The sequence below is a fragment of the Hydractinia symbiolongicarpus genome, chromosome 3 (assembly GCF_029227915.1).
Source record: "Hydractinia symbiolongicarpus strain clone_291-10 chromosome 3, HSymV2.1, whole genome shotgun sequence".
Lineage (NCBI taxonomy): Eukaryota > Metazoa > Cnidaria > Hydrozoa > Anthoathecata > Hydractiniidae > Hydractinia > Hydractinia symbiolongicarpus.
Window position 1 is genome coordinate 15,912,111 of NC_079877.1, and position 61,834 is coordinate 15,973,944.

Consider the following 61,834-nt stretch of genomic DNA (forward strand, 5'->3'; position numbering starts at 1 on the left):
CAAATAACGTACATCACGTAGGATCATCATTGACTCATTGTGTCAATTTCAGCTCTCAGTTGTCATCAATTTCTGAATCAGATCCTGTGTCGTAATCACTCATTCGTTGATCGTCTTCAAATGTGACATGTGGAGGTGTTGTCAACAGCAACCTTAATGTGTTTCGTGCAGCGTTTTGTGATTGGTACTTGATTCCATGCAACCACAAGTAACCCGGGTTAGGGTTATAATAGTCGATGTCTGCCTCTTCCATTCGACCAGAACAACTCATGCACGGACGCTTCTTACCATAGATATAGAACGTGTATGTTTTTCGACTGTTTTGTTTTCTCCTTTCTTCTGCAACGTCACACAAAAACTCTTCAGCGTGTCTTTCTTTATCGCTATGGTTTCCCAGAAGCAATACATTAATATTTAAAATGTCGGATTCTAATTGCTCTAATTTTCTTCTATAATTACCCCACACAATGTTAAGAGGATTAAAAAAAAAGATAGAAGTTCTCAATTTTTTTATGTGGCGAAATGTCCTGTAGTTTTTTTTTACTTTTACATTCTTGAGGTAATTGTCAGTCACACCTCTAGTCCGGTTGTCAAGTTCTAACTTATCCATTATCTTCCTCGTCATAGGATTGAAAGCAATGAAATATTCCACAGGACCGTCACCCATCATCATCATTACTTGTACTTCTTGCAATTCATTACAACCAAGATGGTGCTTCCAAAAATCATATAACATTGTAGCAATGTGACGTAAGTGTTGGGGAGTTTTGTTTTTTGAAAAATTTCTTTTACATCTTCTTTTGTACCCGTTTGGATATAATTTTGTTCCCCGACCCTTTTGATCTCCGCTTAAAGGATAGCTTAAAGCTTTTGCCCACGATGTCCTCTCACCTTGTTTTGATAATGAAATAACATTCAAGTTGTGTTTGAGTTCTTCCATTGCTATACGAAATCCTTCTCTGTCGACACTGTTGCATTTCTTAGTATCAATATCCTTTAACAAAGTTAAAACAAAATCCATCTGCTTCTTCTCTAAAGCACATATCAATGCCGAGCGTTGCGTTATTTGACTATAATGAACCGGGTACATTTTATATCTGGTATAAATTTCTATAAGGTCTCTTGATTCTAAACCTATTTTTCTCCGTGGGCTGGTCAAAATGGTAAGTACATCTTCACCTTCTCTACTTCTACTTTTGTCTATTTCCTGAAGAGTATTATCTTTTCCCAATAGGCCACAAAGTTCGTCAAATAAAAGGGTTATTGTTCCTATGGGTGAATATCTTGCTGCGACTATATAAATATTTTCTTCTTCAAACATATTTTCATCAATGAACATTTCAAGCACTCTTGCATCGATATCGTCAGGTTTAACATCTCCACGAAGTACCTCTTTTAGATTTCGTGTGATTTCTTTACTTAATTCTACCGTTTGGTTAAAAATATACCTTTGAGTAGACTCTACTTTTCCATTTCTCTTACCATGTTTTATTATGTGGAAAAAATAAGCAGCAGCTTTCAATTTTTCCCGAGAGAGTGCTATACCTATGTACTTTGTATTAATTTCTCCAACATTCTCACATAAATGCTCTAATACACGAATATCAGGATTTTCAATTGCATCACTTATTGAATGTTCTAGGCAATCCTTGAGAGTCATCTGCTGTACTCTCTTCCTTGCTTCTCTCAAGAATTCTTTAAATTCTTTAAACTCTGTGTAACGAGCAACAACGTTACATATTCTTTCACCAGGACAGAAAGGGTCATGTTTTTTTTTGCATTCAACATGACACACTGTGTTACTGGTAAAGTCGTGATTTCTATCTAACAAATCTCTTAGTGAATAAGATCCAACTTGAGGTGCATAATTTGGTGGAAATCCAGCAACATTGCTCAAAAAAAATTTCTTTTCCATTTAAATTTTTTATTATTTTAAACGTTGCTAACACACTCTTCTTGTTGAAAGAGTTTGTGTTAACTCATCACATTTACATATATCATTAAATGACTGCTCTCCATCTTTGTGATTAAAATGGAATATTGGAGTCACATTACTTACAAGAATTTGCTTAGTTCAGACATTCCATTAATACTAACTGGAAAGTCAAGTATGTCCAGTAAGAGAGGCGTTTAAATGTGATGTGTCATTGTGACGTGATTTGTAAACTTATTTGTGTATGTTACATAACGTGTCATTATGAAATGTGAACATTTTTTATTTCTAACTGATAATAAAACACGGGTTAGCTGTAGTATTAGACAATATTTTATACTCGAACTTGTACTGAAGTTTTTTTATTTTCACTATTAAATGCAGTACTCAAATGTAGTACTTTTAGTACTAAGAACCAACAGCCGTTTAAATGATAGGTAACATCTATATAAAGCAATATATTTTAAGTAAAATCCCGAATTGGTTACCTTGTGTACATTGTGAAATTGCGTAAGAAGGAACGCGAGTGTAAACACGAAATATCAAGCTTCGTTTCCCCATAAGAGGGCTGTAAAAACTAATTCAAGCACAAAAATGTAAACATACGACAACGATGTCGCGTGACCACACGCAATAGCTTGGCACGTGCAAACTTTGTCTCCGGCTCGCGTGTAAACAAGAAAAATTATTAGATATTAAACATAGTTTACCTAATCCACATTTTTAAATTTTGGAAAGCTACATTATTGCAGCTTATTGGTGAGATGTTGGTGACCACGTTATGTCTAACTAATTAGTGACGATACATATGACTGTCAGAAAATTTGAATAGAATATTGTTGGAGTATGCAATTTTTAATGAGAAATATGTTCGCGCACATGACAAAAGTTTTGATCTTAACCCTTTAGAGCCCAACCATACGAAATGTTCGTCAAATATTAGGAATTTTTTTATTTCTAGAAAGCTTTTGTGGTTCTAATTGAGGAACCATCATTAATGTCTTTGCCTTACCTATTTTTAAATTGTTACACATTTGCGCCACATGTAACAAATTTAAAAAAATACAACCTACGAAGGGAACTAAAACCACATGTTTTACTTATCAGATCTTATAAGCATTGCTGCCAAGTTAAAAGACTGCATCAAGAATGTATAAAAAAAATACAGTTTCATTTAAGTTAGAAACCCAGCTCGGATGTCACCCTATTTACATTTCGTAAAATTAACATATATTCTCATGCATGGAAGACACTAAAAAAATTCCTGCTTTTTGGAAATTTGTTATATATTTGAACAATGTTGGTTTCCTCAAATTGAATATGCTTTTTTGGCTGTAGATCGGCAGACAGAATTAACGAGCTTAACTTTAACGAACGATGAGACCAGTGGAACTGCTTAAGAACATCCAAAAGTGGTAAAGATGTAAATTAATTGTCTGCACCAACACCATTTCGGGAAAAGCAATGTTGTATTTCTTTTCCCCTGTAGATGTCAAAATCATGTAGTAAACCACTGGATCCACTTCTTTCACAAAGTTTGAACCCTTTTACATTGTCGCAGAATAGTACACCCGTGGAAATGCAACCATGATTTCGTCAAGGAAATGATATTCCTCTGGTGACACGTTCAAAAAGTTGCTGCGTAGTTTCTGAAAGAGTCAAATCTTCTTTGCGCGATCTTTTTCTTTTGTTTCTACTCATACCGACATATTATCAAGGGAATGCATGTTTCGTAAAAGCCTGTAAAAACGATTTCTTGACATAACGGAATTTACACCGTCATGCATTATATATGTTTACCAATACGATCTCATGCACAGCAAGTTACAAGTGCCATTGTGAATTATACACCGATAAACTTCTCCAAATCCCCAAGGTGGAGTTGTTGCTTACACCTATGAAGTGAACACTGTATAAGTTAGTTTGCTCAGAAACATCCGCAAGGAGTTCAACAGTAATTAGCATTTTGAAATACTGGTAAGGATTTGTGTCATCAGAAGGGGTTGCCTGCAGCGGTTTTTTTATGTTGTATCTGCTGGATCATTCAGTTCCACTTTACGGCAGAGTGGGTCCTTGGCTACCTACCTTGTCTTTGCAATTAAGAATAGTAGTGAATCATCTTCCTCATCAAAACTGTTACTGGAATCTTCATCACTTCCATCAGTAAGGTTTGATCTTTTAAGGCTGGCTGCGGAGGAACAGCTTCGGCATAATAATTTTCTACAAAACACATACAAGGCTCAACATAAGTCAGAGTAACTTGACCCTTTCCTCCTCACTTTCCTCCATCAAGAATGTCCAAAGGTTTTTTCCTACATATTTTCCCATATATCAAAATAAATAATACTTTGAACACAAACACATGAGAAAAACTGGTTGTAGTATATTTGCTGTTTGTTTTAGACCATCCATCAACCTTCAACAATCAGAATATACACACAAAATTGCTTACAGAAACTCCATAAATGCAGAAAAATCTATAAGGAGAGGTCAGCCGACTGGCAAAACAGCCAGAATTTAAAATGGCAGTTTCAGTTAATTTTGCCTTTATAACCAAGAAAAACATAGAAACGCTATATCCCATCGCTCAGAGTGCGAAACAGATGCGATACAATGAGTCTTGTTAATACATGCTTTCCGATGCTTTTGCTTTAACCCTGGCTAACTTTTGTAGCAGATCAACTACACGGAGCGAGAAAGGTTTAATGACAGTATCACATTTACCTTTACGATGTAAAATTTTTTCTCACAAATTCAATTCACAATTCTATTCAGAGTCAAGATAGAGAACAACCGTCACGAAAGATGCCAAATAGATGATTTCGGATATCAATGACATGCTTGCATAACGTTTTGCCTGCAGTGAACTTGTAAAAAATGATCTATAGATGTATTCAGTGAGCGCTTCATAACCATCCGATGTGTACTAAGCCTATAAGAGAATCGGTTTTGAATTGGTTGAAAAGAGTACCTCGTCATTTGAAGAAAGTGATCAGAAAGGAGTAAACTAAAATGGAATATTTTTTAAGCCATACGGCATTACAAAGTCATTACTAAGAAGTGACCACAAATGTTTTGTAATAGTTATAAACTCTTTTACATATTATACATCAAACTACGTACAGCTTAAATCAACGCGCAGAAAATACACTGCAGCTAACGCGACATTATGCACACTTGGCTTAGTGTCATTGACGCGTAACGCTTTCGATGTCCTTAAATCTGTTTGTGCTTGCATTATCACTAACGTCAGTCATTTTAAAGTTTTGCACATGGCAAAAGTAGGCGCCAACGGCGCTACTTTGTCTTCATTGTCTGATTCGGCAGGGTAAATGTGGCTAGTTTGGCTTTGCATGCATTGCAGCATGGACAATTAATACGGTTAACGAATTAGCTTCTTAGCGGTATATTAACAAATGCCTTAATCAGTGTGTTAACAGGATTAACCGTCAAGAACTATCAGTCGATGGTGGAAAAAAAGTTTTTAAAAATTATTTTAGCTCTGTAATTAATAACCTTTTCGGTGTGCTCGATGTTTCAACGCAAATATTTATGATTTCATGCAAAGGAATGTAGGGCTGTATTACTTTGCAATTAGCAGATGCTGTAGAAAATAATTCAGATATCATTTAAAAAATTAGCACTGGACTTACGCAGTAACAGCTCTCGACACCAGTGAAACTGACATATGCCAAAACTCTGAGCGACCTCGAAGCGTTGCAACTACAATAAGCCGAACTGATCCAAGGAATGTATTGCGCAAATCACAGTTTTTGGAGATTTTAATATTCGAATTGACCAAAAAATAAATATCTTATCGTAGAAACAAATTCCTAATAAACCAACTTAATTTTTATTCTAAATAAAATTGTGGCCGAAATTACAACCAAGATCATTGTCATTGTCTGCCTAAATCAACCTTTAAGGTACTTGAAGCGCCCCGGAGCTTCGTAATTTAGAACCCTAACTGTTCCTTGCGTTGTAGAGCTATTTTTAATTTACCATCTAAATAACACTATTTCCTAAAATTACACATTATACAAAAAGATCTTTGAATTTTGGTCAAATTGCCGAAGGAAAGGTAAAACGAGTTCGCCATTTACTTTATCTGAGGCTATTCCAGTGAAGCAAACCTTGCTACACTTGCATATCTGCCTACTCAAAGTGACAGGTCTAGTTAAGGAACACTTGGTAAATAAGACTAGCCATCGAAGTATAATATTTGATGGTGATATACTGGCCAGGTTACAATATGTTCATGGTAAAAATGAAAAAGGTGATTTCTTTAAAGGGATTTAATTATTTTTAAATTATGGTAGTGCTCGAAGAGATTCAAATTGCAGAAGAGAAAATATATAAGCAGTACAAATTATGGATATATTTGAATAACGGAAACTCTAATTACAGAGGGTCAACTATACATACACATTGCACTAAGGTAAGGTGGGAAGAAATTAGGCTGAAGTACTCTAGCAAAAATAAAAAAGTATCCTGTCCCATTGTAACATATTGCATCGTTTATTATCCAGTTCCGTCTGTCCCTTTAGTTGGCTGGAACAAACCACGTGATAAAATGAAATAATTGCGTTAACTAAGAAGTTGCGCTGTAAGAAGTAAAAAGAACATGTACGGGCAAAGCCTTGTACAATTATACAATGTTATTGTTGTTGTGGATTTACATAAAAGCTTTTTATTTGCAGCTTTTAAGGGCAATATTCACACACGGAAAAAATTCCGTATACTGGAATGGATCAAACAAAAACAAAAGCTTTGCACATGCTCATTGTTAGCTCATTACGCAATCGAAACGGAAAATTGTTCGGTCAGAGAAGCCAGAAGAAAGTTGAAATATTTTAAACTTTTTTTCTGCTCCGTGGAGCAACTAGCATTTTTGAGCAAAAACAAGCTGCAAAAAATAATCAAATGGCATCAACAAACCATCGGCAGCAGCTAACACATGGTTTTCATCCATATTATGTTGTTGTTATTGTCGTAGCAACGTAGAAATTAATTTTCGCTTTTCAACGTACTGGAACAGATTTTTATCATACCCGGTCCAGTGCGCGGAAGGCTTTCCGTGTGTGGAAATTGGCCTTTATAATGAAATCAACAACACCCTGTTTTGTGATAATAAGCACAATAAATAACGTTTTTTAAGCGGATTCTTCCACGGTATTATTAGTATTATGTATTCTTCTATAAAAAACATAAATCTTAATTTTACCCACAAACAACTTTTAACTTGTTCTGTTTTGCCGATGTGTCTATTTCATAATGCCTCAATAATATTATTTTTTGAAATTGTTGAATAAAAAGGTGAATTGTTATGTTTCATTGCATATATTTAATATTGGAAAAATTTGTGAAAGGTAAATAAATTAAATTCATTCCAGTCAAATATATTTTTACCGAATAGAAATGATTGCTGATTTTTCTCATTTTTTCTTCACAGATATGGTATCTTAACACAGATATTTTAAATCTTGTAAAATTTTGCCACTGAACAAATTCCGTTAAACCAGTATAAAATTTTCTTGAGAAAACTTATACAGTGGGAAGTCTGGTAACGTTCGAATCGCCACTTTCTCCTTGAAACTTAAAAGTAATTTTTTACACATTGCGAATCGCAGATGCTTAGCTTACGAAAAATTTTAAATTTCGACATTATAATAGTGTTTTCGCGAGTTTCTTTTTTCAATTCGTGAAGTCGCAAAAGTTTATCTAAAAAGATTATGATGTTTCAAAACATGAAGAGATGTGGCCGGGACGAACAAACCATTTCAAAAGTTTTTTATGGAAGAAATAGTAGTTTTAGCGATCCTACAGGTCATCTGCAGGCTCCATATACTGGAAACGTTAACTATAATTAGCAGCATTATAAAGAAGTGATGCACAAAGCCCTGTATTGCTGGTGAAAAGCTACTTGCAGATATGAAAGCAGTTTTAGATTCGTTTTTGCAAAAGAACTTTTAAACATTGACTACAACGAAAAAAATTGTCTGGAGCTTTTTTAATGGACAACAATCATCAATAAGAATTATCAAATTTAATTCAAATGTAAGAAACCCACGAGTTGAATCTTTTCAGTGAGTTAATCTAAACTAGGAGTCAAAGCAACAAAGAAATAAAACTAAACTTTAATAAGGGGATGATTTAAATTCCGCGGAATTTTTCTACTGATTGGAATTATGCTGTAAGTTTTTGACTTAGAGGTGAGAGATTAAGCTACTATGCCTTTAATGGGAATTACCATTTAAAGCATGCTTAATGTGGAAAGAAAGAAAATCTAGCAATACCTGCGAACTGTGAAACTTGAACAAGAAAGACATTCGTCTTGAACCATCTGCGAAGAGTTTAAACAAATTATTAGACACGTTAGTACCTATTTTATGTGGTAAGACTAAAGACATCAAACTCGTCCTTATCGCCTCTTAGGGTTTTTTACCAGGATGATTTTTTGGGCACAACTAAAGTGCCTTCTGCAATAAAATTTTTGACCCTGCTATCTAACGCATTGATTTTCAGAAGAATTTACAATATTGGGTTAATGCCGTATCGCATCTTCTTACCAATACCTTATCGTTAAAAAGGGTTGGTAGTAAGTGACTAAGTTTTAGCTCCGGGACTAATATATTGTACCGATGTTTTTTACCAATAAACTATATTTACTGACTATATTTTTGATCGAGTAAATCTTTTAATGACCTTTATTAGAATTTATTAGCATAACCTTTTTTAGTACATTAAGATCCCAAATGTCCCAAAAATTTGAAGATTCAATGGTTGGTTATTTACTGTTCATAATTTAAGTTGAAATTCTTGCCGACTTGTTTTATTGATTGTTGCCGGCTTATTTTAATTCTACTTTTTCTAATTGGGACTTAGCAGAAGAATCAACTGCACAACTTCACGAGGAAATCCCCTGCGGTAGTGTTTACAAACTTTCCTGCCCAAACTAATTAAAGACCATGGCCCCTAACCGCGTTAAAATTAATAATGGCAGAATGATATGTCTAATTGGTGTATTGATACACTAAGTGCACTTACGTAATGCCTGCTACCTTTTAAAGGTACTATCTATCTTAATTTATCGTTGCTTGTTATTCAGACTTAAAGTCTTAGCTGTTGCTCAACTTCCCAACTTCTTTTCAGCATGTCTAAATTGCGTAGCGGTCGTAGCTATAGTTCTTGAGACAAATCTCAGTCTGAGCCAGCAACTCGGTTGCTTATAAAAGCACGTAATAATAACAAAGAAAAAAGGTATGTTTTGTTCACAAACATAAATGTATTTTTACAAGTAGGAAAAGGGCTCTGAAAATAGGTAATGGACATAAAAAAATTGTGATATAAAAGACACATAATTTCCAAACTTATGACAGATTATACAAACCAGGTCTAAATAAGTAGTATTATTTTTAGGATTAAAAATACTTTTAACACTAAAGGGATCCCACATGATTAAAACATGTATTTTGCAGACTAAGACAGGATTTTACAGATCAGCACTACAGTTTTTAATGGAAGTTTAATACCGTGAAAGTGCAACTAGAAAAGAATTTAAAAATTTAAGATTATATTTAAGCTTTGAAATTAAAAAGATGAAATAAAGAAACAATTCTAAGTAAAAGCTGAAAGAACTGATCTAAACAACATGCATATTGCAGTTGTTTTTCCCACTTGCAGAAGCAATAGGAGTTGAAGAAATTTCCTTGACAATTTTTATCTTTTTCGCTTGATCAAATCTGCTAGTCTTGCTTGTAAAGTCTTTTTTGCTTTAGAAATCAATTATTTGGCATATTTTTTTGTCAAATTATTTACTAATCTATAAACAAAACCGTCAAAGAATTATTTAATGCTAACATTCCAAGATAAGACCCTTATAAATATCCTATTTTTCCCTCCCCCCATATTTAACCTTTTATTATTCTATAGACCTTTTTGAATGTTTACATGTTCCGCGGTAAGCCCTTCTGGCTCTAACAACTGCGTGGCAGGCAGAAAGATGCGGAAGCTTGCTAAAGAAAGATCTTTTTCAGGCCATTTCTCTCTACGGAATCATTTTTGAGGCTTTAAACTATTATCGATTGTCGATGGATAACTTCTGATTCACTTCACCACGCAGATGTTAAAGCCAAAAGGGCTTACCGCGGAAAATGTAAACATTCATAAATGCGTATACACGTTTGAAAACAACTAATGCACTTCAAAACATGGATAATAGCTCACTTGAAAAAAAGAAAAGCTAATGGGATATTTGGGAAATATGCTGCAGAAATTGCCACCACCCGCGAGCTTGAATTCTGGAGAAAAGGGGAACATAAGGTCGTTACTAAGGACGTTGCCAGGGAGGAAATTTTTACCCTCTTCTATAAATATCGTTTTTTGTGTACTTTTCAGCTATTTTTGGGAAAAAAATGTTACTGTTGTATTCTGCGATAAACTTTTATAATCCGAAATTGAAAAACGATCGATATCTACATAAATTAATAGTGTAGTACCACCTCAAGGCGAATGTCACATATATCTGGCCTTAGAGTCATTTGAACCCTAAAATAAAGTCAGTCTGTCAACAAATAAATATATACTTCAAAATTCCAAAAACGTTGTGTCCAACTATTCAGTCATCAATGCGTGCATGTGCCATATTAAGCACCGATTTTAACACAGCTAGCAATTTAAACAACAATAATGGCTGGTAATAAATTTGGGAAATTTGCAATAAAAAAAGAAGGTCGGTCAGGTTGGGTTCTAATACCAAACATTTGTGACGTCTACCTAAAAACACGAAAATTGGTTTTCATTGCTCCTAACACACATCAACCCAAAAAATTTACGATCTGTTGAATCAGATTATTCAAATTTATTGACAGAGGGTTGGCCACGGAGAACCGAACAGAGAAAGTTTGCAATGTCCGCCTATCGTTGAAGCTAAAGAAAGTAATGCCACTACTTCCCACTACCACTGCTGTAGCCAACAGCTAGATAGCTAAAACCTTCCCTAGTTAGGAAAACAGAGAAATCATATCAGTATTATGTTTTCTAGAAATATCGATTGATTGAAAGATAGATATACATCTACCTAGCTACTTATCACTAACTACAATACTTAGGCAGCTATAGCTAGCTATATAGATAGTTATGACCAAACTGAGGTGTATTATTCTAAACAAATAATAAGATTATTCCAGCTGGGTACATAACCTAGCTAGCTAAACGGTTAGACAAAGCTTCAAATGATAACAGGTGCTGATAAACTTAGCATAATTGCTTATATCACACTTTGAGCCTACTTTAAACCTTTCAAAGGCATAGAGATCCCAGCCGTGGAGTGTCCAAACCCGACACTTTATTGTCCCGCAAGGCAGGCAAAAAAAGTAGTTTTTGAATCAAATGCTATAATTTCGTTCCAAATGAACTGTAACATTGTAAGTTCAGCCGCGGCATAAAGTTACAAAACATTGCGACTTTGGGTAAAAACAAAATTGTATAAAATAAAATCTTTAAAGAATACATTTGAGTAGACCTATAACTGTGGTTATAGGTCTTTTTAACTACAAACTTGCAAAATATTAAGAAAATTAAAAAAGTAAATAGATATACAAACAGGGAGGCTGTGCTGTCAGGGATATAAAACATGGGTCTGACTCCGTAAATTAAGAAGTTAAGAAATATCCATGCTGAACTTTGTTTACTATATTATTCAAGGTCAGGTTGTTTTTTGAAAAATAGCTTATAACACCTAAAATATATTTAACCTAGCTTTACATACTGAAGATTTAGATCACAAAGCTAGACAACTACAAAACACTCGGTCATAAAACATATTGTATAAAATTAAAGTTAATTTAAGGCTAGCCATTTAAGAAAGCGAGGATAGATTAAAAATCACTAATAAATGCAAAAACGTTGACATGCAAAAGCTTCTCAATGTGGTTGCGATAAATCTGTTATTTTCGAGCGCCTGTGCTTATCCGCTATTATATATAGTCGGCTTTCTTCAAGTCTTGATAATTTAACGTTTAAAGCTACGTTTTAGAAGATTTGTATGTATATACTTTTTAATATTTTTAACGTTTTAACTTTAGGGAGAAGAAACGTTGTAATTGTGGAACCCGAAAAAAAGTAAATTAAAATTAAATTAAAACGGGAATGTGTGGAAAATCTGTTTAAAAAGCAAGCTAACATTGTCTGTACAAAGATTGATACTTTTCTTACTAACTTCAAATACTTCGAACTATGCCACACCTCTATGTTTCCTATTGCAGCTATATCCAAACATTACCAAAAATTCTAAGTAAATTTAGATATATACAAAGGGACTAAAAATCTAGACGATACGTTCAATTAATGTTTTTGTAAATCAATACCTTCTAATAGACGGCCATCTGTGTTGCAGCAATATTTAGAACGAAATTACTGCAATAGAATTCCAGTTTCTACTGCTTCTTTTCAATTTGAAAGGACAAGTCAAATGTATGATTATTTCGAAGGAAGCAGTTGCATATATCTGGCTCATTAAATTGTGTTATGTCGACTTTAAAACCATCTACGTCAAAATAGAAGTCCAAAAATTTATTTTGATAACGTAAGGCAAGGACACTCGAGCTGATATTGTACGGGTGATTAAGGTGGATATCCGTCCTGAAAAAAGGAATCATTCCGTTATGATGTTTAGCAATCAGAATTTCCATGAACTTTTTCTTTTGTGCAATGTGAACTTCTGTTCTGTTTTTGTATTCAAGAATAAATGATCCATATATACATCTGGTCCAATTCATGAAATGCAACGAATGGATCGTTTCTTTACTCCCACAGCCATCAGCTAATCGAAAGAACGTTTCTTTACTCATGTAATCAGCAAGATTATTCCAGTCTACATGATCAGCTTTAAATGACTTGATTTCTTTCATGGCTTCCTTATTGTTAAATAAAACCGTTTTGACATAAAACGTGCATTCGACTTTCCTTTCAGCTACTAATCCGATAAAAGTATCAAGTTTGTACTTGTAATATTTCGTAATGCTCTCAAAAATGTTTCCGTTATATGGAAAGAATTTGTTAAGGCTAAAAGAAGCAAACAATGTATCTGCAGACAGTTGGTATTCTTCAAATGGAGCTGTTCTGCAGAACATAGTAACGTTACCATGGTTTTGCATATTTACTTGACCAAATATTTGTCCTGTGAACTGATACCAACAGAAGGCAACGCGATCTTCTTTTCTTAACAAATTACCAACAGGCATAAACGAATTCTGTGAGACGTACCCTTCTCTCCACATTGTTCTGGCTTCACCGAGTTGCAACTTCACCGTCATCCAGTATTCAATCAATGCTCTTACCTCCCTATTTTGAACGGTTGGAATTATATTGCAGCATGTAGCTTTAAACAACTCCAGGGTTTTATCACTCCAACCAGTGGAAAACCACACTTCTAAAATTGCATCGTAGCTTGCTTTCATTTTTATCATTTCATAGATAATCAAAGAACGTGCCACACATATTTCGGATTGTTCAATTCCAACAAATCTTACCTTATCACCGTCTCCACTGAAATTGCCCATCAAAAGCTCAAGAAGATCAACAAACCCGATATAAACATACTTTTTGCCAAACTCGAAGCAAGTTTCCCCTACAGCTGAATTTCGCAAAATTTGGTAACGTTGTTTCGGATAACTCTGCAAACTTAAAGAGTTCAGGACATCGCCAGGGCGAGGACCCATCGCTAACATGTGTAATAAAGCCCGTGAATGTTCACCATATCTTTTTACATACATGTATTTATCCCAAGAAACTTCATCTAATCCAACTTCCTGAAAAGCCCATAACTTTTGTTGATTAAAGCAATTTTCTAACAGGCCAAAACCTTCCTTGTCGTACGGATAAGCTTCTTTATATTCCTGATGAAAACAAGGAATGTCGAGATCTAACACTTTTCTAAGGTGCGACGGGATACGAGGATAGAAACTTTTCAAGTTAGTTAATAACTGGCTAACTTGTGCTTCACTAGCTGCCCTGCTATTCAAGAGGTCCTGTTTAATTTTTTCCACACTAACATTGGCTGTTTTCTCATTTTTGTTTTCCCTGCTTTTAGCTTGTCCTTTTTTACTCTGACAAACATTTTTATGTTGTCTCCAATGTTCGACTTGGCATTCTCTACTGCAGTATAATTTATGTTTACAACGACTACAACAAAATTTTGCTTCTTTTTCCGAACATGAAAGACAAGTAACAAATTCTGCTGATGGAAATCTAAAGAGAAATTTGACAAGATTTTAATATAATGTATGTATTAAATGTATTAAAAAGTAATTCAGCTACGAGAAGATAATGCGAATAGCATTTTTTTTTCTTTAAATCTATCGTCGACTAAAACAGCGAGAAATCAGATGTACTATATAAGCACGTGTCTATTGTCTGCTGTTGCCTATTTTTTTCCCGATCCTTAACCCTATTCGGTCCGGGGGGGGGCGGATTCCGCCCCCCCTGACGGTTTTTTTTTAATAACTCCTGATTGCTTTCTTATATGGCTATGATACTTACTAAGTTTTAACATTTATCTATTACACACCTGTATGCTAAATTTTTAGGTCCTATACTTTTTAGAGGCTTTGATATTGGCCATTACTCGAAACTACCCCTAAAATCTCTATGAAATCCTTATAATGGGGAAAATATAATAACTCCTGTTAGGATTATCCTTAGAACTTGAAACTTGCAACACAACTTTGTTTCATCAAGAAGAATCATTTTGAATAATTTTGACACGTGACTAATCCGATTTCCCGATTTTGTCGGATTTTACCCGAAAATCGGAAAAAAACGGATTTTCGGGCAATTTTTGGCAATTTTTTATCCGATCCATGTAAAAACCGGAAGATATGTTAAACACATTTTATTTAGCTTTCAGGAACTTTAAACAGAATGTAAAAATTCGCTCTAGAACAAAAGTAATTATATTTTAAGCAGATAGTGGCATTTTTAACAATTTTCAAGCTTCTGGTGACGTCACAGAAAATGTGCTGACGCAAGCAAAAATTTATTGCCGCTATTTTGTTCCTTTTATGACGTACTATAAGTGTGCCAAGTTTGATTCAATTTGAACAATCCTATGAAAAGTTATTGAGGTCATAGTATGTTCGAAAAACCCCGGACCGAATAGGGTTAAATGAAATTAACAAAACGATATTATTTCTTCCAGGCTGAATAAAATAAACAAAATACTTTTTAAGAATCTTAATGATTTTTAAACCGGACTTTATCATTTCTACGTTTATCATCATGCTGGCGCTTCAAACTTAAAAAGTTATTTAACATATTTTCCGTCAAAACTTCAAAAAATGCCCAAAAATTCGAGAAATAGGAATGATCACGTGATAAAAATTATCAGAATGATTTTTGATGAAATTAAGTCGTGTTGTAACTTTCAAGTTGTAAGAATAATCCTGTCGAAAGTTATTATATTTTCCCGATTATAAAGGATTTCATTCAGATTTTTAGGGGTAGTCTCCAGTAATAGCCAATATCTAAGGATTTGAGGGGTGTGGACTCTAAAAAAATTGACATTCTAGTGGTTAATAAATAAGATATGGGAACTCAGTAAGTATCATTATTCAGCAAACCAACAAAAATAAGTTATTAAAACAGAAACCAGCACCCCCTGACCGAATAGGGTTAACACAGAAAAAGTTGTAGTCCGACATATTCCGATGTTTGGCCGATACAGATTTTATATCTATGTCTAATACATTCGTTATATTTTCGATCGTTGACACCTTTTGTTGTTCCTTTGCTACTAGTGGAAATGTCAGAAAGAAATTCATCACCAGCATGGACAGATGAAACTATAAAGAACCTGTGTCCCGTGCTCAACATCTTTATTTAATTTTCAAGTCCATTCGTTTGGCAACCGTTTCACTGTGATGGTGTTTTAGATATCTGGAAGATATTCTGTCTGTTTAAACTAATCCACCAGATTAGTGGGCCGAAAAATAATTTTACTACAACGTTCTACTGCTGGTACCCATCTTGTTTAACAGTGATGTCACAGGGCGCCAAATTCGTAAAAACTAAACAAGGACAATTTCTTTAACCGTTCTTAAGTGTTACTAAAGAAAAACCGAGATCCCCCCATCCTCTTTTTATGAATAAGTAAAAAAGGAAATATATCAACCATATCTTACCTCGAAGCTTTAAATTGTTTCTCTTTCACTTCTGTATCTTCCCTCTTTGTTCCAGTCTCAATTTGAGTGCACGATTTCTTATGTTCTTCTTTCCAGTGTTTTACTTGACAATCTCGACTGCAATAGAAAGCTTGTTGACATTTCATGCATCGTTTTGTCCCTTCTCTGATACCACAGTTTATGCATACCACATAATTCGTCGCCATCTTTGTTATAATCTACAAAAGGTGAAAGTTATTACTAGTGAAAATCAAAACAACAAGGTAAAAATATCGAAAGAAAATAAATAAACCAAGAACAAAAATTATATCACTTCAGGAATAAATAAAATGTTTTCTTGTCGGTCATAGCAACTAATTTTAATAAACATTTAATTCCCTGAATACATATAAAATATTTTCTTTACGCTTATAGCATTTATCACCATAACCACGAACTGACAATAACGATCAAGGACTCAGCGTGCTGATGTCAGCATCTGAGATTCCCCAAATACCCATCGTGCTTAGTCAGGTAAAGTGATAGCTAAAGTTATAGACAGTAGCGATATTGTGTATAAAACAAGACAGAACAGTAATGATAAAATCAAGCATAGTTTATCTAAACAGCAATCCAACAAAAATATAAGTATATCTATAAAGAACAAACTGTAGAAAAGGTACAGCCATCTTGTAATGTTTCGTAGTCTTTTCTTGCACTCAGCTGTACGCATGTTTTGCGTGTTGCTTTAAAAAGTTTTCTGTTAACATAGAAGTCATGCTCTATTAAAGAAACCTTACTTATAAGTGCCTAAAAAGCCTTGACCTTGATAGTCCAGTAAATTATGATATAAACATTTTCCGAAAAAAACCCAGCTGAATCATATTTCCATTAGCTTTATAAATCTATATTACATTTAACGTACAAATTTCTTTAATAACCTTTCAGCGTAAAGATGCAGTAGGAAACATAAATAATTAATGTTTAAGTTCTATTTAACTATTCATCAATTCTAAGAATTACATCAGCATGTGATTTAACAATTAATGTTGAATAAGCGAGTTTAAATAGCATAGGTGAGTTTACACTATATAAAATCTGAACAATTATTGAATTTCCGCGCCCGAAGGCGTAGGAAATTCTTTAAAACCGTCGTTTTTTCTTTCGGAGCATTTTTTGAGAAAAAATCGACCCTGGGATTTCAGGTTGGTCCGTCACAGATGTAAACTTCGTACCCAAGCTCCTTAACAACTGGGAAGTCTAGTATTGACGCTTCAGGCCAAAATTGGTATTTGTTTTCGACAAAATTTGGCACAGTTAACAAAAATAGTATGCTGAACATAATGGTGACATAATAATTTTGATTTTTGTCACCTAAATGTCATTTCAGGACAAAATTGGTCCAAAAATTAAAACTACTTTATTTTTAACAAAATTTGGCACAGTAAACAAATAAAGTATGCTGAACATGATGGTGACATCAAAATTTTGATTTCTTGTTACCTAAATGTCATTTTAGGCCAAAATTGGTCCAAAAATTAAAACTACTTTATTTTTGACTAATTTTGCCACAATTAACAAAAAAAGTATGCTGAACATGATGGTGACATCAAAATTTTGGTTTTTTGCCACCTGAAATGTCATTTTAGGCCAAAATTGGTCCAAAAATTAAAACTACTTCATTTTCAACAAAATTTGGCAAAGTTAACAAAAAAAGTATGCTGAACATAATGGTGACATCAAAATTTTGATTTTTGTCACCTAAATGCCATTTTAGGCCAAAATTGGTCCAAAAATTAAAAAAACCACTTCATTTTCGGCTAAATCTGGCACAGTTAACAAATAAAGTATGCTGAAAATGATGATGGTACAAAAGTTTGGTTTTTGTCACGTAAATGTCATTTCAGGCCAAAATTTATCCAAAAATTAAAACTGCTTTATTTTCGACAAAAATTGACACAGTTAATAAAAAAATTATGCTGAAAATGATGGTCACATCAAAATTTTGATTTTTTGTCAACTAATGCCGTTTAAGACCATAAACGCTTCAATCGCAAGACTTTCAACCATGAATGATAGGCTGTATTTTTTGTTAGCAATTTCTTTTAAAATGTGAGTTTATTATGACACGTTTCGTTTTGTTTGCGTTTGTTGTAAGATATAATGTCACTGATGGGCTTTATCTTCAGAGGTTCATGCACCAAACCCCTTCGAATGTTTGGCACAATAACACAACGAATTAGCAGGTTTTCATCAAATATTTTGGTAGCGCGCGGAAATTCTTAGAGCCCCCAGGGCTTCTTGTTTATTTTGTCACTGTTGCTACTACCAAAACATTCTACTTAAATTAACAAAAAAGAAGATATTAATGCGTACTAAACGAACTGTATAAATATCTTCTATGTTTAAAAATTACAAAATGGTTGACATTTTTGTTCTGTCAGGCGTTTTAAAAACGATTACAAGATGCAGCAAGGAGTTGTTCAAAATTACAAGGGATGGAAACACCGTGCGTGGTCTATATAGCTTGAATATATGAAACAAGTCGTTTCGAATGAAGATTATTTCGGAATCAATTAGCCATCATATTATACATGTGAGATATATCAGTACTAGGGCAGCGTTAGCACTGATGCGACCGCTATGTGAATAAAATTGATATGTAGAAAGGAAACGAATCAACTAACTTCAGATGCGCGGTGGAACAATTAAATGTTGACAGCGGCATCACATTGACTTGATCTAAAACACAAAATAAAAATGACTGGCAGTGAGGGTCTTCCTTAACCTTGAACCTCGGCTCTTTGTGTTTTTTTATATATATCGCCGCAGCAAGAATCAAAAAGAAAAAAGAAGGTCGTGGTTTGGTCTTTCTCTGTAAAACAGGAGCTTTCTAAGCTTCTAAATCAGTGTTGCTCTATACACTCAGTCACTGTGCCACAAAGGATTGTAATAAGAATGCATTGTTACATCATGTTTACAAATCGTTTCTTCGAGATGCATGATGTTTTTTGGTGGGTGGAACTACAGCCGGACCTACATCTTTTAACGCTTAACGGCTCATAGCTAACAATTCAGGATTCAAGAAATATGTAGAATTTTTAAAGAATATGTAATTATTTTAGCATCAATTAATATTGTTCTAAGACAAGAATTTACCAAATGTTGGTGAAAAATGGAAGAGCTTTAACAAAATAACTAGAACTGGAAGAACTTATTCCTCAGTCTATATCACCAGAATTTCGCTTCTTTTACAAAGTATTAAAAAATGGAATTCTCTAACAAAGTTATAAAACAATGGGAGACTTTTTATCTCTTGTAACAAAATATTAACAAAAAATGGAGTTCCTTCTGTCTGCAAGTCAATGAGGTCTTTTTTTCACGTCGAACGATTTTTATTACTTTCTTTTCCCTTCGGTAATAAAAAAACTCACCTGCTGAAAATTAAGCACGTTAGAATGCATTTTCACCCCGTCGGAAATTTCTGCACTAAAAAAAATAAACCTCCCTGAATGCCGTTCCCGTGAACGCATCATACTGGTTCCTGATATCTACAATAACGCAGATTTGGCAAGAAGCTGGAATTTAGTTGATTGACATTGTAATCAGGACCAAAATGAACATTAGTATAAGTTGCTAGTCCTGTTACTGGAAAAATATCTACTTTGTTTTTGCACGCTTTGTACTGAAGTTCTGACAGCAATGCTCTCAATGTCTGGGCAGCGAACTGTCGATCCAACAGTTTCTGTCAGCAACAGAATCATCAAAATCAAGATCCAATGTATCAGTTCTCAGTAGAGAATGGATGTGTATGTATATATCACATATACATGTCATCTGAATAAGCACATGTGTGTACCACATGTGTTGCTAACATATATCAGCACGTAGTGTAGTGGATTTGTCTGCAGCTCCCAGTTCTGGGGACCGTGAATCGAATACTGCTCATTGTAAGGCAGTATGTTCGGATTTCACAAAATAGCTCTACTTTTATAATTTCTCATTTATCCAGGTTTCTAAACCCAGTTGCAACTGTCTGAACAATGAAAGGGAAGGTAACGATATAACACTTGCTCCCTATCCACACCTGACTTTACAGTACATACTACTAGGAATGCTCTAGCAATAACCATTTTCTCTACTTGTGTCAAATAAAATATTTTCTGTGATATGGCAACAAACCAACAAATGAATGGTCCATTCCGGTATGGACCGAAGAAAAACAGTGCTACCTGACGTACGGTAGAACGATTAAAAAGAACCCAACCTCATTCCCAGGACTATTCGTTTCTCAACGGCACTGCGCTTTCTGATAGTTCTACCGGTTAAAGGTGCTGGGGTCGATCTTGATAAGCACCGTAAACTGTGCCACACATTCTGATGAAGCGCTTTAATACAGGTATACAGTGTGTTGTACATTGAGTGCAGCGCACACAACATTTAGGTTGTTGCAGGTGAATATACAAAAAATTAGTTTCCTATAACTTTGGCAAAAAACAAACAGTTTACAGCCCGATGCTTCCCCGTCATAGCGAAAACAATCTGTCAATATTATTTAATTTTGCGGAAGTTCCGTGAAAATTTAAAAATTATGATACCGGGCTAAGCACTTGTACACAAGTTATATAACACCATGTCGCACATCCGTATAGGAGTAATACCCTTTTCAAAAAAAACTTGGTTTAAAAAAACAACAGAAAACAGTCCGTTATTAACACTGGGCTTAGCGCTTAGTATATGTAAACCGTGTCGCACATGCGCATAATAGCCTTTTCGAAAAAATGTTATCGTCACTTCAGTTTAAATAAAAACGCAGGAAACAGTCCATCGTTAACAACAAGATGAGCGCATAGCAGGGGTACTCCGTGTCTCATTAATAACCTTTTGACTTTTGCTAAAGTTGATTTACGGTGAAGGGGTAGCTAACTACTTAATTGCATTTAGTATAAATTTTTTTATTTAAGTACAGATATGCAGTATGTCGTTAATCGACAACCTCGTTCCCAGGGCGTTTTGCCTTGTTGATGAAGTTGATAGCAATAACGGCTCAGGGGCCACAAGACCCTGGGGACGAGGTTGGTTAATCGAGTGAGGCGCACATACAACCCATTGTTACCCTGTCAAAACAAACACAATCAGTGATTTAATGGCGACACCAGGGTAAGCGCTTAGTACAGGTAAACTGTGTTGCACATCCTCATAGTCATAATACCCTTTTCCAAAAAACTTTATCGCAACTTTGGCTAATAAAAACACAGGAATTATCCCGTTGTTAGCACTGGGCTAAACGCTTAGTACATGTATACTGTGTTACACATCTGTATAGCTGTAATACCCCAAAAACTATATTCTAACTTCGGTTTAAATAAAAACACAGGAAACAGCCTGTTGATAAAACAATCACTCAATAATTTTAATTGTTGAAAAGTTTCTGTTAAATCTAAAAATGAAAACCTCGTTCCATTTATTAAAAATCTTTTAAACTATAACTAACTTTAGTATAAATGTGTTTAAATAAAAACACCGGAAACAGCCTGTCGATACTCCGTCCAGCTAAATAATCACTCAGTCATTTTATTCTGCAGAATAAGCTTTATGTCAGTAATAAAAAGGTGTCGCTAGCTACCTAACTTTATTAGGCATGTATTAAGAAGTATTAAGAATTTTGTTGTACTTTTCAGCCAGAGAAATAGTTAAGGAGCTAGCTTGATAGCCACAGCCCCAACATGAAAACGAATTATGTTGGGAAGGGCAAAAAGCTCTTATATTAAACAGAATAGTAAAACTAAGGCTAGGTAGTTAGCTGGTTTTAGAATGGTCCCTCAAAATTTTCGTTCCTAGCCAAAAATCCTAAAATTAGCGCGTTTAAGATCTGTATATGGCTAAAAAACGTAACAATATATTCATCTTAACATGGAAAACAAACAGAAAACAAATATTGCAAAAATGTAAAGCTTTCAGTTGACAAAAAGGTCAAACTGGCCTGAAAACCAGATAATGACCACACTACCATTTTCAAAATCAAAAGGCCTTTGTTATCACGTTCCTTCGTCAGTACCAGGTCGCGAAAACCTTGGATTGTTTTGGTACACTACGCGCGAGCGGTCAAAACAAAATCAAACAACCAAGACAATCAGCTTCAGGTACAGGAGTTATTTTTCTTTTACACGTTTAGCCTGGAAATTTTTTCTTAATTGTTTGCGGCTCAATAAATCTAAATATAGACAAGTTTCGCAATGTCGCGACATTTGAAGATATTTCCCCGTATTTGTTTTTTCTTGAAACAAACCCAGAGAGAAGTGAAAAAATTTCAGCCAGATTATTTGTTTTTATTTTATTCATACTCAATGTACAGAAGATTCTCTATAATTTTTGAAAAATGTAAAGATGCGAGTTAGAGATATTAACATGTTCATCGAATAAGAAAGTCGAGGAGGCTCTTAGAAACTTCCACGCTCTATCCTTATTTATAGCATAGGGTAATTATCCGCACCGTCACTTTAAAAATTGAGAGCTAACAAAGAGCGCTGAAAGGATGAAATAGCGATTGTTAACGGACTATCTTTAGAAAGTATAAAATCGCCGCCCAGTTCTTAGAAATTGATCTCTGCTGGTCCCCCGAAAGTTTAAATTCGAGAAGGAACTATATTTTGCTACTAACAATGAATTTTTGTAATAAAAAGGGCGACACAGATCACGAAGGAGTTTGCGTGTAGCAGTTTAAACCCACACATTTGTTCCCACTAAGCAATAACTATCGGAACAATACAGCTTAATTATCTAGTGTCAGCATGACTAGAATAGTGTATGAGTGTATGAAAGATGGCAAAATCTTTTAAATAATATTTCCAATAAAAATATTACCAATATGGTTATGCAGTTGTTGAAAAAAAATAACATTCTCTTTCACAACGCCATATTAGCTGCTAATTTCTGCTAGGATAAGAACTACGTGGTTCCCACAGGAAACCTTCTATCCCCCATGGTTTTGTGGTAAATCTGGCATTGGGTGATTATAGGTAAGAATAATTGACTGGGGAAGTGATTACGATTTATTTTTATAAATTTTAAATAAAAAAACTTGAAATTGTAAGGCGCAGTTAACGACTTTAGAACTATTTTACGGAACAATTTTAAATTTAATTTTACAAATACTGACAAAAAACATCATCGTCTTCAAAAGTTACAACTGGTCTTGCAATTTTCATGAAAATGTACTTTTTCCATTAATCAACACTCGTCTACTTTTTCTATGTATTCCAAAAAGCCAATCTTTGCGGAAGAATGGAATCCAAAATTTCTGTAAATATTTTCTCCCCTTTTGACCATTGGATTCTGCTTTTTTATGACACATCAAAAGAGTGTTTTTAGTGTTGCTTTTCGATTTGAAAGCTCAAATTAAAAGTGAAATTATTTCGACTAAAACAGTTGCACAAGTTTGTTCCGATCACTTCCAAAATATCCATTTTGTAGTCTTCCACATCGAAATAAAACTTTAAAAAGTTTTCACGATATTTCAACGAAAGTACTCCGTTACTCAAATTTTTTGGGGCAGGGAAAGAGACACGCTTTCTGAGAAAGGGTATCAGGCCAGCCTTGTGATTATCTTTCAATATACTTAGAAATATTTTCTTTTGTTCAGTGTGAACTTCGAATGGATTTTTATAGTCATAGATATCTGTCCCATAAATAAATCTTCTCCAATTCATAAAATGCATTAAATGGATTGTTTTTTCAGCCCCACAGGCCTCCGCTAATCGGAAGAACGTTTCTTTATTCATGTAATCAGCAAGATTACTCCAGTCAATACGATGCGGTTGTAATAAGCAGATTTCTTCGATAATTTTCTTGTTATCCAATGAAACTGAGTTAACATGAAACGTACATTCGACTTTTCCTTCTGCTACTAATTTAACCAAAGCATGAAGTTTCAACCTGTAAAAATTCATAAGACTCTCAAAAAAATTTCCATTGTAGATAAACGACTTGCTGATTTTAAAAGACGCCAAGAATGAGTCGGCGGATAGTTCGTAATGTCTGAACTTTCCTGTTCTACAAAAAGCTGTTACATTACCATGAATTTGCGATTTAACTTGGTCAAACATTTGACCTGTTAGCCTATACCGACAGAAAGCAATGCGATCCTCCTTTTTTAGTAGAATGCCAGCGGGAGTCATTTTGTAATATGAAACATATCCTGCTCCCCACAATTCTTTTGCCTCAACTAGTGATATTTCAGTCATCATCCAATACTGAATCAACTCTTTTACTTCTTTATTTTGAACTGTAGGAAGTAAATTGCAGCATGCAGCTTTAAACAACTCCAGGGTTTTATCACTCCAACCAGTAGAAAACCAAACTTCTAAAATTGCGTCGTAGCTTGCTTTCATTTTAATCATTTCATAGATAATCAAAGAACGTGCCACACATATTTCGGATTGTTCAATTCCAACAAATCTTACTTTATCACCGTCCCCACTGAAATTGCCCATCATAAGCTCAAGAAGATCAACAAATCCGATATAAACATAGTTCTTACCAAAGTTGAAACTCTTTTCCACTATCGGAGAATTCCGCCATATCTGATAACGCTCTTTGGGGTATGTACCAAAACTAAGGTTTTCCAGAACATCACCAATTTGGGGATTACTTGTCAACATTTCTAATAAACGCGGCGAGAACTCACGATATTTCTCCACGTACATTTCTGTGTCCCATATCTTTTCATGCATTGCTATCTCATCAAAGCCCCATGACTTTTGCTCATTAAAACAATCCTCCAGAAAATCAAAATGTTCTTTCTCTAGTGGAAAAACTTCTTGATATTCACAATGAAAATTAGGGACGTGAATATCAATTATCTTTTTCATTTGATTCGATAATAAAAGAAATGATTCTTCTATCACAGACCATTGAAATCGTCCTACATTGCTTTTTCCACTAACTGAAAGCCCTTTTAAACGCTTTTCCAAGCTGAGATCTTCTCCTTCTTCAGTGTTTCGATGTTTAAAACTGTTTTGGGCTTTACCGCTGCAGACCTTTTTATGTTGATTCCAGTGGTTCGCTTGGCATTTTTTACCACAGTATAATCGACGTTTACAACGACTACAACGGAATCTTGCTTCTATTGCAGAGCATGAAAGACATGTAATGAAGTCTTTTGACACAAACCTAAATTGAAATTATATTTTAGTAAATAAGAATGATGAGATATCAAAATCTTTTAAACTGTAGTACACTGCAGCTTTGCCAATAAACAACATGTTTGCTAAAGTTTCCCATGTGGATAACTGTCCCGTAATATAAAAATTAAACATGACTCTAAATTTATATTCCCTTTCTCAAAGAGAAGCGAGAGGGAATTAAATCTGTCTACAGGCGAAAATGTGTGTGATAATTTATGAGCCCAACATTTTATTATGTCTCTTCGACCGCTGTTGCTACAGTTCTAAGACTTTTTAAAAAATAGAAATATAGCACCACCTGTTTTTGGAACAATTAAAACCTACATTTAACTTGGTCAATGTACCATGTCACAGTGAAGTGTGTATTATTTATATTTACGAATAATTTCGATGCAACGCCCCCCTTTTTTGACATAAATATTCTTTCTGAATATCTTGGAATATCTCAAATATCGATCGAATTGTTCCCAAAACATTTTGTTGTTGGTCATTGTTGCATTTTCGACAAATTTATAACAAAAACATTGATCATTTTTTGCCAGTTATTACTTTGTTAAGTTCTGCATGACCTAATAAACCCGCCCGATCTGAAATGAATTGGGTGACTCAGTTTTGCAAAATTGGTCCTAAGTGTACCCTGGTTACGCACACAGAAGATGACTTCAGTTATTTCAAATCGCCTCCAAGTTATTCAGCCTAAAATTTGTCATAATCTTAATAATATTTCGAGCAAAAAAATTCTTCTAGCAAATAACTCGAAGAATAATCTCTACAAATAAAAGCGCTTTATTATTGACAAGTATAAACCAAAAAAAATAAAAAAATTTCAGTACACGACAACTGATATCCTTTCTTCAAACATGGATAAAAGAAATAATAAACTTAGAGCAGTAAATTTTTGTGCTTTATTTTGTTTATTTTTGTTGCAATTTTCATATTATTTCATTTCTTAAAGTTTCAACAGTAGGCATGTCGCAGTTTTTTCTTTTTTCTTTTCACAATGTTGCTTTATCAGTAATTTATACGTCTTCTGATTGGACAAAATATTTTCTTTTCGCGATTTTAAATACGTGAATCTTTCTACTCACTCTCGAAGAGGACGAAAATATGTTGGGATAATGCTGAGGATTCTTTCTGTTCGAACTTTTCTGAACAAAAGGGGGCGTGTAATTGGCGCTCAACGTCAACGAAAAGAAATACTCTTTGCAAAAGCCATAATCGCACAGACACGTGAAACCAGTTTATTATTATAATAGACTAGTCAATAAGTTTGTGAAAAATTCCATTTAGGGAAAAAAAAATGGAAAAAATCTTTCATGACAATTTTAATGACCTTAGCAATGACTCTTTAATACTTAGTTTCTTTTAACAAAAATTGGCTAACCCTACTCTGTCCGGAGGGGAATAGACACACCCACATGGCAAATTCTTAGGTCCCATACCATTCAGAGCCTTAGCTATTGGCCATTACTCGAAACTATCCGTTAAACTTCAATGTTAAAAACATAATAATTTTCGCATTATCCTTAGATCTTGAAATTCACAACACAAATTTTATCAAGAAGAACCATTTTCTAGGGTATGCACACAGAATAATCTGATTTATCGATTTTTTGGATTTCATCAGGAAATCAAGAAAATTTTATCGGATTTTATGGTGCTTTTTATGCGTTTTATGTGAAATTTGACTGTAAGAAACTTTAAACAGAAAGTTCCAATTCGTTCCAGAACTAACGTAATTGAATTCTAAGCACAAAGTGGTATTTTAGACACGTTTCTATATTTCAATGACGTCACAGAAAATATTCTGACATGAGCAAAAAAATTTTGCTGCCATTTTCATTGTGCTACAAGTGTGCCAAATTTGACATAATTTTATAAAGGCAGACTGACAGAACTTAAACTTCAAATAACATTAAGTGAAAACGTTTCCATTAACATGGTAAAAGCGATATCATACATAATTACTTCACGTTATTTCACAGTCAAAACAAGCTTTATTGTAATTGTTATGAAGACGGCAGAAAGATAGTTTGAGTAAGAGAATTACTACCGCTATAAATACAGCTTCTTACTTTAAAGTTTCAATATCCCTCTCTTCTTGCTCCTTTCTCTTTGTTCCAATCTCAACTTGAGCGCATGATTTTTTATGTTCTTCTTTCCAATGTTTTACTTGACATTCTTGACTGCAATAGAAAGCTTTTTTACATCTCGAACATCGTTTCCTCCCTTCTTTAATACCACAATTCATGCATAATACATTATTCGTCGCCATTTTTGTTTAATCTACAAAACTAATGTTTTCACACATTTTTTATTTATGCTGGTAGTCAAAGTGAAAAACTAAATCAGATTGGCCAAAAAAACAACATTGCTTATAAGAACGATCTTTTAGTTGATTTAAAACTCGTACGTCTTGCCAGTCAGAATGTTTAGGCACACTTGGATTGCAAATACGTCGTGTTCCATAACAAATTTTAAAAAGGGATAGGAAAGTAAACTTTTACGACATTCTCTCAAAAGTTTTAGACACAGCATGTACTTTTACTTTATGAAAAAAACTTTCTCCTTTATTTCCACTTTAAAGTTTACAAAGCTGAAAAAAGCTCGAAAAAGCAAGAATACGCTGGTGATAAAAGCGTTGATTCGGTTGAAATATTTATATTTGTAAATTGCTTAAGAAAAGAAAACATAGCAGTAAACGCACGCAAACAAAGCAAAAAGTCAAACTAAAAAACGCACCTCACCACTGTTGCTTCTTATCGTCACCTATGATGATTGACATTCTGTTAATGCATATTTCATCTCCTCAATATATACATGTTGCCTCCGAGTTTTCCGAAGTTATCGGCATAACAACACGTTTATGTTCTTTGTTAGACTTTAATTTAAAAACTCAGTATGAAATTTCGCCGGGCTATATTCATCTATTTAGCTGTTCCAAGAAGTTTATTAGCATGCGGTTGGATGTTGAATAAGCGAGTTTAAATACCATACCTTGCAATAAAAGATAACTTATAGCGCGTTTTTGAGTCATCCTGTTAATTAAGTCGACTTTAATTTCTTACTGGTGTTAATTTAAACTACACGGTCACTTTAAACAGTAATTAAATCTATTTTCATAAAAATTACGACACGTTTTATTTTTAACATGTTTCGACTTTACCAAAGTCATCTTCAGAATATTATACAAAAGTTGATACATACATTAATTAAATCTACAATTCTTGCTTCGAAAGAGTTTTGTTTTTAATTTCTCTTTCGTTTCCTGGACTTTTGCGACAAGTGACCTTCCCAATCTTACGTTGTTGACAAATTCACAGAATAAAGTAGCTGAAAGTTGTTGTTTTTGTTCTGTGTTATAATTTTCGTACTAACCGCCATCACGTTTGTTTTACTGGCGTAAGCTACCAAAGTTAAAAAACCGTGTTAATTTCATTGCTGTAACATTTTGTTTTACGGTGTTAATTTCATCGAGAAATTAATATATTTCGAAAGACGTCCTTATAATAAGGTAGAACAGACATATAGGGATGTTTACGCTTACATTTATTAAATCTTATCGTTATTCTGTCAGACACTTTGACTACGGTTACAATGCAAAAGAGACTGTTCAAATATACAAAGCATGGAAACACCGTGGGAGCTAGAGGGCGTTTTATCTAGGCTTTGCGTGGAAATGCTCTCGAAAGATTCAATATATGAAAAAGTAAAATGGACGAAAGGAGTAATTTGAATAAAAATTGTTCCCCGAAAACTTTCCTTGTCTTAACCCTATTCGGTCCGGGGGGGGGGGGCGGATTCCGCCCCCCCTGACGGTTTTTTTTTTAATAACTCCTGATTGCTTTGTTATATGGCTATGATACTTACTGAGCTTCAACATTTATCTATTAGACACCTGCATGCTAAATTTTTAGGTCCCATACCTTTCACAGGCTTTGATATTGGCCATTACTCGAAACTACCCCTAAAAATCTCTATGAAATCCTTATAATGAGGAAAATAAAATAACTCCTGTTAGGATTATCCCTAGAACTTAAAACTTGCAACACAACTTTGTTTCATCAAGAAAAATTATTGTGAATAATTTGGACACGTGACGATTCCGATTTCCCGATTTTGACAGATTTTACCCGAAAATCGGAAGAAAACGGATTTTCGGGCAATTTTTGGCAATTTTTTATCCGATCCATGCAAAAACCGAAAGATATGTTAAATAACATTTATTTAGCTTTCAGAAACATCAAACAGAATGTAAAAATTCGCTCTAGAACAAAAGTAATTATATTATAAGCAGATAGTGGCATTTTTAACAATTTTCAGACTTCTGATGACGTCACAGAAAATGTGCTGACGCAAGGAAAAAAAATATTGCCGCCATTTTGCTCCTTTTGTGAGGTACTATTATAAGTGTGCCAAGTTTGATTCAATTTGAACAATCCTATGAAAAGTTATTGAGGGGGGGCGGAATCCGTCCCCCCCCCCCCCGGTCATAGTATGTTCGAAAACCCCCGGACCGAATAGGGTTAAGTCAAAGAACTTGGTATAAATGATGTATGTCACGTGACAATTAAAAATCATACTTGAAATGATGAATGCGAGTATCTTTTGCTAAGATGGGTATTTTATTGAATTTTCGGCTTCTTTTGCTTCCAAAAAGATTTTTCATTCTGTTTTAATAATTATTTACAAAAATAAATTTTTCACTATTCAAAATAGCATTTCAGCTATTTTTGCCTAATTCAAATCTTTTAGAGGCGCCAAAGTAGCGCCAAAGTAACAAAAACATTATCATTTGAAATTATATTACCATTAAATTTTCTGCCTATTTTTATTTATTTTATAATAGTTTTTTGTTCGCCTTTGCATATCAATAGCTCTTAGTAAGATAAATATTGACGGTTTAGATTTCAAACAATAAAAATATGAGGTGCCAAAATATCAAGGAGAAAAAATTGGAGTTTTATTGTAAAGAAAAAAAGGCCGCAAAAAGGCGTATCTCAAATATAAAACAACGCCCACGGGCGTAAAGGTGTGGGAAGACGAGGTACTCAAGCTCTGTGAAGTTTTATAGGTATATAAATATAAAAGGTCACAATTTCAGTGCATGCTATAATTCATATATGAAATTGTTGAAATACAAAAAAGGGGCGTAGCGCACCATCTGATGCGAAATTTTTGAGTTATGTTTCCTCATATTCCGGATCCAAAACGATAAAAACTACCAGCAGGAGTTTCACCATCATTTCATTTTTGGTTCTGAGTTTATTAAAAAAGTATGCCGGGTAGGGATTCCTCCCCTCTCCCTACTAAATATTTATGCTGCGTTAAAAAAGCCTTTTATGTCCACGTAGATCATGTGAGCATTCATTCTTAGATTCCTTTGTGATAAAAATCTTTAATAATAAATAACTTTTATATTTTTATCTTAATCTTACTAATAGGTAACTCTTTCTCAGCGTGAAAATTAAATTAAGACCCGTGAGAAAAATACTAGAGGTATTCTTTCACAGAAAAACTATTCGCACTGCTGTGCACCGAGGTTAACTAAATAAATACTCTCTCTCTCTCTCTCTCTCTTTCACTTTATCAACAAGTTCCTGAGCTTTTGAATAAACCCTCGTGATGTGGAATGTTGACAAAAAGTCAACATATTGTTTTTTTAATTGCAAATCTTTTCTAAGAAAAACACTTAATACACAAAAGAAATCACAAACAGGAAAAAAGAACTTTTTTAAAAGGTAATTTTATTTAAGAAGTGTATTTTCAACTTTTAATGCTAAGTTGTTTACTATTTTCTAGAAGCTACCTTCCACCAGGCCAGGACATTATTTTTCGAAAATAACAAAAATTATGTTCGACGAAAATTTACTCTTACGAAGTATATATTAGAATACTCATTTAAGAACTGTAGTCTATATTTCTTTTGGGTCTTTTTTTACTTCTACATCAACTAGTGATTGGAAAATGTAAACAAGAATTTTTTAAAAATACACAAAAAACGATGAGATTTTTCTAGGTGACGAAGAAAATTATGACCTACTTTAATTTTTGTGATGGGGATGTCCTGAAAATGTATGTGAATTACTGACCATTAAAACAAATTTTTATTTTCAACAATTTTTACACGAAGTTAGAATACTGGAAAGTGTTGTTATATTAGTAGCTATATTTCTAAAACTTACAATATTTTTTTTCTCTAAATAGGCTGGACAATACATTGTAACCTCCCTAAAGTGGAAATTACGCAACAAACTTTGGAGAGGTTTGATCTAATTTTTTTGAAGGTGTTAAACTGGCTGCGGATGTTTTGCAAAAAACATTGTCTCTTCGTAGTGATTCTAAAAGTAAAAAGAGAATACATTTAAATTTACACAACCGTTTTGTGTCATGTGCCACCGTTTTGTTATAGGAAGAATAGAAATATTCTTTATTGCAATTCTATGCAAATTACGTCAGAAACACGGCTAATCGGTGTCAATTATACAGAAAGTTACAAACAATATTAAAATAAATAGCATTTTTCAAGAAAGTTCAAAATTTTGATTAATATTAATATTGAGGTTTATTTAGATTGACTGAAACAGATTAAGTTTAACCAAAATTGAGATTGACTGAGATCGAGATTATTGAGGTTATTTTGTTTTTATTTGTTCACAAAATTACAGTTTTTCCAAAGAAAACGAGTTTGTTATATTTACAGCTAATTGCGAAACATACAACATGAAAACGAGCCACATATTTACCGGGTATGCTTTTGGACCCTCTTCCTCATGCCGCCTTGTCAAACCTCTAAAGAGAACCAGTAACACAAAAATTAACACTAGAAAGAGTTAAGTGAAAAACAAACGATATAAAAAGTGTAACCATAGATGGTTTGATCTCGGATGAAAATCTTATCACAATCCTCAATGGCACGCAATGGAAGCAATAACCCGCGTCAAATTTAGTCTAAAATATCTAAAGTACCTAAAGGGATTAGAAAAACTAGTAAAAACACATCAAGGAAATGACGAAATTATTTAATCATATCGCTACTGTTAGGAGCATAATTTCGTGGGATTCTTGGGGGACTTTACATTCTTTTACAAGGGGTAAATTCCATGGTTGGTTACTCTTTTTAATCATTTTGTTTCGTCTAAGTGTCGGCTATTGATCTCTCAATCTAACTTATGTTTCCGTTATTGTTTAATTTTTCTCACAGTACTCTGCTCTACTGTTACTGTGATGTTTTACGATTTTCAAGGCAGTCCTTCATTACTATAATGTAAAGTACATTTATTGGCTCACTTAGTGAATAAGATTTTCAGCGGGGTAGGATGCTCGTTACGCCCCCACCCACCGTGTCCTTTATATATACAGGGCCTGAGAATGTTATTATATTGTAGATGGAAACACCTTAAAACGATTTGGAAACAGTGCAAAACGAATTATAACTACATACTCGAGTGATGAAGGTTTCTTGAAACCTAGAAAATCAAAATTATATAATTAGTAGCATCAGTTTATACAAATTACACACTTCCAGGTTAAACGATATTTTTTATAATAACGTTTTTATAATAGCTAAGTTGCTACTGCACAAAATTTAGGTAAACATTAAACAAATTATAACAGAATTTGCCAGAATTTACACACATTTGAAAAACATTTTAAAAAAAATTTACATTATAGAGCTTGCAAAAATACATTGGTGAAATTTGTATTGTTTTCACTGCAAGGAAAAAAAATAAAAGTTCATAATCACTTACTTCTCTTGTACAATTTCTTTTTCAATAATACAAGGCCAATAATGAGTAAAATGATTGCAAAGATTGCCAGAGCGGCAGAAATGAAAATCAAATAGAATGAAGCGTTATCTGCACATAAAAATAGTAAAATATCAATTACTATTGTGCAGTTTCTTCCTTATATACAACGAAACTGGCAGAGAAATCGGAGAAACAATGTATTACCTTTCGACTGGGGTATACCAACAGTTATTGCTGCTGTTACCCAATCACTTTCTTGGTTTGATTTACACAATGTTCTTACTTTGCATGATTGTATTGATTTGCTGCAAATAAGGTAATTCGATGTTTTCGTTGTGGTGTTTAACGGAGCTTTATCGATTTGGTTTACTACCAACTGATATTCTTTGACGCAAGGTTTTGCAAGAGGGTGAACAGACCATGAAAGATTGTAGCAGTCGATACTTTTTTTTTCAAATTTTAAATCGATTGGTGTATCTAAAAATATTTCTCGTAAAATACAATTGAGATTTGCCTTCTCTAATTCTCTAAATGTTTAAATGATCAATGGAAGGTTAGCATGGAAAGGTCTTTTTTTTGTTAAAATAGTTAAAATGGCGGATTTCTTACTTTTTAATCTTTTTTCAAGCATATGGGCAAGAGTTTGGAAACATTCAAATCAATTTTATCAAAAAACACTAAAATTTTAAGAGTTTAATTAACTTTATTATCGAAAATGTTTAGAGGAAAAAAATAAGGAGTACCACCGAAGAGGTCGTGGTGTTTGAACTTAATAAATGTAACTACAACAAAAATTTTGGTCATAAAAAGGCACATACAGTTTGCAATTAATATCGATGACGAACTCAATTTCATATTTTGATAGCCGCGAATTTTTAAATTCAGCTTTTCTCCACATTTCAAATCTGTTAATTCCACTTTGCATTTGTACTTCTTAAGTCTTCCTTCTGTTAATTCACACGCACCAGGAAGTCTTTTACTTTCGTGTATATAAAAATTTACTTCAGGTTTTGGATGACCACAAATCTCAACTTCAGCATTTTTATTGATTAAGTTAATCTCGTTTGGTAACTTTGTTCCACAGAATTCAGGAACTCCTAAAAAATCAAATTTATTTGGCTTTTTTATTGGTCAGGATTGCTCTTCACTAACATTTAAGTCCATACAGGTGAGAGTGTATGTGACCCAGTCAAAAGTTGCGTGAGCACGATAGGGGCAAAGAATATAAAAATGTCAACTAAAAATGTAGGTTGAAAATATCCAACCTTGGTATCCTCTTATATCAAAAATTGGTGAGAAGAGAGAACTTTGGTAAAAATAGTTGGTCAGTGAAAAATAGCGGGTAAAAAATATTAGTGCCCGAAAAAAGCAATTAATTACCATGTATCGACTTTTTGTATTGACAAGGTAAATAAAAATCCAGATACTGCAAACATGTAGATCAATCCGAAATTATAGATACGAGAAGAATTTATCCATTATAGTCCAGAAAAAGATAAATTTATATTTTTCCATTCCCTTCTTTAAAAACAAGCGCGTAGTCGACCACCTCCTCTCGATCAATTTAATATAACGCCATCATCAACGATGATTATGAAAATTAGGTTACTGCAAGTAGATTACGTAAAAAAATCAGGAATTACAAACCCTAGGCTACAGTTATTCCTTAAAAGGGGTTATGTGACAATTTGAATGAAATTAACAAACTAACATCAATCAAATATGAGATAAGAAAAGATAACGAAAGTATTTAATTAGCATTTTCTCTTTTTTCTGTCATTATATATTGGTTGATTACTTGTAAATCTTGTGTCAGTTACTTATTTTCCTAATTTCGAAGATATATGTCATTTTCTCCTAAATTAGTTATATGAAGATAAGATCATATTACTTTTGTGCTGACATTATAAAAGAGTGGAGTCGTAACTGTGCATTGTAAATATCTTGTACCCGTCAGCTTGCATTTACAAATTTTTCGGATATTTTTCTAACAACGTTAAATTTTCATACTGTTTTATTTATGTGTTACCACTGCCTCATTATAACTTCAAAATAGCTATCCTATTGATTTATTGAGAGAAAAAATCACCAGTTAAAATGAGAAGTCTTTACCCATACTCAATAAAAATTTGTGTGTTCTTTTTCACTCAAAGAACTTGATGGGGATAAATGATCAAAACGCATTATACCTGTAACATCAAGGCGGTACGTAGCGTTTTTTTTTTCTTCTCGAATTGGATTGTACAATATATATGTCACTTGCATAACATATTCACTTGCATCATCATCATATGAAACATTATGTACTGTCATAATGCAGCACATTTTATCACCCTCCATGAAAGTTTCTATAGAAATAGAGGTTTTGTTAACAGTGAATAATTCAAGAGATTTCCAATTACCAGGATTATTTGACTTTATATTTGTTTTGTTTTTGGACAATTCCAAAAGAAAAATTTTTTCTGCATTGCTGATATTCCAATGAACAATATAATCCTTTCCTTTCGAAGCTTCGTTTTTATTGTTAGCATCACTTACGTCAATTTGTCCATCAACTGAAATATATACGATATCAAAGAATAACATTGGGAAAAAAAATAATGGACATATACGTAAATAATCAAAGGGGCTCTCACACGTAGCTAGCTTAAAATAGTATTTTTCGTTATAAAATACTTGCCCATTATCTACCATAATTCTGATGTCACTGTACAACAGCTAAAAATGTCATAAAGTTCTTTGAATGCTTTCTTGTGAATTTGCAGGGCATATCAAGTATATAAAACAGTATTTTACAACTTACCAATCGTAATTGAGACGAGCAGCAATATAACCAAAGATTTACTGTACGTCACCTCGACCAGATAAAAGAGACATCTAAGGAAAACAGTAAACAAGTTTGCTAGTATAGATCTGTGTTTTGTAAGTTGTGTGTGATTTACATTTGTTTAATTTCTACAACTTTCATGGTAATCAAATTTGCGATGGAAAATCTTTAACGTTTTGTGAGGGCATTTAATTTCTCGATCATCTTACCGTAAAACATTTTGGGCTGTATCTTTTTCCATACTTAATCGTAATTTATTACAAATAAAATATTTTAAGTCGCGAAATTGTTTCACCTGCTTAAATTCGAACGTCGACGTGACACACAAATTATACAGAGTAGTACTATTTGCAATGATAGACATGATTGCAACTATTTGCAATCATGTTTATCATTTCCGGTTACTATCTATGCACTCAAACATTTTAATTAAGATTTATAGTCAACAGGAAATGGTATTATCTAAATTCAACAATACTGATGGCTACAATGATGGGCATTTGATCGAGCGTGGAATTATCAAGTCTGCAGTAAAATGGAATGTCTGATTCTCTGTTTTTTTAGAATACCCACGTTCTATTGGGATGATATTCAATTCTCTCAAGACCCCTTACACATGACGCATTTTTTTGAAATAAAGAGAAAATGTTTCAAGAGGAGAGAAAAAAAGTTCGACTTATAAAGGTGTTTGACTAATGGAAGTAGAATTATGAGGAGTTACTATTGACAGTTCGTTAATTGTTACCTTCGTTTAAACACAGCCATATGTAGCTACATCAATCTAGAAAAAAGAGAGACAAGATAATTGCAGGTGTATTTCATCTACAAGTCATACCTGACTTTGTAACTTTGTAATTAAATTTGAAATTTTCAATTCCCTTAGGCTTCAATATAGTTAAAATTTATAGGAATTCATTTAAAGAACTATACACCAGGTTAATACATACCCACCGTGCCATGTTCATGTGGCTTTTTTGAAAAAATACCCCAATTATATTAAGTCGCAGGAGGCATGGCAACGGGTACATAAACAGACATTTAATATAATGCCATGGTTTGGTAGCTAATCCCTGAGATTGTAATAATACATTTAATATATAGTTTTAAAAGAATAGCAAAAAAGACAAAGTAAACATGACAAGGGCATCATATTTTACCAAAATAAAAAAAATAATTTTAAGCTAGCACAAGAAAACAAGAAACAAAGAGGGGAACTATATATAGTACTCTATCATTTCATATATTGATAATTTTATAGAAAACAAAGGCTTGGAATGGCTAAAAAATAAGAGCAACAATATGCACGAAATAAATTTGTTGGTTTAATCTCTTTTATACAGAAAACATGTGAACATTTCAGACAAACAAAAGGATAAATATATAAAGTAAATAAATGGAATAATTCTGGAAATATAAGAACAGAAAGGACAATTTCGAGCATGTTAGAAATCTTCGAATTTTATTTTTTTAATGTTTTCAAACTATTCAATTGTTTGTCGTACTTCCAAAATATGGAACAGGTGAAAAGACTCCTTTGTAAGATAGGAAAAGATTTCATTCATTTCAAATACACATTTTCTTACCGATTTTTTTCTTTTTAAAATAAACTCACTAAAAAAGGCTTCGTTCAATTTTTTGGCATACACATACACAGCTTTTTCCATTTAATATTTTTTTTTCGCTGGAAACTAGAGATTTGATTGTGAATCATCATATTATGTTTAGTTTAGACTTCGTTGTGCACTTTTTGTTACATGAGAGAAGCTCATAGCTATTAAAAAAACCTCATCTCACAAACAGCACGAATGGTTCAACCTGAAAACAAGTTAAGTGATTTCCAAGCCGTCTCAACTCATGACAGTTTTCTTCAAGTTTTCCCCATCATAGTTGTAGCGAAAGAAGATATTTATGTAAATACATCGTTTCTCTAAGAAAGATATTTTACCAATATTTTTCTGTCATTCGTTGCAAAACATAACACTGACTATAAAAAACCACACCCATTTTTTAACCATTCATGTACAGACAAGTTTATTAACACTTCTTGACTCCTACTATTTTCTGTACGACGAATTCAGACCAACGTGTTTTCTACTAGAATCTTCTTCAGTACAAAATTATTCAGCCGTAAAAACTTATTATAACAAAGAAAACGACCAGACAAATATAGACAGGTGCACACTATTCCTGGAAGCTGGAAAGAGGCCTTTTGTTTACTATATGAAATAGATTATTTCGAGCAAAGCCTGGTTCACACTATGGGTTAATGTAGCCAGGAGACCCAGCGTAATTTTTCTTACCACCGGGAGTAGTTAAGGTGGTTAGTTTGAGAGAAACTCATTTTATCAACTCGAAGAAGAAAGCCTATTTAACTAGGCTAGGGTTAACGTGGATGTTAAATTTCTAACTTGAAGAAAATAGGTTTGTATGTATAATTTATTTTGAAATATAGTTGACATGGTTAATTCAGGACCGCCGACAACTATTATGCGCTGTATAGTTAAAAATAAATAATTTATATTGTTATTAAAGTGGCAGCGGCGGCAGCAGCGTCCGACAACACGAGGGATAAAACGGGATAAAATGGGTTATGCCATAGTTATTTATAAAATTTTAGGCTTATAAAGTTCGCATTTCCTAAAAGTAGGAACCAGCAGTAACCAGCAAATACGGCATCGCGTTTGTTTACATTTAAATTTTGGCGGTCTTAAAGTTTTTTGCTTGAAGGGATTCTAACATAAAAATATAAATAAATCTAAAACAAGAAAAAAAATGAGAGACTTTCAAAAAACATGCTCTTACTGTATGTAGTTTACTGATGTGTTTGTTATTCTTAAAAACATGCTGCACTCACAGCCACCATTTGCAGAATAAACTCGACCGCGTTATATTCTCGGTTCCAGATTTGTGAGGGCATCAGACGAGAAAATTAAAATAAAAATTGAACTTTAGCTGTCTTCCTCGCATTCGATAACAATTTTGTACCAGTAAAACATGCATACACAAAAAACAATCTTTTGGCATTTGTCTATCAAATGTCTGAAAAAGCCACGTGTTAATTTAAAAAGTTTTTTTTAAAATATCTTCATTGCAGTTAAGAATCTTTCAAAACTTGAACACATCATGGTTCATTGTGCAGCTGTTAATTAAAGATTCGGAAACTAGCACATTGACTCTGCAACGTAGCATTCGGAAACGTACAACAAAATGTATAGGTTGTCAATCCGTCAATCAAATAGATTTGTTGTCACCGATTAGATCGATTGCTGCTCCGATTTTAAATTCTACTCTGTCCCGAGTCAAGTCAGAACTTCGTAAAACTTGAAGACATTCAGGGCGAAAATAATTGGCGATAGCTCTCCTCTAAAACCGATCTTGGCGAGTGGAAATAGTAGTGGTATAAGTTGTTTAGAATTAGTTGATGTAGCAACCATGTAAATAATCGAATTGTAAATAGTGAAATTGAAAATAATAGTGTAAATAATGACGTTGCAAGTACTGACACTGTTAGTCATGGTGTAATAGTGAAAAGTAAGGTGGATAAATTTGACTGTGGTGCGGATCATTCATTTTTGAACACGAGTACTGAAACGTTCGTCGACTATGAGGTAAACGATCCTTCTTTTGATCCAGTGGAATGGGTAGACGTGAGTGATGATGAGGATACAGAAGATGAATCTCACGATATGGATCAGGACGATAGAGTATGCGAGAAGCAGTTAAGGAAGTTGTTACAACATTGCCCTCGTTGTGGTTCTGATGTTTTACCTGATGAAACCTGTACTTTTGAGATCCAGGGTAGCCAATTTCGAATTCAACTTATATGTGCTAAAAATTGTTGTTGTCGATTTGAATGGACATCTCAACCAAAATCAGGATGTGTAATTATAACGCTGATCAATCTCAAGCAACAACGGCTTACGATAATTTAAGAAATAAGGTTGCTTTTCGCAAGGCAACACAAAAAGATGTTGTCAGAAAGGTTTTGGAAGAAAAAGAGTACTTTTAAAAAAGGATGATCCATGAATCCGTTGGGCGAGCCATGTTGGGAAAGAAATATATTTTTCCACAAAACGCGCATTCATGTCTCTTCAACAAGCATCTTAGGCAACTAAAACTGAATTGTTAGAAAGAAGAGAAAAGTACAGACCTTTTAACAACACTGTATCCTTGAAGTTTCAAGTTTCCTTTAAGGGCCAGATAAAAAATTTGTAGAATCATTGATATTTTTTATTTACCTTTTTTATTATAATACATAGTTCATTATTGTTCTTATGCCATTTACAAAATACCTCCGTATTATTACCCGCAAAATAGTTTTTTGTTGTTGCTGCGCAGAAATTAGTACGAATATTAGGAATAATAGTTCTATTACCACGCTTCATCAATTTCTGAAGTTATAATATCGTCTTCATTATCTTCCCCTTTGAAGATACTATAACTGCCATCAGACTCAGGAAACTTTTGTCTAATAGCTGTAACCACGCATGATGGGATAACTTGTCTGACACCTCTACCAAGTTTTGCATATAAAAACCAAGTGAATTGCCTATAGGCGGCATATCTGAAAGTTCTAAACCAGAATAATAAGTACATGGATACATAGATATTAACATTGGCATACATGGCACCAAATCTAGTATGGACAACTTACATATTCGGGGCCCATATCTATTAACCTAGGAATATGGGCACCTTCTCGATCGTTAAGGCTAACGAGTACTGCCCACAACACGCTTTTTGTAGATATACCAGTGGAAAATCCTCAAGATCCGTTATGCATTGCACGTCTAAAATAGAATTTGAAAACATGAGGTAGCTGAATCAGGCTCATTTAACCTATACTCGACTATTCATATATAAAAGGGTAGTATTAACAAAAAAAAGAACAAGATAACCGAACCAGAGTTTAGAAGCGGTTTTATTTTATCGATCTCTTGACAACACAAACACTCCTTATTGACAACCATTTTTTGCATTTATTGCATTTGCACCACGACGTTTCGTCTTCCTGTTCCGCTCGACTTAATCTCGCCAACCTTCCCCTCATTTCTTCTTCCACTAATTCGTTTGCATTTTCTATATTATAATTAACCCAATACGATTCATTTGAATCATCGTCTTCGTCTGTTCTTTTTGGCTCAAATTGGTAAGGTTTTATTCCAGCTGCCATCACGATAATGCATATATGAAGTAATTATGACTATACAGAAAAATGTTCTATCGTGTTTTTTTTTCAAATGTATTTTTGTATTATCGGCAAAGTTGGAGAGGACATCACATTACGTAACATGCTGGACCACATCATATTACGTAACATGCTAACAGAGCTGGACCTAGACATAAACATGCAAGCGGCCATTGCTAAACGAGAGTCTCATGGCGAAAGGTTACAAACTGTTTTTATGGTGTTGTGAGTATGTTTTGACAACTAAGATGTGGATTTTATTTAATGTTATAATATTTTTAAAAGTTTTAAGAAATATTGTTGTGGCTTGTTAGGATCCCTTAACAGTTTTTTTTAAATGAGGGGACTACATCGTACTAGACTTCTAAAATTTTCAGACGCCGTAGTTTCAATCGCCGTAAGCTCTCTATTTTAAAACCACACGCGAGAATTACAAAAACAAATTAATATTCCGAATAACGAACTAATATCTGAATTGTAAACCAAATATAACGAAAAACACTATACGGAGGAGAGTCTAAAAGAGGACATTTCTTTCTTCTTGTAGACACAGCAAAGTTCAAATAAATTGAGTAAATTAATAAATGGGGTAAGGGTTGTGTTACTCACTTGGTGTGCAAAATTCTATTTGTTTATCGTTTTTTATAAGAAATCAAGCAAAAGGCCTAACAGTGTAGGTTTCTTAATTATTTCATGATTTTAGTACTGAAAGTTTCTCATGCGCCTTGAGTCTGCAATTGTCATCTGCAATTTACGACAAATCTACTTATTTTGAAACATGTAGTGTGTGCAAATAGTTCTAATTTCGTTACTTTATGATACTCAAAACATATTTTATTTTTGTTCAAGTCAAAGTTTTTTTCTTAAAACGTGTTACATTTTATTTTAAAGAAAGAACTTTAATCCTGAAATATATTTTCGTTTTATTTATTTTTGTTTCCATTATTGTGTTTATGCAAAATAAATAATAAGTTAAGTTTATTAACTATCGCGAATTCCGCGAATTTTATTCATATTCGCGAAAGTTAATCTTCGCAGAAAGCATTTTATTGGACCTTGTGAAAACAACTTACAAGTAGCTAGTTAACAAGAGCATAAAGTATCAGAAAAAGGTCCTGGAAACTAGGTGCCCTTTTATTTATCATATTAGGTAGTTTTAAGGTCATGAAGTACACAGTGGTCTACACTATTAAAATGTCAGCTCATGCCACCGTTCATTGTTTTTGTTCAAAGTTTTAACAATCTGGTACTAGCTACGTTTTAGAGAGCATAAAAAACATCTCCAAAAAATATACTTAGTTTTCCTAAGTGTGTACCAATATTTCAGATATGTAATTTTCCTCACGGCGTCAACACTGTAGCAAAAATAAAGGGTCATATTTGAGTTTAAATAGACCTATCATGGTTGGATCTATTTCACTCCAATTAGATTGGCAAGAAATAAAATAAATGAGTTTGTTATATTTGTGATACAGATCACATAAAAGTATATTTTTCCGGGAAATGTTCAAAGCATTCTTTACCACAAAATGCACGTTACCCACAACAACAAGAAACTCACAAGGATCCCCTTTTAAAATTGTAGACACGGGAGTTGCCTACTTCCATGTTAGACAGTGAATAAGCATTCAATATTTTAAAAGACATCGTCTTAACTTTAAAATATCTACATTTTGGCGCCCTGTTATAGCGTAACTTCATAAAGTAACTAGAGACATGATGTGTACCCTGTGCATATAGCTACTAACTTTTTTTTACAAAAACTTTATTTACCACGAATATTTTTATTTATTTAATTTGTTTTCACTGTCTTGGCATGTTTTGTTAACTGATGCCGCCATTTTTTAATTTCTAACTTTTGCTATCAGTTCACAAGAGTATAACAATTGTTTAGCGAGAAATCCATACTGCTGATATCAGCACAATGAGAACTTCCACCTTATATATTATATTTAATAAAGGGTGAATCATGTTCTTTTATGTAAGATATAATTTATATATTTATTTTCACGCATGCGCATTAGCCTATGTAAAATTAATATTTAATAACCCCACAGAACAATGCTTGAGAGAACCCAATTAAGAAAACATACAATACAAGTTATCAAAGCATTTATATCACGAACGTGTAGACAAATACTGACATTATTTATTCATACCTTTATACTGTTGCTCATTCATTAGATGAATCTGTCGACTCTTCCTCGTCGTTTTATTTTTTATTTTTTATTTACCTAAACAACATCTATTTAAGTAAATGTTTTTAAAACAAGCTGACTTTTTTGTCAAAAAAATACGAACAATTTATACCAAGATAAGACGTTCAAGAAATTAAACCATATCATAGATCATAAATCTATGAGATCGAGACCATAAGGGAATCACAATATGAAAATAAAACTACTTTGTGGTTTTTAATTACTCTCTGTCTAGCAATAAGCACGTCACAACGAAACAACGCATAGTTTTGTTGTCACGAGAACGGTTTGCAAGTTTTTCCCCCTATATATCAAAGCAACAAAAGTTCCACTTATCAACGCTGTGTAAATAAAATCATAAGTTTAAAAAAAATTTGTTTTATTCCTAGTAGCTACATGAAAACACTTCTGGGAAAAACTATCGTAAAGCCGGATCTTCACAAGACGAAAATGTAAATGCCGGCAATTCCTTTCCGACGACCTTTTTCCGATGCTAAACAGTTAGCTCCCGGTAACTTGAACATTGGATAACTTGAACTTATATTATCTCGAACCATTTTCTTTGGTCTCTTGATCATTCGGTAATACTTTGTTATAAAAAACACTCCCGTTACTCCAACCTCGGATAACTCGAACATTTGTTATTAACTCGACCAATTTTTGACCCCTCCCGCTGAAGGTACCGGGGATTAATTGTACTATATTGGTAAACTCAACTAAAATAAGGGTGCTCAGTGGGTGTGGAAATAAAATAAAAGTAAAGTTAGGAGAAAGTAAAGAGCCTTGTTTACCACCAATAAACGTTAAGTGTTTTAAATTTTACAACTCTAGTTCTTAAGGTGTTATTTCTTTGTGATAAACAACCAAAGCAATTAAGACTTTTTTTGATTAATTTAGATTCTTGTGTTTTACAATTTCCAAACTCTTACGCCTCGTGTAAATTCAGCTTTAAGTTTATTTAGTAAAGAAAAAAAAAAGATCAACAAAGGTAAACGTTTAACGAATGTAATTCAAAAAAATTTTTATCTCCCAAACATGTTTTAATACTTTTAACACTTTTAGATTTGGCAATTTTTCAATATAAGGTTTTTGAAATCCCATTTTGGAATTTATAGCAATAACGGTGCTGAATGTTGTTTGAAAAATAATCCGAAAAAATATTAAACTATACTGCATTCCTACCTAGTTTAGCCTAGTTAACTAAGCTTTCTTTGAGGATATCAAACTTAGTTGACAAAACAAATGTCAGAGCAAATCCCTAAAATTCATATAAAAATTCATAAAACTCATAGTAAACCCCGAATTACAATCAACCAATTAAAACAAAGTCGGCGAAGACACATCTTATCCTCTTAAATAATACAACAATTTATTACATTTGTTCTGGTGAGTGAGGCCATTCGCGCTTAAAACAAAGGATTTCCTGATATTGACCACGTGAGCAAAGAAAAATAGAATTAACCAATCAAAAATCGCGGTCATTATTCTGACTGCAGAAAAATCATTTGAGACCCAGCGTAATTTTTCCCATCTTAATTTGATGATAGGTCTCATTACCCAATTTCAAGAGAGACTACCCCAAGACATTTGGTGATGCAAAATGCCCAGCATTAATAGGAATAACTAAAAACGAAAGTTTTGGCGTAAGTTAATTTGCTTTACCTACACACGCATTTAGGCGTAAAAAGAGCCCTGGGCAAGAGATTGGTTTTGCGAGAAGAAATTTATAAAAATTGGCGACTAGCCAATGAATATCAATGAAGTATGGGAACTATTTTGACGAATGAAAATATACAAATTACGTTTAGTTTAAGTGCTGTCATTCTATTTTCCAAGAAGTAGAACAAATCTAAATTTAGCAAGGTTTTTTCCCTTGACGTCATATTGTTGAAAGATAAACGATCTTATTAAATCAAAAGACAAAACTTTTTGATAAAAGACACCAGCGTGATTTTTCTTAACACCGGGACATCGGATGAATAAGGTGGGAATATTATGTTGCTTCACAAACGAATTCTTAGCAGTCAATTCCCGCGTTCTTTATTGGTTACTATTGTTTTTTGACCACATGGTCAATATTTGGAAACCTTATAATGTATTCAAAGACAAATATAAAATATTTCTAAGGAACATGTGGCTGCGCTGGCCTTTGTTTATTAGTCATGGTTTGCCTTGAGAAAGTAATTTGTGCTTATTAGTTGATTTGAATCCCATCCTCGTCCCCAGGGTTTGTTGCCTATGCCAAAGCCGCTAGCGTTTACTTGACGCCGCTCCCCTCGATGTCAAAAAGGCAAAAAAACACTGGGGACGAGGTTGATTTGAAACCAGGGTTTGCTTTTAAAACAGTCGTTTACGTTTAAGCTTTCTTAGTAGTGAAAGCTAAGTTATCAAGCAAAGATTTTTTGTTGAAAGACAAAATGCAATCAACATCGTGGGTGAATAGATTATCTATATAATCGCATTCAGTACTCATGCCTTTTTAATTAATAATGCACAGAGAAACTAATGATTAATTTACAACCTCAGACATCATAAGTATTTACTTCATGAATCCAAATTTAACGCAATGGCTCATGGTTTAAGAGTTCAATACACAATATGGCGAAGAAAACCAAAACATGCGTATGGCTACAACAAAATAAACACGAAGTTAAAGAATTCGAAAAGATTGGTTAATCGAGACTAAAAAATTATTTTGTTGTTTTTATAAGAAATTGATAAACTTTTATTCCGAGAAATTTGGAGTAAACAAACACTTATTATATCCCAATTCCTGAAATTTGAAAAAACATATTGGATTTCAGTATTTCCCTTCCTTTCATTCATTCATTCAACTATGTTTCGCATTTTTTGAACAATTAAAAAGCATTTTATTAAGAACAATTTCATTCTGGATTTTTTAAAAAAGAAGTCCTAAAAAAGGCTGACAATATTTTACTACTTTCGCACAATTTCTCTTTATTTTCTTTATTTTAACTTTTTTAAAACATAGATTTTTCATAAACTTCTTTCCTTTTTAAAATCAGGTTTCCTTTAAAATCACTTTCCTTATAAATAAAAGTTAAGCAAATACACAAAGCAAAGTTTAATGTAGAACTATAAAAAAATGTTTTAAAAGTTTTACCTAACCACAACTTGAAGAAACTTCGTCTTCCACCTGTTCGTTAAGTAAACCAGCTATAGAAATTTAATTTTTAATGTTTTACAAAGGGTTATAGTTTCCAGGCTACAAAATATTGTGCGTAATATTGTAAAATGCCTGGTATATAATTCCGTAAAATGAGCAGAAAAAAAGGGGTACCAACCCTTCTTTGAGTTTCAGTAATGGCGGAACTCTAAGTAATATCGCAACAAGAGAAATAGTTTAAGGATTTATTTTTATATTTTCATGCGCATGCATACGAACACACTCTCGTTACACCCAGCCATGCAGCACTATGTATATTTCAGCATAATTTAGTATGCTTTGTGTGAAGCTTCATAATACCAACCACAAGGGTGCAAATGCAGTTATCAGTTTTTTTTAGTGGTGCACATGCACCTTGCAGCAGTATTTTGAGATTCAGTTGTTTTAACGAGAGAAGTATCCGTTTTTTTAGTTCAGCAGGTGTGACCACGAATTTTTCAAGGTCGTAATAGTACGTATAATTTCGAAGCACGTATTATGCTATCAGCTTGCGGGTTTCTTGTTTTTAACTGTTGCTAACCTTTAAAACCAAACGAAATGCATGTTTCTTGCATAATTGTAGTGAAGAAAAGCATGAAATATATATTAATCGCTTGGTGTTACGGATAAGTTGGTGAAATTTTTATAGTACCTAGCTAGCTGATAAACTTTGTTGGGTTTTTCGAAAGCAACGAGCAGCTAATATATTTTAGTTGTTGTTTATTTTTTCTTGTTTGTATAAAAAATGTATTGAAATATGTTCTTCAACGTAGGTAATGTGATTTGCCTTATTATTTAACAAACACTTTTTCAAAACACAGTCTCCTTCAGGGAACTGCACATGGTAAATAACATTTAGAAGCATACACAAACCTTGAAGCATGAAGTTTCTCTCTGTGAAAAAGATTTAGTTCTTGAAAACCGTTTCTTTTTGCATTTTAAAAAAAATGTTTCATTTTCTTTATGTAATAGCCGATATCTCTCAGTTGCAGGCTTAACAATTTCTGGGACAGCAAACAGAAACAATAAACTTTCAATTCTGTAAAATTTGGTGCTAAGTCCATAACAACTGTTGCAACGATATTTTTCGCCTCATTTTTGACGTCTTCTGTATTAAAACGTAGCTATCTTCGTTTTCGGACCAATTAACGATAAAAAACAGCATAACATTTTTCAGGATTTAGATACTTTCTCAAATTTTGTGGAGAATTTAATTCAGTATTTAGAACAAAAACTCAAATTTTATTGATTCCAACACGACTTTCCTGTCCTGAAAAACAAAGTTGTTGTTTTTGTAGGACATGTTTTTTGTTTGAAGTGATAAAAGGTAGCAAAATATAAAAAAAGTTGTTCTCACTAACAATTCTGCTTGGTTTAAAGAAAGAAAGAAGGGGAACAGACGGAAAAAGAGAACAAATGTACTCATAAATCATGAGTAATGCATACAAGGTCATGGAACTGGTTCCTATCCAAGCATGCTAGCGAACAAAAGGTATTGAGTTTCGTTTTCTCTGTATTGTTTGACTCCTGGTATTGAAACAAACTGCATCACTCAGTGATACTTATGTATATGTCATTTCAGAGCGTCCCAAATTGCCAGACGGTGCAAACCAATGGACGGTTGCCTTTCAAAATTAAGCCAGGAATGCATTTTCCAGGTGTTTCAACGAAGATATTTAAAAAATGTCCCTTTTGCCCTGCCAATTGTGGAAACTTAAATTTAGGTTTTCAGAATTTAGTCCATCAGTGCGCATTTATTAAAGGGTAACGTAAAAAAGAAAAATTTCATTAACAGTTTTTACAAAATATATCAAGCACTTACCGGTGAAAAAAATTCTGTAGTAGCAGTTCACTTAGATGGGTATTCCGCCCAAACGTTTGGGAGTTGTGAAATCCAGACTTTATATTATTCCTTGTCCTACTTTCGTTTAAAAAAAACAACAGTACTAAAAAAAGGGAATGTTGATACGATAATACTATAATGTCAATATAGATTGTTTATAATAGAGCAGAAAGTGCAACTAATTATAATCTCTTGGCGCAAGTTTTTTAATCATGTGCTTTGCATATTCTAGATGTAACTATAGCAGCTTCTTGTCTATTTCTTACGCTTTAATGGTTTCATATGATGTTTATTTGATGAAAGAAAACAGCAATGAATTAGAAAGTCGTCACAAGCTTGAAACGTATCATTCTGACCTCAACTTTCAGTTTTTATTCCAAGAAAGGGAAAGTTCTAAAGGTTACCAAAACAGCCTTTACTATAACACTTTAAAAAAAAGATTTTATAAAATGGCAGAAGCTAGAGAAGAAAATGTGTTACCAAACGATGTTATTCCGCAAAGTATAAGCGAATATCGATACCCAATCACTATAAAAACATCGATCTTCAAAGATTCTCTTATTCCGAACGACGTACCTAGACTACGAAAATATAAATTAACTCTGCAGAATTGTTATAAAACTGAAAAGTTGACTTGCGCGACACATGACGGTGAAGGCGTCTATGTACCTCTAGAGTACCAGAATCAGGTTTCCTATGCCCCAGTGTACGAAAGAAACGTTTTTCGGACAGTAGGAGATGTCGTGCTAGGAAGGAAAAGATTTGATTTGAAATGGATAGTTGTAACAAAAAGGTTTACGTACAAAACAAATGCTTTTCAAGTTGGTCAAATCATGCAGCTGGCGGATCGTAATTTCAGAAATTCGTTTCGAAAGAACGAGAAGTTGACTGTGACTTGTTTCTACTGTCAAGAACGCTATAGCCTTCCATTTTGTTTGGAAGGAAATTTTATGAAATGCGGCTCTCCCCATCTTACCGTCAAGCGATTATTGCAAGACATACTAGATGCAGAAGAATATCCATTTTTAATCAAATTGAACAACCGTGAAACGCATGCGCCCAGCCAACTTATGTTTGCTTTTGATAAAACAGAATTTGAAACAGTGATATCTTGCAAACAAAATGCCATAGGAAAGTACGAAATTTTTATTTTTCCTGCCAAAAAAGCTGTCAATATTGAGATTTTAGGCGATGAACCATTTATTGACGTTTTAAACGACACAGAGTTGCAATGTATCAAAAGAAAGCATTTGGATAATTTCGTGCACACAGGAGAAAGCTTTCAAATCACCTGCGAGTATGAAAGAATGGAAAATTTTCGAAGAAATCGGAGGGAAAGAACAGAAGTGTCGCCCGTACGTCGTACAAGTCAACCCATAGCAACTGCCCCATCTGATGAAAACTCCAATTCAACTGATCCACTATTATCCACTTCACCGTTGTCTAGAGAATCCATGCGCAGGTCTGTCGGTCAAGATACTATTTACAATAGAGATGATGGGGTGGACACTGATGAAGAATGTGACACGCTCTTCCGGGAAATACACAGAAGCACCAAACGTAAAAACTTGACAAGTTTAACAAAGAAAAATAGCATTTACGGCGACAACCTTTTTCTTAAAAATGTTGAGTATGTCAATACTGTGAGAATAGACGTTAACCGGAAAACGTATGGATGGAATAAGTCTTCAAGAAGGCAACTGAAGCACGAATATCAGGCTAGTACCGCAGTCCATCAAATAGATGCCGCAATATTGCAAGAATCGAATAGACAAGGAGACAGTAGTAGCGAAACAGATTCGTCCATGCTTGCCACGTCCATGCTTGTTGATGGCAATGTTACTGCGGATGAAAAAAAATACGAAAGCGTGGATACCAGACTTGAAATGGGCCAGTGCTTGACAACAACCAAATATGAAGATATGGAACGACCAGTGGTTGCTGGACGAAGTAATTCTGATGATTCCTTTGACTCCTTTGATTCATTTAACTCTAATGATGATGAATCAGTTTTTGAATACAGTTACCCTTTTGTACCAGAGATTTTGCAGCAGGTAAAAACCAAACCTAACGTAGATCTGAAAAAAGAGACCAGTCGTTCGGTAATTCGAAGATTTTCCGTTGAGAAAGTGTTGAGTATATTAGACCTTAACAAACTGTCCCATCGAAAGGAAAAGTTTGAGGAAAATGGCATTGATGGCGGCCTACTTGTTGAGTTGGATGAAAGTAACTTACAAGAACTAGATCTCACGTGCTTTGAGGCAAGAAAACTTTACAGTTACATCAATGGTTGGAGACCGACGAAAAGAAATGATGAGGATTATGAAGATTGTTTAAACGAGATATGCTTCTCAGAAACCAGTTTGGAGCTATCAAGACAAAATAAAAATGCTTTAGATATGTCGGTAAAAGACCTGACTATGTTCTTAATTGGCACAAAGATGAAGGAAATTGGTTTGTTTTTCTTCCAGGAGAATGTCGATGGTAAATTATTAAAGGAGCTAGTCAAGGATGACGTGTTGCTTTATATGAAAAACGACCATGATCTTTTGCTGCATAAATTTCACTTGATAAAGCTGAGAAAAATTGTGGAAGAAAACTATGTACCCAAATTTCATGACTAGCACTTTTGCTAGACTGAGAATCACTTGCTACTGACAACCTTGTCGAAAACATATTGATTTTGCTAGCAGCATTTTTATTACACTCTGACCTTTATTTTTTAAGAGTAAGGCAAGGTATGGAAATGTAGGGGTTGACTTAAGTCTAACAAGAAGATCTCAATACAAAAAAGGAAATTTAAATCGCTCGTTTGGTGTTTTTGCGAATTTAAGTTGAAAATAAGCGACGCATCTAGAATACAGACTTCTCTAATTGAATGTGTTTTATTAGCAATATTTTATTATTTCTGGCGTTTTAGTCAGTATATATTCTGTATTCAGTGTCTTTCTTTAACAATGCTTAGTTGTATAAATTTTTAAAATCAATTGGGGAATGTATATACCTACAGACATATTGTACATAGAGCTGATAGTAAAATTGTAAGACCTTGATAGTTATATTCTGTTCTGTTGTTAATATACTTTTATCTTTTTTCTCCCAATGGAGCGTCTAATCCTAGAGTTATACATTCAGGGGGGGGGGGGGGGGCACAATGGTTGGGTCTTAGGGGCAAATTTTTGTAAATTAGTAGCCCTGTAAAATTTCTCGTTATGAAATGACAGTGGTTTTTTTTGCACAAAGTTTATAGTTCAGGTGCACTGAATAACGAGATTATTCAATACCAGTTGATGAAAACTACTTAAAAAAAATTGCCAACTTGCCTTCGTTGGGAGGACTGAGTAGAAGCCAGCATTTTATGAGATTTCTGCAGATATGTACTAGCGATGACGAATGAGTACCACGAAATAGGCTGTTATCGAATCTCGTTGCATTGTTGTGATGCTTTTGACATGATACTAATATTTATTTCTCTATTTGATCTCAAAAGGTTATTCCAGCAGGCGTATAATCCAGAATCATCAAAGCATTAGAAGGGCACGTGGATGCACTCGCTCCTGCTCAAACGGGGTCCTAACCTGACAAATTTTATGTAACTTTGCTGATTTTTTCTAGACGAACTAACCGTCGAGATTAAAAGGTGTAATTAATCTCTTTACGAGCAGATGGAGTGTTTTATCTTTTTAGATAACATTAAGTTCTAGCAACAATGCCTATAGGACGCAGGACTAACACGTCGAAGAAAGTTGTAGCTACCCGAAAAAAATAAATTGGGTGAGTAGATACGTCCCATCAATAAAGGAAAAAACCTGGTAAGGATTAAAAACTGGTAGTGACCACAACTAAAAGTGCAAACTGATGAAAACATTTTTTTTATATTATGATATGAACAAAAGATTTCCTGGAAATTTGAGACATATTAATTCATTTTTAATTTGTATTTTAAAATATTAAATTACGTCGACAATGGAAAATGATATTAATTTTCTTAATATACACACAGAAACTGCTAACAATTTCCCTAATCATTCAACTAAAAATAATTGATATTTGTCCCGGAACATCCGAAGAAAACAAGAACAATAAATCGTCAGATTAAACCAAAAAAGAAACTCAACAAGCACACCAGGACTAGTCCAACGCCTTAATTAGTTTCAGTTAATCTCTAATGTACTTAAATTGTTGTTAAATTGATAATTGGCGAAAACTTTATATTCTGATTTTCCCACACTCATCAGTTTATTTTTCTATCTTTTGTGTCCGTATTACTTAATACGAGAGAATGTGGAAAGTTGAATTTTTACATGGATTACATGGATTGCATAAAAAATTGCCAAAAAATGCCTGCAAAAATCGTGAAATCGGAATAACCACATGTCCAAAAGATGCAGAATGATTCTTCTTGATGAAACAAAGTTGTCTTTCAAGTTTCAAGTTCTAAGGATAATCCTACCAAGAGTTGAATGTGGAAAGAATGTGGGTCCTGTGTTCGTAATGTGTACATTAAGTGTATTTTATCAGTTCTTATAAGCTACTGCACCGTCTACCCGGTGTAGCAGATTATCTTAACTCACTGTGAAAGATGACTCCGGGGTCAAAATAAACTAGAAAATAATCCCCTAGAATAGAAATAACCTAGTAAATAATGACTCCCCTAGTTAATAAACACTCCTTTTTCGAGCATTTTTTTTGTTAACTTTAGTATTTATTTAGGTGCATACTAAGTGAGTCTTGAAAGGTACAAAAAAAAAAAACTTTTTTCTTAGGCTTAACCCTTTTTGACGTTATTTTAGTTTCTATTTCTATGAGGAGGTCTGAAGTTTTCATGCTTTTGTATTCTACAACATTTTTTGATCTCTTTTATTTATCAGAAAAGAGCTTTTTTCATGTCATTGACAGTAAGCAAACTGAAGGATTTTTCTCATATTACTTTTGTACTAAAAATACACACTAAACAACTCTTTCATACAAGACATCACAAATTACCAAGAGATTTTTTCAAGAGGTTTTTTAGGATTTATAAATAAAACACACCTTATCTTTACTTTACGGGTACAGTGTCTTGATTCTTTCCTATATTTATTAATTTGTAACTTTGCTAGGAATTTGAAAAAAAATGTTTATCTACTGTAATTCGCATTCTGTAGTCATGCCTTTTTACAGCAAGCTTTGTCACTTTCCGCTGATTAACTTTGAAATTGGTAAATTCTTTCCGACTAGATTTTTGAAATCACTCAAAATCTCCTTTTTTTTTATTTTCTGTTCGAAGCACAAATTTACGTCAAAAAATGCAAAAAAAGTTTGCTCACAAATTTTTTAGTTAAAGCAAAAATTTCGGGAAAAGACTTGGTCGGGTACAAAAAAGTCTGACAAAATTTTGGTCATATAACATTTAGTAACTGAACCGACTTTCTACCGTTCAATCAAAAAAAAAATATAAGGGAGTCAAAATAAACTGGTGGAGTTATTATTTCCTAGGAAATGTTGACTCTAGGAGGTAACAAATCACTAGTTTATTAGGACTGGGGAGTTATTATTAACTAGTTTATCTTTACTGGGGGTCATTATAAACTAGTTTATTGTGACTGGGGAGTCCTTATTTACGGGAGTTAAAAATTCCGGTGACACCGGCTTTCGTGCAAGTCAAAAACCGATAGCTGTTTTGTAGACTATTTAAGTGTGCCAGGGCCTGCAGTCATAAATGTGGCAAAGTGAAGGCGATAATACAGTCTCATTTCAGTAAAAGCGATGTAAGTGGGATGTCGAAATAATTTCAAATAATGGTTATTCGTATTACATCTAAACGGGTTTGAGTTTCTGGGCAGGCTCACTTAAGAGACTTTTGGAAAAATGTAAAGCAGCGTTTAGATTATCAGATTTTGTCTGAAGAGTTTTCTGATTAATTATTCATATCAGATTCTTGCGTTTACATTTGTATCAGATGGTTTCTTACGCGAGAAGGCGTACTGCTGCTGCTGATAGCTGTTTTACTAAGAAGGAAAACACCAAAAAAAAAAGATTTTGAATTTATATAAATATATATAAATTCCTTTGCTTTCTAATCCCGGTCTTTGTACAGATTAAAAAAAAGTTCCGTTTTTGACATTTCAATTTCTTGAAAGATATTTCTTTTCTATCGTGCTTTCAAAATCATACGAGTTTTCGAATCAATAATATTTAATGCAGCAAACGTCATTGGTTAATTTTCTTAAGACAAAATCTAAAAGGTTGAAATTTTTTAACTTTTCAGATTGTGTCTGACAACAAACTTTACCACAAAAAGCTTTCAACAGTGCCATAAAGATAAACATTATATAGACATAGATAAATGATCTTCGCTGCAAATGCAGCAACAACAATGATAATAGGATTGCCTCGATGGCCCATATTTTTATTTAGGAGCTAACTTTTTGTTCGCTGAGTAAATGTTTTAAACAAATAGTTTTAGATATGCTTATGAATTACGAAGCAAGGATAAAAAATATACATTAAAGACTATAAGACAATATACTTGATGTTGTCAATTCCTACGTGTACGAAGAGGCGCAACAAGCCAGATAAATTTAACACGTACCCACCACATGAATTTAAAAATTTGTGGAAGATTGCAGAAATCGACACACAGTCACTCGAAGTTAGTTTACATTAATATCACAGATACAACGTTTAAGCATGATTACGAAATTAATAAGAAACTGGGATAAAAAGTTGAGAAAACTTTTGAATCCTTGTACGATATTGTGACAAGTATTACTCTTGAAAACAAAAGTTCAAGAATGACCCGTTAAAAAATATGTATAAAATAAGTTAAAAAATGTTATTGGCACAGTGCCAAAAAAACAACAACATCGTTCTCCTGCTATATAAGTACTTTCCACTCAGTTTATGAGTAAAAACAAAACAGACGTCTTTTGTCTGTTATATAAATAACCTCTACTTAGAAGCTTTAATTTTAAGACGTCAAGCAAGGAATGAAAAACAATTAGCCTATGACGTGTAATTTTACAGACAACAATACGTTTTTTAATTAATTTTTTTTTGTATAACACAACTAAATTTGGTGAACTTAAGAAAAAAAAATATTAACAATGATGGAATCAATATAACTCTGTTCACTGTTGTTGATGTTTCTTCAGATACTGTTGTTTGTGATAGTGCATTGTCCAATGCACCAGACACAACTACTAGTCATCCTCTGTGTTCATCTTTAAACTATCCTCAAACTTATTTTGATGTCTCAGATTACACAGATAAAGTTTTTCAAATAAAGGATGATCCATTAAAAGTTCATGAACTTATCCAAAATGTTTATAAACCTGATCATTCTTATAAATTTCCGAAAACAAATAGGTCTTTTCGTTTTGAGTGGTTAACAAAGTTTTCCTGGTTATGTTATTCACCCAAGGCTGATGGAGCTTATTGTCTGCCATGTGTTTTGTTTGGACACAAGTTTTCTTCCAAATTAAGTAAAATTAAAAAACTGTTTTCTGAAACTTTTAAGTACTGGCCTGATGCTTGTGCCAACTTTGTGAAACATGAGTCAAGTACTGGCCTTCATGCTTACACATCTGCTACGTTTACTAGTTTTATGGCTAACTATTTTGGTAATTCTCAGCCGATTGATGTGCTTCTTGATGCTAACCATGAGAAGAAAATTACTGAGAACAGAAAGAAATTGATACCAATTGTTCAGGCCATTATTTACTCTGGTAGACAAGGGCATGCTTTAAGAGGTCACCGTGATGACTCACAATATCATGGTGAATTAGAAGAATTTTTTGGTGGTCGGGTAGGAAATTTTGTTGAACTTTTGAATTTTAGAGTACAAGGTGGAGATACAGCTCTTGCTGACCATCTTAAAACTTGTCCCAAAAATGCTACATACATTTCTAAAACTACCCAGAATGAATTAACCAACTGTTGTGGATCTGTAATTTTGGATGAAATAATCCAAGAAGTAAAATCAAACACTTTCTTTTCTATTCTGGCAGACGAAGCTGCTGATTTATCTAATAAAGAGCAAATGTCCTTAGTTTTACGTTTTGTTGACAGTAATTTGAATATACGTGAGGAGTTTGTTCAATATATTCATTGTGATGAGGGGCTGGCAGGTAAAGACTTGAAGTCTGTTCTCTTAAAGTCACTTCATAACCTGACTTTAAATATTAAGAACTGTAAATATTAAGAACTGTCGGGGTCAAGCATATGATGGTGCAGGTGCTGTTGCTGGGTATAAGAATGGACTTTCTGTCCATATTCTTAATTTAAATAAAAAGGCTATATATGTTCATTGCAACAGTCATCGTTTAAATTTAGCAGTTGGAAAATCTTGTACAATCAGCTTAGTTGCCCATGTGATGGCTAAAATAAAACACATTTCCTATTTCTTTTACTATTCTCAAAAAAGACAGCAATCCCTTATGATTAACATAGATAAATATAGTCCGACTTCTAAAAAAACTAAATTAAAGGATGTTTGCCGTACTCGGTGGGTTGAACGAATTACTGGTTTAGATCTCTTTCAAGAGTTATATGTGCCTATTTATATTACTTTGGAAGAGATGAAATTAAACTTAAATCGACAGTTCAATTATGACACATCAAAACAAGCTGTTGGTTTTTTTCACCAAATAGCTAATTTTGAATTTCTTGTCACTCTGGTGATCACAAGGAACGTATTTGACATAACACTTCCAGTTACTCAATTACTACAAAATAGAACAATTGATGTTATGGACAGCATAGAGCTTATTCAAACATTAAAAAATGTTCTCCTTCAAACCAGAAATAATGTGGAACATTTTCATGATAGGTGGTATGAGGAGGCTCTTTCTCTTTGTGAAAAAGTAGGAATTGTGGAGGAGAAGAAGAGGACTGTTGGAAGGCAAACCACAAGAGATAATCATCCTTCTTTTTCAACTTCTGATTACTATAAAATATCAGTTACTAATCCTCTTTTAGACCATTTAAATAGTGAAATGAAGAATCGTTTTCAACCGTTTTCTCTAAATGCTTATAATGGCCTATGCATTGTTCCAGCAAAAATGGTTTCTTTGATTTCTGGAGGTAAAACAAACTGGAAGGAGAAATTCAAGTCTTTTGTCTCTTTCTATGAAAATGACCTTCCAAATATACTTGGGCTTAATGCTGAATTAGAAATTTGGGAGAAGTATTGGATTGATTTTAAAGGAAATAGACCCCAAACTATTGCTCAAACGTTGAAGTCTATTAATCTAAATGTCTTTGTTAATTTGCATGTGGCCCTAAGAATTTTAGCCACTATTCCTGTCACCACATGTGAATGTGAACGCTCTTTCTCTGCTATGAGAAAACTTAAAAATTATACTCGCACTACTATGGTATCTGAACGCCTCAACGGGCTAGCGCTTATGTATATTCACAAAGAAATAGTGCCAGATGTTGATAAAGTTTTAAATAAATTTGCTAAAGATAAAAGAAGACTTGAATTAATATAAATTTTTCCACTATACAATCTAGAACAAATTAATGACAAAATAAATAAATAATTAAATCTTACCCACTCCTAATTGAAAAAAATAGTAATCATTTATATAAAATAAATTCCCTTTCCTCTTGTTTACGTTGTGTCGTTATCTTTCTGCAGGTTCAGCTTGCTCCGGCTGATAGTACCTGTTCTAGGAGCCCCCTGTCAGGGGCTTTAATAACTTTCTATTTTTATATCAATTCCTTTTCTTTAACCCCCCCCCCCCCCCCTTTTCCGAGTTCGGCTTGCTCCAGCTGATAGCACTCGGTTGATTGGAGCAGACTGTCCATGTCTGGAATAGCTAATATTACGTTATTAGCTGTTTCCTAGGCATGCTGACGAGCCCTGATATTGGGCGAAACAATCTTAAAATATATGAATTTAAACCGTTGTTTTTATTTTTCCTACACTTTTTTGCAACCCTTTACAAGATTGTTTGTTATTTTGCTGTCCATTCGAAACAAAAAACGTCTCTAACAGAGCTAATAATTTGGACATTAATTAGGCCGTTTATAGTGCGTAGAGGCTCAAAATAGCGAAAGTTTCCGGGGCTGCGCCACAGACCCCCCATGGGGGGCTTACAGCGCCCCCCATGACCCCCAGCTGTTCTGGGCGCAGCAAATTGCTGCGCTGTTTTTTACTTCGCAAAAAAAGTGACTGACATGTTACAAATGCTGGATCCGCCCCTGACTCATTTCACAGATTAAGACCAAAAAAATATACGCGTGGCGATTGAATATGACACGCTGTGTAGGCCATTATATGTTGCAGGGAAATAAATCTGCGTAGCTTAACATGAGCATTAAATACTCCAGGATTCCCCGTTTAACCCATGGCCCCTCCTAGGAACAATAGGCACGGTATATTCCTTCATAATTGTGAGGCTCGCCATGTAAAATATGCACATTTATTTATCTATCCGGTTACCGACCGACCCATTAACATTTTTCTCAAGACTGTCGACCAAAAACCTTCTTTGCCCATACAGTTAACTCCCGGTAACTCGAACTTCCAAGGGACCAGAGGAAACAGTTCGACTTAAGCGAAGCTCCCGTTAATTCGAGCTTAGACAAAAATGGTATATTAGTTCGAGTTAAGGCGACTTTTTCTTCAGACTTCAGAGAAAATTTACAAATGTTACAAACTAGTAAGTTTTCACTGAAAGAAATTTCGTATGTTGGTTTGACTTAATAATTCTTGTTCAACGACTCGACTTATTAGATTGATGTAATTGTAAAGACAGGCTCCGTTTTCACTAAACAAGAAATACTCCAGAGCTTAACGGATTTTATTAGATTGCGGGCTAAAAAGTTCGAGTTATCCGAAGAAATTAACTTAAGGGGGACCAAAAAATGATTCGAGAAAACGGTTATCCGTGGTTCGAGTAGTTTTTATTAGGAAGTAGTAGGAAATCTAGAAAGCAGTTCGAGCTAATAAAAGTTCAATTAACCGGTGTTTGAGTTACCGGGAGTGTACTGTATATTTGTTTAAATTGAGTCAAAACCAAAATATTAATTAAAATGGTCCTTCTAGATGCATAGATGTTTTCCATTTAATCACTTACTATCCGTTCGGTCGTGCAACGACCGCTTTACTATCAATGACGCGCACAAACATTTATCTTGCAAGGTCGAAAAAAAAGAGCAAAAAAAAGTCGGAAGTCCTGGCTGTTGAGGTTAAACATTTTGCTAATAATGTGCAAACATATAAAAAATGCCTGCACGTAGAAGCTGGGGAGGAGACACAACAAATGTGACAACTGACACCGGCTAGAACCGTGAGTGAAGATATGACTGTGCGTTATGTAGAAGCTACACAATGCATGGATGCCTCGTATGAGTTAATCAATGATGCAGACAAAAAAAGTGGACTTCATGAGCCAAGCAAATTCATTTGAGAGAACGTTTCAATAAGAACACTCGGATGAATAAATCTTTCTTTTTCTGTCGATTCGTGTCGTTTTGGTGCCGGCTGATCTTATAACACAATTACATATATTGTAAAAGTATAAGGAAAACGTTTTTAACACAACATATTTGCATGGATGTCGGCTAAAATCAAACTTTTAATGTGAGGGTGTCATACGAGAGCACAGAAGAAACGATTTAAAAAGAGAATGGCTATGTAGCTTTTGTTCGAAAGACGCTTCTTCATGTAATTTATAAAGAACTTGCATTGGATGCATCAGTTGCTTATCAATCTGATACAGCCGCAAAGATTCGTGCAATATTTCTAAAAAGGAGAAGGTTTGTGCATTTTAATGTAGCTTAGATTGTCAACGAATAACCCATAAAGGCAAAGTCCGAATTTCCTGTCCTTTCATTGTTTCATTTGATAGAATTTACAGTGTTATACGCCAATCTACGATTACTCAATCCTGGTTATCCCGGCATTACATTCCAAGTTTTCTTTAAGGAGATAGAGAAGGTATTGGAAAAAAACGTGGCCCCAGAAGATAAATGGCACGGTACGTTGGCACATATGTCACAATGGTTATCAATCACTAACAGATTTGTTCAACAAGGCGCAGCACGGTGCCCATCGTATACCTCAATGGTACTCAAATCACTCACTCGTTTTTTATTCACACCAAGTACCTCTCATACTCAAATACTACATTAAGGTTTGCAAATTTCAGCGACGGCGTCAATTTCAAAGACGTCATTTGAGTGCTGCGCAGTATGAATATTTTTAGCTTTTTGCTGTGGAGGAAGGAGATAATGCAGTTTTTATTGTTGCGACGACAACTTAGAAAATCCATGTTAGTGAGCCTGATGACCCTATGTTAACAGGGGTTGGAGGTAAAACATCACTCACCACTGTGATAAAAACCCTAGGAATGCTCTAACATGACCTGCAGAAGTCCTCATTGACTCTTAATGTTGTACCTCAGTGTACAACATTAAGAGTTTCCTTGTTTACTATCATTGATTTAGTATTTCAGTCGTCAGGCCGCCTATTTTGACAAGAAATGACGTTGATAAAGGCGTATCATGTAAAGAACATATCATGTCAACTTTCAACATTGGAATTCAAAACTGTGCAACTGAACGTGAACATGGATCAGATGTTTAAAACCTGGCCGAAGAAACTAATAAAGGAGACAAGAAAAGCATCATATATGAACATTTAGGAAATTCCATGTCGCTAATTGAAAACGAGTGATTTACCTTAGAATTAGCTTGGTCGTTTAAAGACGATTAATATAACCTTTTTTTTGTAAAGTTCGTTATTTTGTTCATACAGCCACAATGTCTACAACTTAAAATTGTATATTAATATTCCTATAACTTTGATGTAGAATTGATATACTTTTGAAAAATTTAAACACCAAGAAGTTTGTGGATTACTTTCTATATTCTCCGAAACATGTAGTAGCTGAATTCGCTTGTTGTCGCAACACATGCTTATATAAAACAACATTTTATTATGTTTATCTTTTACTAGTTTTGTTTGGTAGGTAGCTACATTTTTATGTAAATATTTTGCATCTGAGAATGATATGAACTGGTGCTCCAGGCCAAGTTGTCTTACGAACGTGATAAAATATCTGTCACCACCAGTTTTGAAAGATGACTTCGAAGAAAGTGAGGTCACAACAGATAAAGATCGCCCTTCTTTGTCCGAAAAAGTGTGTGTAATATTTCGAAGGCCTAGAATAGTGCTTTGTGCGACGACGTTGATGATAAGATGATTCTAGCGGAAAAGGTATGAAGCTTTGACTATTCGACAGAGAAGAGAAAGCTTGCAAATGCAATGATTATGCTACCCCAATATTACATATGGGAAACAATAGAAGTCCCGTATTGCAGTGGTGATCCGGTGCAGAAAGGATTTTTGCTCACTTTGCTGAGCAATTAACGTAGAAGTTGTGTCAGAACTAACAAAACAACACAAGACAGTATTACCTATGTGATCAGTGTAAGAAAATGGGAAGAATTCATACGTCAAAAGGCCTATCGCAAAGAATTAGTTCAGTTTTTGTTGATAAACGGTGATAATTGTGTTATTTACTCGAGTCGCATCGTCGTGCGACATCGTATTATTCAGTTATTGAGACCAACTAACTTACTCGAAAA

At 33.8% G+C, this 61,834-nt stretch overlaps 5 protein-coding genes across 13 annotated transcripts; 1 reads left to right on the forward strand and 4 right to left on the reverse strand.

Moving 5' to 3' along the window:
- Window positions 1–11,311: 11,311 nt before the first annotated feature.
- LOC130636873 (uncharacterized) lies at window positions 11,312–22,105 on the reverse strand. Its single transcript, XM_057446722.1, has 10 exons — window positions 22,019–22,105; window positions 21,587–21,645; window positions 21,399–21,477; window positions 20,115–20,324; window positions 19,648–19,837; window positions 18,780–18,834; window positions 18,469–18,491; window positions 16,762–16,874; window positions 16,114–16,331; window positions 11,312–14,182 (listed from the first exon to the last, which is right to left on the reverse strand). The coding sequence occupies exons 1-10, from the start codon at window positions 22,103–22,105 to the stop codon at window positions 12,370–12,372; spliced, it is 2,847 nt and encodes a 948-aa protein (XP_057302705.1). The 3' UTR covers window positions 11,312–12,369.
- A 1,025-nt stretch (window positions 22,106–23,130) lies between these two features.
- Window positions 23,131–29,046, reverse strand: LOC130635946 (uncharacterized). The gene is made up of 3 exons (XM_057445479.1): window positions 28,020–29,046; window positions 27,353–27,571; window positions 23,131–25,263 (listed from the first exon to the last, which is right to left on the reverse strand). Exons 2-3 carry the CDS (start codon window positions 27,550–27,552, stop codon window positions 23,460–23,462), a joined length of 2,004 nt encoding a protein of 667 aa, XP_057301462.1. The 5' UTR covers window positions 27,553–27,571; window positions 28,020–29,046; the 3' UTR covers window positions 23,131–23,459.
- A 2,319-nt stretch (window positions 29,047–31,365) lies between these two features.
- On the reverse strand, window positions 31,366–48,375 carry LOC130635947 (uncharacterized). Of its 9 annotated transcripts, none has more exons than XM_057445486.1 (11): window positions 48,230–48,375; window positions 43,203–43,277; window positions 36,601–36,636; window positions 35,832–35,905; window positions 35,218–35,376; window positions 33,847–34,125; window positions 33,233–33,505; window positions 33,029–33,136; window positions 32,722–32,746; window positions 32,024–32,069; window positions 31,366–31,618 (listed from the first exon to the last, which is right to left on the reverse strand). In XM_057445486.1, the coding sequence occupies exons 3-11, from the start codon at window positions 36,618–36,620 to the stop codon at window positions 31,568–31,570; spliced, it is 1,035 nt and encodes a 344-aa protein (XP_057301469.1). In that variant the 5' UTR covers window positions 36,621–36,636; window positions 43,203–43,277; window positions 48,230–48,375; the 3' UTR covers window positions 31,366–31,567. The 9 variants fall into 9 exon arrangements, with proteins under 9 accessions (XP_057301469.1, XP_057301463.1, XP_057301465.1 ...); XM_057445480.1 differs by having other exon boundaries at window positions 35,218–35,583; XM_057445482.1 differs by lacking the exons at window positions 43,203–43,277; window positions 48,230–48,375 and adding an exon at window positions 38,658–38,765 and having other exon boundaries at window positions 35,218–35,583.
- LOC130636874 (uncharacterized) lies at window positions 40,227–41,028 on the reverse strand. Its single transcript, XM_057446723.1, has 5 exons — window positions 40,807–41,028; window positions 40,695–40,704; window positions 40,535–40,645; window positions 40,470–40,491; window positions 40,227–40,428 (listed from the first exon to the last, which is right to left on the reverse strand). Exons 1-5 carry the CDS (start codon window positions 41,026–41,028, stop codon window positions 40,227–40,229), a joined length of 567 nt encoding a protein of 188 aa, XP_057302706.1.
- A 6,456-nt stretch (window positions 48,376–54,831) lies between the features above and the next one.
- Window positions 54,832–57,726, forward strand: LOC130636875 (52 kDa repressor of the inhibitor of the protein kinase-like). The gene is made up of 3 exons (XM_057446724.1): window positions 54,832–54,884; window positions 55,322–56,374; window positions 56,421–57,726. Exons 1-3 carry the CDS (start codon window positions 54,832–54,834, stop codon window positions 57,724–57,726), a joined length of 2,412 nt encoding a protein of 803 aa, XP_057302707.1.
- Window positions 57,727–61,834: the final 4,108 nt, after the last annotated feature.

Bases quoted from the DNA above. Each gene is read 5' to 3' on its own strand.
- LOC130636873 (XM_057446722.1), bottom strand. From the start codon at position 22,105: ATGGTAGTGTGGTCATTATCTGGTTTTCAGGCCAGTTTGACCTTTTTG. The intron at 19,838-20,114 runs GTTTAGAAACCT...TGTTGCTGACAG, and splicing joins GTTCAGACAGTTGCAACTGG to AAACTGTTGGATCGACAGTT. The intron at 18,492-18,779 runs GTTAGTTGATTC...TTTTAAACATAG, and splicing joins TGTTCCACCGCGCATCTGAA to AAGATATTTATACAGTTCGT.
- LOC130635946 (XM_057445479.1), bottom strand. From the start codon at position 27,552: ATGGCGACGAATAATGTATTATGCATGAATTGTGGTATTAAAGAAGGG. The intron at 25,264-27,352 runs GTAAGAAGCTGT...ATTTCAATTTAG, and splicing joins AGGGATATTGAAACTTTAAA to GTTTGTGTCAAAAGACTTCA.
- LOC130635947 (XM_057445480.1), bottom strand. From the start codon at position 36,620: ATGGCTGTGTTTAAACGAAG. The intron at 35,584-35,831 runs GTAAGTTGTAAA...TATATATTTCAG, and splicing joins GCTCGTCTCAATTACGATTG to TTGATGGACAAATTGACGTA. The intron at 34,126-35,217 runs GTATAATGCGTT...TTGATTTTTTAG, and splicing joins GTACCGCCTTGATGTTACAG to GAGTTCCTGAATTCTGTGGA.
- LOC130636874 (XM_057446723.1), bottom strand. From the start codon at position 41,028: ATGGCAGCTGGAATAAAACCTTACCAATTTGAGCCAAAAAGAACAGAC. The intron at 40,492-40,534 runs GTTAATAGATAT...TGTCCATACTAG, and splicing joins GAAGGTGCCCATATTCCTAG to ATTTGGTGCCATGTATGCCA. The intron at 40,429-40,469 runs GTTAATATCTAT...ATTCTGGTTTAG, and splicing joins TTGGTGCCATGTATGCCAAT to AACTTTCAGATATGCCGCCT.
- LOC130636875 (XM_057446724.1), top strand. From the start codon at position 54,832: ATGAATTTAAAAATTTGTGGAAGATTGCAGAAATCGACACACAGTCAC. The intron at 54,885-55,321 runs GTTAGTTTACAT...GGTGAACTTAAG, and splicing joins TCGACACACAGTCACTCGAA to AAAAAAAAATATTAACAATG. The intron at 56,375-56,420 runs GTCTGTTCTCTT...TTAAATATTAAG, and splicing joins CTGGCAGGTAAAGACTTGAA to AACTGTAAATATTAAGAACT.